General features: G+C 43.0%; 1 protein-coding gene across 1 annotated transcript; it reads left to right on the top strand.

The window, feature by feature from the left end:
• The first annotated feature begins 53721 nt into the window (after positions 1 to 53721).
• ANKRD1 (ankyrin repeat domain 1) lies at positions 53722 to 71877 on the top strand. Its single transcript, XM_026710599.2, has 9 exons — positions 53722 to 54176; positions 57602 to 57781; positions 62119 to 62256; positions 62349 to 62456; positions 63921 to 64019; positions 65522 to 65620; positions 65760 to 65858; positions 67201 to 67299; positions 70953 to 71877. Exons 1-9 carry the CDS (start codon positions 54147 to 54149, stop codon positions 71061 to 71063), a joined length of 963 nt encoding a protein of 320 aa, XP_026566384.1. The 5' UTR covers positions 53722 to 54146; the 3' UTR covers positions 71064 to 71877.
• Positions 71878 to 72089: the final 212 nt, after the last annotated feature.

Raw genomic sequence — 72089 nt, 5'->3', positions numbered from 1 at the left:
CAATCCTAGACGGCTCATAAAGCAACACTTGTCCTGAAGCAACACTTTCTCCCAACTTGGTATTTTGATATTTTACATGCTTAAGTTGCAATTATTTTCTTCTTCTTCTTCTTCTTCTTCTTCTTCTTCTTCTTCTTCTTCTTCTTCTTCTTCTTCTTCTTCTTCTTCTTCTTCTTCTTCTTCTTCTTCTTCTTCTTCTTCTCCTCCTCCTCCTCCTCCTCCTCCTCCTCCTCCTCCTCCATCTTCTCTTCCTTCTCCTCTTCCACCTCCTCCTCCTCAATCACCTTATCATTCTTACTCAGACAATTACAAGTTTTCCATTCTCCTCCTCCTCCTCCTCCTCCCTCTCCCCCTCCTCCTTCTCCTTCCCCTTCTCCTATTCCTTCTCCTCCTTCCCCTCCTCCTCCTCCTCCCTCTCCCTTTCCCCTCCCCTCCCCTTCTCCTCCTCCTTCCCCTCCTACTCCTCCCCTCCTTCTTTCTCTCCCTCTCCTCCTTCTCCTCCTCCTCCTCCTCCTCCTCCTCCTCCTCCTTCTTCTCCCTCTCCTTCACCTTCACCACTACCACCTCCTCCTCCTCCTCCTCCTCCTTCTTCTCATCACTAGCATTGATCCCACTTTACACAGCATTGAGAAATTAAAGGAAAACATCCAAACTGAAGGAGCTTATACTGTTAAGACCAACTCACAGGAAGGGGAAAGAATTAGAAGCAGTCACAAAAGTCCTGTATCTCTATAGCAGTGTATCTCAACCTTGATAATGTGAAGATGCATGAACTTCAACTCCCAGAAGTCTTCCAGCCTGCTGGCTGAGGATTTCTGGGAATTGAAGTCCACGCACTTTCACATTGCGAAAGTTGAGAAACACTGCTCTATAATATAGTTGGGCCATTTGGAATAAGGAAAGCAGAGTTCACATTCCTACTAACTTTCTGCTCCCTGAGTGTATTCACATTGCTTGCTTTCCCTCAGCCTGTGTTTCTTTCCAAGCTTTAATAAAATGCTGGAGTTTTATAAACAAGGAATTGTAAACTACATGCAAAACATTAAACCATGATGGATGGGCTCCTTTATCACACTAAGCCAACCTTCCCTACCCTACAGTTGTATGAATCACAACTCCCAGACCCCTTAGCCAGCATCACCCCTGCTGAGAATTAAAGTCTAATATCTTCAAAACACTCAATTTGGGGAAGGGTCCACTAAATCCCTAACAATTCTCATTTAAAACCAGTGTATTTTCTATCCATTATATTATGTTAAGCTGCTTGTTTTTATTGTTTAAAGGCATCTCTGAAATGGATAGAAGGCCATGAAAGGGTTTATTGTACTAAATTTAATGTTCTGCACTATTATATCTATTTGAAATGGCATTATTTTAGAAAATATCCTGCCTTCTTCAACTCTTTTCTTCCTTATTTCAGCTAAATGTTGCTGTTCCTATTGGTAATCCTAAGGGTTTTGTTGTTTACAAATGGAGAAAATACAATTCTTTGTATACTTGTACACATTTGGGTCATTTCTGGACTTTTACATGGGATTTTTTTTTGTTCTAGATTCCTCTTTTTCACATTTTTGTCTCCTTACCCTTCTTTTACTGTCTCTGCTATTGACAAATCTTCTTAAAAGATATTTGGTTTGGCAAAGTAAAATCAACATAACCTAGAACTGTGCAATATACAGGAAGGAAAACATTTAAATCAGGAAAGGAATATATTTATTTTTCCCCTGATCAGTTTTGGGTGCATTTTTTACCCTGGCATAAATAAATGCAATTTCTCAAACTGCTTTCCTTTTATAGTTGTACTATTTGAAGATTAGAGCTCATATTCTCATCTCTTTTCCCTTGCTTTTTTTAGCTAAGCAAGAACCCTGTACACAAGGCGTTCATAACATTTCACAGATCTTGCTGTTGTTATGGAAATTGGTCCTTTTAAAAATCGATGGGCAAATTCAGGCCCTGCCAACCGTCTCTTGAAGCGAAAGGTGTGCGTCACTCAAATTATTTGTTCTGCATTATTCCATCCTGACCTTGTTGGCATCATGGGGAGGAAAGGATTATTATTAACATCTGCCTACCATCAAGAGAGAATTTGCAAGTAAAACAAAAGAACCCAAGCCAAGATGACATTGCCAAACATATTTTCTCATTTCTTCAGGGTTGTTTGCTATGTTGACTTTTTAAAAATGAGTATTTCTTTTCCTTATGGTTTTTCTTTTTGCCCCACATTGAATTTTATTTTCCCCCTCCCTCCCTCCCTCCCTCCTTCTCTCTCTCTCTCTCTCTCTCTCTCTCCCTCTCTCTCTTTCCTCCTCTCTCATGCAAAACTCGGCAGCTAATCTTTTCTGGCAGGGACACTTAACAAACAGTTACATAAGGAACTATATCCACATATATTTTGCATATTTGCCCAGGCAGAGTTTGCTCAATGATTCTTTTTAACCAAGTCTAAGTAATCTTTTCCAGGGTCCATTTTAATGAATCACCCACAAATGTAAAACAGCTGATAGTTATTAAAAAGAGTTGAACTGCATCCCTATGAATAGGATTACTCTATGTCCCAGACTGACTGGGATTGTCCTTGAGTCTGGACAGCTTGACTGGATTTATAAGAAATGTCTTGGACAATACATTTTGCAAAGATCCACCAAAGATGAAAAAGATGCAGATTTAACCATAGGTCATACCTTGCTCCTGCCTGGCTCACAATGGCAAAGGGTGAAGCAAGTTGCCTGAGAAAGGGGAGCAACTTTTACAAGAGTGCTAAACATGGCATCTTTGCTTTTCTCCTTGATTCAATGCTTAAAAGTATAGCAAGTATATATATGAAGTAAACACACAAATCAGTCATGAGCTGAAGCATTTAGTTGGGACTGGAAAAATAATACGATGGTCAGCACTTGCATTTCCTTTTCAAGACAGCAAAAAAAAATCACTTGGATTATGGAAGGGGAATGGAAGATTATAAGGGATGAAAATTTGCTCAGGTCAGCTTTTGATAGGAATTGGCCACATTTTCACAAGAATGGCCTTTTTTTCCTGAAACCAGAAAACTTTTGTTTTTCGATCTGAGTGTAAGAAAAATAGCAATAGCACTCAGACTTATATACAGCTTCACAGTGCTTTTATAGCCCTCTCGAAGCGGTTTACAGAGTCAGCATATTGCTCCCAACAACCCGGGACCCCATTTTACTAACCCCGAAAGGATGGAAGTCTGAGTCAACCTTGAGTCTGGTGAGATTTGAACTGCCAAATTGCAGGCAGCCGGCAGTCAGCAGAAGTAGCATGCAGTGCTGCACTCTAACCACTGCGCCACCACAGTGCCCCAAAAGGAGAACTGCTGCGTTCATCTCTTCTGCAACCATAGTTTTAATCTTTGGATATTAAAGATCTGAATTTGAATCTGTCATCTATTCATCCTTGTTGCTGATGCAGAGAGAGGTCTGTTTTTTTTTTATTTTTTTAAATGCTTCTTCATCCACAGCAGGTAGATTCAATGTGGTTTCTAAAGAACGTTCCCATTAAATCTGGCCCATGCAGATGAAATTTCATTAGATTTATTGATACTGAAAATATGAATTTATCCAATCCTACCATTTCTTTTTTTAAAAAATGGAACAAAATAACTTTACATTTGAAGAACATACTGTCACAAAAACTTTTATGTCATACATATTTTGTTCAGTGGCCAAATTTCACGTAGCAAGATGATCACTAAGTAAAATGGCAACTGTGCTTATGGACTTTTTTTAGCTTTTTTTTGTTTTACAAATTTGTAAAGGTCATAAATGTGAGGATTGGCCATAAAGGTACTTTTTCATCACTGTCATAACAGTATTGTCACTATATAAAGCAGTCTCCAACTGTGTACCTACACACAAATTATGTCATCTGTATTATTGGTGATTTGCCTAACTATTTTGATTTCTATCCTGCAAATGATTTTTCCCAGATGTCATCAATCACAATTGAAGTTGCCTTCATGACAAATACATTAGATTAAGCTCCTTATACTGTAGAAACTAATCATGCGTTTGGTACTTTGGGATTTATTAATCCCATATTAAAACATTAGTAGCTGAGTCTGGGAAGCAATGTGTCAGCCTTCAAGATCTTCTACTATTGCTTTGCATCTTTTGGCTGCCATAAGTAGCGGTGGGAGGAGGGGGTAGAGTCTGGGAAGCGAGCTGGAGGTGTTACATTCTAGTGTTGTATAAAATGAGGAGGGGGGAGTATAAATTCTTGCTTAGGTTTCTATTTCTCGTTTAGCTTTCTTTTTTCCTGCGCAGCTGCAAACCTTTATCAAAATATGCCAAGGTCAACGGACAGAGGCCTCATCACCACCTGAAGATGTCCACATGATCATATTCACAACTTTTAATTGGAAGAATCACTTGAACTATTGGGGGGGTGGGAACAATTCCATCACTTTGTATATGTGATTTGCGCACCTAATTCCTCAGATTCAGAATTCTATGGTTGCTACCACTTCATTTTCAGTAAAAGATATCTTTTCTCTAATCTAAGGAGTCTAAGTATTTCTTTCTTGAATTTTGAATGGAGCACCACATGACACAATGGTTTGACTGAAGCTAACTATTCATTTCTCTCAGGGCAAGGACCTTTCCAGGGATTCAACAACTGATGACACCAGTTCTCCTTTTAGTAGCTTTATAAATTTTCTCCATGTCTCTGAGTTTGCTACAGGGTGATTTGTTTCTTTCTACTTTAAAGTGACATTTAATCCGGCCACTGGAGGAAGGCATTAATCTGTAGCCTTGGTCAATTTATGGCTTCCTATATAAGTAGGGGGCCTCACCATACGAGCCATTATCTTCTCCTGTCATGGATTAGAACTGTTGATTGTTCTTCTTGCCGGTCCCGATTCACTGCCATCTCCTCTGTGATACAAGAGATCATTTTAAAGCTGAAGATGCAACAATAGTTTTCCATTAGTGAGAGTTTTTACTTGATTCTCCTTCAGTTCTCCATGGCATGTCTGTGGAGATTCTCAGTCATCCAGGCCATGGTTGTCGCAAAGGTGCTTTTTCACTTAACAACCACTTCATAAGCGCATGACACAACATAGGAGAACAAACACATCAGAATTAGATTCAGCATTTAAAAGAAACACAGGCCACTCGTTTGAAGGCAGCAAAGTCCACATTATGGACAGAGAAGACGGCTTGTTTGAAAGAAAGGTCAAAAGAGGCCATCTATGTGAAAATTGAACAGCCCTCTCTCAACGGGGGGAGGGGGAGCTATGACATCATCTATCTCCAGTCTACAACAAAGTCCTTTCAACAGTTCCAAGAAGGCTCCACACAGGGGTGGGATTCAACCAGCGTTACTACTGGTTCGGTCATTACGTTTTACGCTGCATGCGCACGTAGAAAACCTTAAGCTGTGCCACCTGGACAGCTGAAAAACGCTGCGCGCAGATGCACAGTGTTTGAAAAGCCTCTTTTTTTCCTGCTTTTTCAATCTCAGCTGTGCCGCGCAAAGCAGCTGAGGTTGAAAAAGCAGGAAATAAAGGACAGGTAAGAGCCCAGGCGGGCAGGTGGGCCAAACAGCAGCCAACACCAAACCGGTTCGGTGTCAGCTGCTCTTCAGAGCTCCCAGTTCTATAGAGCCGGGCAGAACCAGTAGCATCCCACCCCTGTCTCCACATCAATTTGCACCACTCAGGTGACTCTGACGACACAGATAAATCTCCAGGTGACCTTAACGACCTGGTAAAAGAATGCAAATGACTAGCTGTCTGCAAGGAGTATAAATTCTTCCATTCCCAGTCAGAGCTGAAGAAGCTTCTTGGATAAGAAGGGAAACGTCCTCAAAGAAAAACCAGAAAGTCCAGTTGCCTCTTGAAAAAGCACCTTTGGGTTCTCCATGGCATCTTCAAACACCATCACCTTTTTGAACCATTTTGCAGGCATTTGATATCGAAAAACCAGTTTTGGTGTAATTTTTACCTTTGCTGTGAAAAGAACCATCAGGAGGGGGATGATGAAATTAAGTACCATGTGGGAGTTGGCTGGGTACTGGTTTTTGGACCCCCCTCCCCATATCAGAGAGGAAGTCCTGTCATGTCAGATCAGTGGTGGGATTCAAACACTTTTACCACCAGTTTGGCGGGTGTGGGCTTGGTGGGCGTGCTTTGTGGGTGTGCACACACTTTGCATGCACGTGCACACCAAATATGCACTTTGCGCAGGTGCAGAGGTGTTCCAACTTACCTCCTGCAAGCCTGCACTCTTCCAGTTGCTTCAGCAGCTGCCGTGCTGCACTCTTTTGTGCCGCACAAAGAAGCTGCACTTCAAACGCAGAAGATAAAGGTGAGTATGAGAGCCCAGGCGGGCAGGTGGGCCCAACAGCAGAGCAGCAGAGAGAATTGGTTCTGTCTCCATTGCTCATCAATGCTACTAGCTTGGCAGAACTGGGCTGAACCGGTAGCAGGGGTGGAATTCTACCAGTTTGCACCGATTCGCTAGAACTGGTTGTTAACATTCTAAACAGTTCGGAGAACCAGTTGTTAGAAGAAATTACTGGCCTAATCCTGTAAGGAAGGCAGGAAGGAAACATTCTGGTGTTGCTTACAGAAACTGCCTCTCTGTTAACCCTTTTTACGTTCTTGGCAGGACTAGACTTCCTGTCTCAGGAACTTCTCTGGAGTTTTTTTCCCCTCTTTTGCTGGTACTTTGCTTGTGTGGAGTGACCATTCAAAGTTACAATGGCACTGAATAAACTGACTTATGACCATTTTTCACACTTAACGACTGTTGCAGCATCCCCCCAGTCATGAGAGGCCAGGCAACAAGATGCATGCCTTGATGTGAGTGATATTGAGTTGGCCACACCCAGCCAATAACATGACCACCAAGTCCTGTCCACCCAGTCACATGACCACCAAGCTACGCCCACCACCTAAGCCACGCCCACAGAACTGGTTGTTAAAAAATTTGAATCCCACCCCTGACCGGTAGCATACCACCACTGTGTCAGATCATGAAGAACACTGCTCATTACAAGGCAATGGGAAAGCTCGCATCAAACAATGTAAATATGTTGCTGACAATTTGGGGATAGGTGAAACCTGTGGTTTTAGGATGGAGGACCATTGAGAGCTGTCACTATCTACTGACTTGCTCATATAATATTGCAACATGTGATTCTTCTGAGATCTTTTCTTTTCACAGGATCCTTTGAGAAAAGCATAGAAAGTTTCATGACATCATAAAAGTAAGAAATACGCCGCTGTAACATTTTGAAGATTGAAGCCTAAGGATTTTATAAAAATGGATTATTGTACACAAAGACCTGTGTTAGAGGTGGCAGCCTGGTGTCACCATGTGTTTTGCACTATTAATTCCACCATCTTTTGTCAAAACTATTCTGTAATCATGGTGAAGGTGGGAAGCAAACACCTTGGAAACTCCTGAATGTTGATTGTGGCTTAATTGCTTAATTAACTTTGAAGTTCCAAAAAACTTCTGTGGGTTAATGTTCTGGAAGTTCTGAGGCAGATTAACAACAACAAAGAAAACAACAACCATAGAGAGGAACCAAAAAAGAAAGTATAAAAATAATCGCTGTAACTTGATTGCAACCTGCAAGTGCCGTATTTCATGTTACACTCTCAAAAAAAATTTGCTTCTGCTGCAGCCTAGTTTTGAACCCAGGATTTTCTTCTAACATTACCAAAATTGTTTATACTTATGAAAATATTTATTTTCTTTTTGTTTACTATAGTCTTATTTTTCTTTCTTTTCGCTTTCTTTTTTCTTCTTCCTTTTTTCAGTCTGGATTAGTTTTTTACCGTTTACCTAAAACAGGTAAAACCTAAAACAACTTGATTTCATTGATGGTCACATCAGGGTTGTATCTGACCTTGGGGGAGTAAGGGCACCTGTGGGGCCCAAGCACTCTGCCAGCAAAAATGGCCTCCCGGGCTCCATTTTAGACTGCGACAGCTTCCTATAACCCTCTGCCTGCAAAAACGGAGCCCAGGAAGGCTGTACAAGACTCTTGCAAGGTCAATTTTCAGCTGCAACGGCCTCCTGAAACCCTCTGGAGAGGCACCACGGGTTGGTCCTTTGCTGTTAGCAGGTCGGCCCCATGAGTCAGATCTAAGCACCCCATGGGTTAGATCCATCCCCTGGGCCTTGAGTTTGACACCCCTGACCAAAAAGATTACTTTAATTTTAATCTTATACATGAAGACGAATATGTGTGTTCTGCTAGAGAAAAGTTCCTTTAAAAAGGGGTCCAGCACAAATCTGAAAGCTTGGAAGACAAAAACCTCTGGTCCCACTGACTGACCCAGATTGGATCCTAAAATTTTAATCTTTAATAAAATTGTTATAAAAGAAATAGGAACAATATTTGTGCCAAGTGTATATTACACTCCTTGTGGTGAGACTGACTAGAATAGGCACCCAGATTATTTTTCAGCTCAAGATTTAAACCCTTTAAATCTTGAGCTTCATTTAAACTCTTTATTTAAATTTAAATCATACTTTTTTTTCATACATCACAATTTAAGTGCTTTCCTATGCTGAGAAACAACAGTGATAAATGTAGTGATATTGTAGAGGAGGGAGTGTCAGAACCTGAGGGGCGGAGTTAAAAGAGAGATCAGCCTAGAATCTCTATGTAGCCACAAGCTGACTAAGTCCAACCATTCTTGAATTCTGTGGTTCCTTATTTACCTCCAATCAGGTGCTAAACATTAGTTGAGAAGCTTCCTGTTCGTAGGCTGTTTAGCAATAAATCAGTTTAATTGAACCTTCAGATGTTGACCTTGTCTTTCATGCCTGAAAGATATGTGTTATTCATTTTCAATTGTATTATAATTATAGGGCGCGAAAGCAGTGATATTCTTCTTTTTTATAGAGATGTGTAAGGAAAACTGGCATTTGCTGCACACTTTGTGATCTGTTGGGATGAAAGTCTTCACGATTATAGTTAGCTCTGATGTCAAGAATTTGGGAAATTTGTAATCTCAATACTTCTAAAGGTACTAGATTAGGGATTCAATTCTAAAACTTTGGATACTCTGGTTCTCGCAAATAGCTAATAAGATAGTAAAGCTATTTTCTCAATGATACCCTCTCATATTGTCAATGGAAGCCCATATGGCTGAGACAAGGTATTTTTAAAAAAGCTTTGTGTGTGTGTGTGTGTGTGTGTTTGTGTGTGAGTGTGTGGCCTGCCTGCCTGCCTTCCTTCCTTCCTTCCTTCCTTCCTTCCTTCCTTCCTTCCTTCCTTCTCTTTCTTTCTTTCTTTCTTTCTTTCTTTCTTTCTTTCTTTCTTTCTTTCTTTCTTTCTTTCTTTCTTTCTTTCTTTCTTTCTTTCCAAATCATTCAATTACATCACTGACTGCATCAAGATAATTGGTTAGGAATGATCTGCAAAAATGGATATCGCACCAAGGAATATTCTGGAAAAAAAATGTGCACATACACGGTGGAGGTTATTTTGGAAAACTAGGATATCCTTCAACTATTTTAGAATGCTGAGTGAGCATCTATTTGTCTCCATGGTGGTAATTGTTTTGGTTAGATATTTTCCCTGAGTGTAATTTGTTATGGGATTTGCTCAAATTGTAGCATGTGTTTCTTCTTCGGAGCAATTTAATTTATGTGTATGCATGCATAATGAAATCACTTATCCTCATTCGTCCTAATAAGCTCATAGCAAAATGAATATATTTGAATATTGTAACATGGGGAAATGCCTACTTCTTTAAAGTCTTTATTGATTCCATGTACTTCACCTTCATTTAAAGCAGTGGTTTCCAAACTTTTTCAGTCCACCGCCCCCTTGGTGCTACAAACTCAACCTCAGTGCCCCCCACCCAGGAGTGGGATTCAAATTTCTGTGGGCGTGGCCTAATTTGAGGGTGTGGCTTCCTGGTCACGTGACTGGGTGGGTGTGGCTTCCTGGTCACGTGACTGGCTGGTGTGGCTTGCTGGCTGGGCATGGCTTGCTAGTCACATGATGGGGTAGGTGTGATTTGGTGGTCATGTGACTGGGTGGGTGTGGCCAGGTGACTGGCAAACCAAATACAAATGGTCCTCACTTAATGGCCGGTTGTTTAGCAAGTGTTCTAATTTATGACTGGCCTCCCCAGAGATACTGTTTTTGACCTGTTTTTGGAGTTTTGACAGCTATGCACACACACACACACACACACTCCCTTCTAACCCTGCTGGAGCAGGTCATTGCACTAGAATCATCAAAGCATCTCTGATTAGATTCTAGCAGTGAATAAAATCTAATCAGAGATGCTTTTCCAATTCTTGTCGATTTGTTTTATTTGTATCTCATTATTTTATGTTGCTGAATTGCATTGACATATGTGTCCCTTCTTGTGCACAACCCAGAAGTTTTTGTGATTCTTTGCAGCAAAAATTACTGACCTCTGGCTTTGCTCGACTTTTCAAACGTGTGGGCACTGCCGCGTTCTAGGTGCTGGCCCCACAGGTCCACCCCATTGAGCCCACTGCACTGGAGGGACCTGCCCAAGCAAGTCAAGTCAAAGGGGTGAGCCTGAGAGAGGGAAAGAGAGAGAAGGAAGAGAGAGAGAGAGAGAGAGAGAGAGAGAGGGAGAGGGAGAGAGAGGGAGAGGGAGAGAGAGAGAGAGAAGGAAGAAAAGAAAGAGAAAAGGGAAAGAAAGAAAAAGGGACAAAGAAAGGGGGTGGTGGAAGGAAGGGACAGAAAGAAAAAGAAATAAAGAAGGAGGGAGGGAGGGAGGAGAAAGATAATGAGATATCTAATCTAGTCCAATCACCTGCTCTAGCAGGGTTAGAAGGGAGTGTGTGTGTGTGTGTGTGTGTGTGTGTGTGTGTGTGTTCTCCTTGTAATTTACCAGTACATTTTGGTTTTGCCTTCTTCAGAATTGGCACTGTAATACATTGGGGAAAAGTAATTTTTAGGGTGGAGATCTGGTCCAATGGATCCCATTTAAAGCCTCAACAAAATGTGAGAGCTTCCTGATAGTCTTGGCCATGTTTCGTCCACAAAACCTTTAATAGAAGCCAAAGAGGTTTCAATGTGCTGGCAAAGATGCAGGCAAAGATGTTTCAATGTGGAAAAGGGCCTCAGTCTAAACTAGGCCTCATTTCAATCTGATGCATCAGGTGTGTGTTTCTCTCTCTCTCTCTCTCCCACCCTCCCCTTCCCTCCCTCCCTCCCAGACAGGCTTTGCTCTACTTTCCCAATGTGCCTGCGGGGCTGGCGCTTCAAACATGATGGATGGATGGATGGATGGAGAGACAGACAGACAGACAGAGACAGGTAGGTAGGTACGTAGGTAGGTAGGTAGATATATTGGTAGATAAATAGGTAGATAGGCAGGCAGGCAGAACTTTCGGATGAATGTATGGATAGGTAGGTAGGTAAGTAGATTGGTAGATAAGTAGGTAAATAGATCTATATTGGTAGGTAGGTAGGTAGACAGAAAGACAGGTAGGCCGGCAGGTAGGTAGGTAGGTAGGCAGGAAGGCAGGCAGACAAACAGACATTTTGGATGGATGGATGGATGGATGGATGGATGGATGGATGGATGGATGGATGGATGGATGGATGGATAGATAGATAGATAGATAGATAGATAGATAGATAGATAGATAGATAGATAGATCTATATTGGTAGATAGGTAGGTAGGTAGGTAGACAGAAAGGCAGACAGGCAGAACTTTTGGATGGATGGATGGACGGATGGACGGACAGACGGACGGACAGACAGACGGACAGACAGAAAGAAAGAAAGAGTGCGAAAGCGATGGCACTTTGAGAAAGTAGAGCAAAGCCGGAGTGGGAATTGAAGTCCACATAAGTTGCCAAGATTGAGAAACACGGGCTGAATATATCAACCCAGCCATTCTGGTTTAGGGTTTAGCATGCTGTTTGATTCCAGCTTAGTCAATGAATAAACCATGGCTAAGATCTTCCTGCTCCTTAATGCAGCTGCCCCTCTGCCCCTTCTCCAGCCCCCTTTGGCATCCAATTTTGCAATGCCAACCTCCCCGGGGCAGCGATGCAGCCGACCTCACCCTCTTTGCTTCAACCCAAGGTCCACTTCCATCGGGCCAAGCAAGGGGCGGTACTCTGCACACGCTCAGAGACTCCCAACTTCAGTGAAGCGTTCCGCCCATCTTTATGCTCCGCCCAGGAGGAGGAAGGCGTGTGGAAGCAGCCCAGACCAGCAGAAACGGAGGGAACGATAGCTTGGAAACTAAGCAAGCAAGCAAGCAAGCAAGCAAGCAGGCGCAGGACTCAGTCAGAAGAACCGGGCTGCAGAGAGAGGCTAGGTTCTAGGTCCGGGATGGCCACATAAAGCCGAACCGAACCGAACCACGTGCCTTGGAGAGCCACAGCTGCACCCATCCGCATCCTGCGCGCAAGCCTGGCTGGCTGGAGTGGCGGAGGCCAGGTGGGCGCTGCACGCTCCCTTGTTCTCCAGGGAAGGGGGCCCTAACGCCGGGCCAACCCACCCCTTTCACTGCGCGCCTTGGGAGGGTTTTGCTTTCGGGCCTTCTGGAGCGCCTCCGCCACTTTCACCGGAGAGGGCAGCTTGCAAGCTAAAGCGCCCTCTTTCCACCACCTCCCACCTCTCCCCCCGGCTTGGCAAAGCTCACCGTGCGCGGGTTCCGCATTCGAGGCGCTGGCTACAGAGCGATGAAACAGTCAATGGGCTGCGTGGCCGGCAGTCAGTGAGCCTACGGGGCCGGCACCTCGAACACCCCCCTGCCATGTCTTAGCACCCCCCCTGCCAGCCCCCTTGCCTCTTACAGCCCCCCTAAGGAATCCCACTGCCCCCCCCAGGGGGTGGTACCGCCCATTTTGGGAACCACCGATTTAAAGAGAATCACAGAGGAGCTTTGAATAGCATTCCTTTTATCTTTACTACTATCCTGAGGTTCACTTGTCTGAGATAAATGTTGCTTTATGGAGAGATTAGAAACAATTGTTACCCGATCTCTCCTGGGTTTTAGTCAACTATGAGCACTAAATGAATGTAGGTGAAGCCACTTTCAACATCCCTGGATGCCTAGCGGTTCTAAAGGTCCTTAACGCTGCAGGCATATTCATTCTTATTAAAGTTTTCAACTATGGGTGAATTTCTAAGTGCACTTAGTTGAACAGGCTCACATCAAAAACTCTCACCATCAAATGCATTAGGTAGGGCAAAACCTGGCAGAACTTCCCCAATTCGGTTTAATCTCACCTCTGCACGGGATGAACTCCTTCAGAGGGCTTTATTTCACACATTAAAAATATCTGGACTAAGATAGGTCTAGATTAGCAGGTAAAGGTAAAGATTTTCCCTATCCAGTCGTTTCTGATTCTAGAGGGCGGAGCTCATCTCAGTTTCTTAGCCAAGGGAGCCAACATTGTCTGAAGACATTTCCATGTTTGTGTGGCCAGCATGGCTATACGCTGAGTGCACAGAACACTGTTACCTTCCCACTGAAGTGGTACCTATTTATCTACTCGCATTTGTAGGCTTTCAAACTGCTAGGTTGGCAGGAGCTGGAGTGAGTAATGGGAACTCACCTATTTGTGCCGCAATCAGGTCTGGAACACGGACTGTCAGCTTTTCAGCTGACTAGTTCAGTGCCCCCTGGATAATCTGTGTGTGTGTGTATAGATAGATGGATGGATAGATGATAGAGATAGATGATAGAGATATAGTGCAGGGGTTAGGGTTAAGGTAAGGGTTAGGGTTAGGTTCGGGTTCGGGTTTAGTGTTCGGGTTCGGGTTAGAGTTAGGGTTAGGGTTAGAGTTAGGGATTCAAAATTTTTTACTATTTAAAAAGTACCGGTTCTATTGGCATGGCTTGGTGGGTGTGGCAGGGGAAGGAAACTGTAAAATCTCCAGTCAGAGGTGGTATTTGCCGGTTCTCCGAACTAATCAAAATTTCTGCTACCGGTTCTCCAGAACCAGTCAGAACCTGCTGAATACCACCTCTGATATAGTGTGTGTTTATGTATGTGTGTTTGTGTACATACACCCATTTGAAAGACATTTAATACTGATTTTGCTTCTTTAAAGGAACTTTAGCTTTTGCCTTTTAAAAAATCCACAACGTTATTAATTAAAAACGCAATCATTGAACATTGTGTTCTGATACTAATAGAACAAATAAGGGAGGAATCTTTTTTTAGAAGAGAAGTCACAGGTGGATGCAAAGTGTATGTAAAAATTCTTCAATTTAAATACTTGCCATCTGTCCCTAAGGGGTTTATCACTTTAGCTGAGTGCCACTTGCAGGGGAAAAAAAATCTATTGGGAAGTATCAGTACAGGAACAAAGAGCTCATATCTCTTAAAAAACGCAGGGAAATAACTTCTTATCTGATGTAGATGATATGATGGGTGGGGGGGCTCTGTGCTTGAACAAACACCTCTGCCTCAGTCACTTTCAATGTGGCCTTTTATCAGCTGTGCAGTGCTTTGGATCACAGGGTTTCCCTTGTGTTTACTTAAGATCCACCAGTCTGCCAAATTGCTTCTGACATCAATGAATAAACTGAGCTGCTAAGAACTGCTCGATCGGATAATATATTTGGCTCTGGTGCAGCTTCTCATCCTCCTTTCAAAGAACACCATCTGGCCCAAGGTCTTCCCATCTAGACTGAAACCTGGAATTTCATTTGGAAAGAATTATATCACTGTGAGATGATTGAGTTCTTTGGTCCAAAGACTAAACGTAAGAAATTTTGAAGGGAGTTTCTTTTTCGTGCTAGTTATCAAGCTAGAAGAACAAAGCCATCATCAGGAATGCGAGGCCATGTGATCAGAGGGGATATTCAACGGGTTCTGACCAGTTCTGGAGAACTGGTAGCGGACATTTTGAGTAGTTCAGAAAAACAACAAATCCTACCTCTGACTGGCCCTGCCCCCATCTCTTCTCTGCCTCCCGAGTGATTGGCTGGGTCTACTTTTGTTGCCCTGCACAGGAGAACAGAGCTGGAAAGCAGGTTAGCGGGGTGGGGAGGGAATGGGATTTTGCAGTATCCTTCCCCTGCCACGCCCACCAAACCATGCCCACAGAACCAGTAGTAAAATTTGAATTCCACCACTGCACGTGATTATATGGGCAGCCATATCCATCTTATAACTAACTAAACATAATAACTGTCAATATAAGGACCACCCAACTCAGTCTATAAACTTTTGGAAGGGGAAAGCATAGCTTAACAAGAAAGCAAGGCCAGAAAAAAGTGGCAGTGATGAGAATTATTAGTTTCATTCATGGTTTTGTGCTGTTTAAAATGTAGACAAAGAGCTCAGAGTATATTTTAGAATATTAGCCATCCCGCATTGCTATTAGCCCGTAAACTATACAGTGGGCTGGGATAGTCCCTTCACATGACAGAAAATATCTTGGTATTACATTTAAAAATTTCTCTACGATATCAGATAAAAACCAAGGATTGCTAGTGAATTAAGCTGTTCCATTCTTTTCCCTGGCTTCATGCCTAAGGCTGCACTAGAACAGCTTTGCTGGCTAAGGATCTCTGGGAGTTGAAGTCCACAAGTCTTAAAGTGGCCAAGGTTGGAGACCCCTGCACTAGAATATATGAGCTCCTTTTTAATGTAGCCTGGTATCTTAACCACAACACCAATTTGACCTTCCTTTATGAATATCTTCCTTAAAAACAGGCCTCAAGGGAAACAAATAAAAAAATTAGAACTCTGAATATTAAGAATATGCTTTGGTGAAATTTTGATGGGGTACAATCTGGTGATACCCATTGTGATAGCAAAAGTGAAGTAATTCTGGCCGTCCTTGAAAGTGAGCTTGAAGAAGGTCAAAAAATATGGTTCCATAATCTATTGCACACAATCTATTGCATTGATCCCTTCTCAGATCATGCTGTGTAATTTATTCTTGCAGGGGACTAAAGCCAGAATGGAGAAATCTAAGTTAAAATATATTATCAGTTCCTTCAATCATGTAGCTCATCACGTAGTCATGAAATCTTGGCCTTAGCACTGAGATATATATATATATATATATATATATATATATATATATATATATATATATATATATATATATATATATACACACACACACACACACACACACACACACACACACACACATATACACATATACATATACATATACATATATTTTCTCAAGTTTTCGGGTACTTACATGTATGGCATTCAGCTTTGTTCGGGTATTTTCCCGCATCATTGTAGTTGTGCTTTTAAAGTTGTAGCAACGTTTCGGCATATACAGAAGCCTGATGATGGCAGATGAGATTCTGCCGAAACGTTGCTACAAATTTAAAAGGACAACTACAATGACGTGAGAAAATACCCGAACAAAGCTGAATGCCATACATATATAGATATATAGATATATACATACATACATACATATGTGTGTGTGTGTGTGTGTGTGTGTGTGTATATATATATATATATATATATGGATCTTTGGTTGTTCGGGTTTTCTCCCGCGTAAGATTCGAAGTATCTAGGCAACGTTTCGATGAAGTCTCATCATCTTCAGGCTTCTGTCTTCGGCTCTGTGCTTCTCAGAGTGATGTGAGATTGCAGCTGCTTCTTCCTTTTAACTGCTAGTGGGGGTGTGACTTGATTGGGTGGGGGCTTGGCTGTGTTCTGATTGGGTGGGGGTGTGTTCTCATTGGTAGGGGGTTTGGCTGTGTTCTGATTGGTTGGGGAGTTGGCCGTGTTCTGATTGGCTGGAGGCGTGTTCTGTTCAGGTGGGGGCTTGGTTGTGCTCAGGTTAGTCTTAGTTGCTGGGGGATTTGAGTTGGTGATTTGAGCCGCACTGCAGCTGCATCACTACCCACTTCAAACCCCTCCAAGCCATACATGAAGCAAACCGACACCCACTATGAAGATGCAGCATGACCACGAACTCGAAGCCAAACAGCAAGATCACAGCTCACCAACTCAAATCGTTAGATTCTTCACAGCCTGGCAAAATTTGTTTTGCCCGGATTGTCTGTCAAGAACTGCTTTTTTGTGATCTTATATAAGATTATGTTTGTGTCACCAGTGATGGCAACTGGTTGTCATGTTCTTTAGTTGGTCTCTTGTTTATTGTCTTTGATTTTCCCTAACAGTGGAATGTTTTTCAATGGCTTTTACTTTCACACTATGTGTCTAAAAGTTTCACTTTCTACCTATTGTTTCTTTTATTTTTCTTATATGTACCCATTTCATGTATTCATAACTATGTATATACTTATACCTATTATCTTGTAAGTGATTGACAAATCAAATTTAATAAATAAATAAATATAAATAAATAGATAATTTGTGCCTTTAAGAAACTCTCTAGCAGTGAATGATTTGTTCTTGAAGTCCAAGGCGTTCTCAGAATTTCTCTCCAGCATCAATTTCTCTTTCTAATTTGTCAAAAGCCTACACCAGTGGTTTCTCAACTTTCGCCATTTTAAGATGTGTGGACTTCAACTACCAGAATTCTGTGGGCTGGGGAATTCTGGGAGTCCACACATCTTAAAATGGCGGATGTTGAGAAACACTGATACATGATCCAAGTCACTGTTTTTATGGCTCTTCATTTCTTCAACTCCAAGATTCATCAGGTCTTCATTTTCTTCATTAGAATTAGAATTAGAATTCTTTTATTGGCCAGGTGTGTTTGGACACACAAGGAATTTGTCTTGGTGCAAATGCTCTCAGTATACATAAAAGAAAAGATACATTTGTCAAGAGTCAAGAATCATCAGGTGCAACACTTAATAATAGTCATAGGGTACAATAAACAATCAAATCACACTAGGAAATAGTGAATAAAAATTGTAAGGATACAAGCAACAAACTTACAGTCATACAGTCACAAGTGGGAAGGGATGGGTGATAAGGAATGATGAGAAGATTAATAGTAATAGTAGTGCAGACTTTGTAAATAGTTGGACAGTGTTGAGGGAATTGTTTGTTTAGCAGAATGATAGTGTTCGCGGAAAAAAATGTTCTTGTGTCTAGTTGTTCTGGTGTGCAGTGCTCTATAGCGTCGTTTTGAGGGAAGGAGTTGAAACAGTTTATATCCAGGATGTGAGGGGTCTGTAAATATTTTCACAGCCCTCTTTTTGACTCGTGCAGTATAAAGGTCACTCAGCTATCACAGAAAGGCCAACTGTATTTGTCAGCTGAGACATTAGTGTTTAATGGCTGTCGGTAAACAATAACTGGAAATAAGTTGAATTTTGTTTTAGAAATTGAGAGATTATGATGCTTCATATTCAAAAAACAAAAGAATCAAGAATCCAAATCTTGGCAGTCAAAAGAAACTTCTACTCCGAATCCAAATTTAACTTCCAGTTTGAAATTTCAAGTCTACTATTTTTAAACATGCCCATAGTGGTACACCTAAAATAACCAACGTGAAGATCTTAAAAGTGATCCATCTCAGTTTCTTATCACAAAGGAGCAGACATCACCTTCCCAAAGCACAGAAAGTTCACACTGTGGCAGATATGCGGAGGGCAGGATTGTCCCTGGGTGACACGAAAGCCAACCCTGTAAACAGCATATAAGTTTTAGCAATCAGATATGCCTTATGAATCCCCAACAGCTGCATCTGGGAGCATTTTGAAGGATAAAGTATTTGTATTCTATATGTATGGGCAGGTTTATAAGACAAAATGAGAGTAAAAGAAAAGAGAGCAGGAGAAAGGAAGCCTGTGGTTTGATAATTGCTTTAGTTTGCTCAGTCAAATCCTATCATTCTACAGATAATCCTTGATTTATGACTACCATTGAGCCCAGAATTTATGTTGCCAAGTGAGAAAACTGTTAAATGGGTTTTGCCCCACTTTTGTGACCTTTCTGGAGAGTTGTTTAAGTGAATCTTTGCAGTTGTTCTTAGTAACCTGGTTAAGTGAATCTGGTTTCCCCATTGACTTGGCTTGCCAGAACGTTGCAAAAGGGGATCGCATTATCCCAGGACAATTCAACCACCATAAATAGGAGTCAGTAACCAGGCATCTTAATTTTGATCACATGACATGGCGATGTGCAACGGTCGTAAAGTGTGAAAAACAGTCCTAAGTCACTTTTTTCACTGCCGCGGTAACTTCAAATGGTCCCAAAACGAACTGTGGTAAGCCAAGGACTAGCAGCTGGAAAATAGTCTTCGACTGAATGCACACTAATTTAAATGTGTTTATTTTTCTCCAGCGTGGTTGGGTGATTTTTAGCTCAATGACTTGATGCTTTTTCAAGAGGCTGCGGGAGTTTCTGATTTGTCCTTTAAAGACGTTTTGTTTCTCATCCAAGAAATTTCTTCAGCTCTGATTGGATGGTGTGGAATGGATGAATTTATACTCCTTGCAGATATTGCAAGGAGTATAAATTCATCATCCGCATTCTTTCAGAGAATCATTGGTCATTTGCATTGGTCATTTGCATTCTTTCAGAGAACCGTTGAGGCTACCTGGAGGTTTATCTGAGTAGTATAAATTGATGTGGAGCCTTCCTGGAACTGTTCAAAGGTGTCATGCCCCTGTCGCAGTCTGAATCCGAGCAGGAAGGTGAAGAGCTGACAGGGAGTGGGAGTGTGGCTCCATTGGCTGTGGAAGAAACTGGGGAAGGGCAAAATCCAGCTGGGCAGAGCAGGGGAGACATAGTACAAGGGAGAGGGAGCTCAGAGGAAGACCCAGGCCCACCCGCTCTTCATCTGAGGGCATGCAGGGAGGAATGGAGAACAGAGCAACATGGGTTGCGTGGCTTATGGAGGAGGAAAGGGCCCTGATCCCCTTCATTAGCCATAGCTGGGAAGAGAGTTTAAAAGAAATGCATGCTGAGTGTGGCAGTTGCTGGGAGCAAACGTGAGTTATTTTGTGTTGATTTTGCTTATCTGTGTTCCTGGTGTCTTCCCCACCGTGTTGAGTTATTGCTGTGCCTTCATGTCTGGAATTCTTGCTCCTGCCTTGCTGAACTAATTACCTCATTTTGCCTTGATTGGACTTATTGTTAAGTTTGAGCAATGAGAGGCTGAACCAGAGCATGAGTGCAACAATACTTTATTAAATAATAAAGGGCTGACCGTGCTTGCCAAGCCTGGAACTGGCTCGCAGCAATCAGCGGCTGGTTGGACCCCGCAGCCTGCTTTTATAGCTGGCTGCTGGGGAGAACCAACCAATGAGGAAAGGGGGAAGAACGCCCACTCCAAGTGAGTGGACCTGAGTGAGAACTCCTATAGTCCTCAGGACATAACACCCCTTCCCCCCAGATGCGAACATGCATAGTCTTTGAGGTAGGCAGGAGGTTTATGTTGGCGCCCGGAACGGCGTAGTTCTGGAACATTGTCTGTCCGTCCGGGGTCTGCCTGGGTAGGCAGAGTCGGCAAAGTGTCCCCAGTGTGCCCCTCGGTTTGGGCCTGCCCTGGGCTCGTAGGGTTGCTCTCTGGGAATGTGCTCTCGCAGGCTGGATCGGGCTGGTCAACTGTCTGGGCGCCGCTGTCTGTGTTCGGGCTTTCTGAACCGGTTGAAAGTGTGGGCTGATCGCCGGGCGTGATGTGGATGTGAGGCTGAGGATGAAACCTTCCCTCGTCTAGAGTCTCTGGGTCCCTGCTGGCGATGGTGCTGAGGCGTCTGCGCAGTTGGTCTATGTGCCTTCTCCAGATGCGGCCATCCTCCAGTCTGACCCAATATGATCGCAGCCCGGTGATGGCTACGATCTCGCCCGGGATCCACAGGGGGTCTCCAGCGAAGTTCCTCGCGAAAACTGGCTCCTGTAAGATAAAATGTCTAACCCCTGATGAGGAAGCGAGGGGGGTGTCAGGGCAGTATTGTGGGTGTAGTCTGTCCAATACAGTCCTCAGGCGCCTGCCCATCAGGAGCTCAGCTGGGGACTTATTGGTGACTGAACAAGGAGTTGAGTGCTGGCTCATCAGAAACCGCGAGAGTTTGTGGTGCCAGTCATCTTTGTTGAACCTTGCCAGGGCTTCTTTGGTGGTCCTGACGGCCCTTTCAGCCAGCCCGTTACTGGCAGGGTGAAATGGGGCTGTGAAAATGTGGCGGATACCCAGGTTGGCAGCGAAGCGGCTGAACTCAGTCGATGCGAACTGTGGGCCATTATCGGAGACGATGGAGTCGGGTAGCCCGTGCGTAACGAACAGGCGTGTCAACACGTTGGTGATTGCTAGTGTGGTGGTCGTGGATAGCTGCGCTACGTCAATCCAATTGGAATAAGCGTCCACGACCACCAGGAACATCTTCCCATGCAGAGAGCCCGCTAGGTCGATGTGGATTCTAGACCAAGGGGCGCTGGCGTTTTTCCATAGAGCTGTCTCGAGTGTCCAGGTTGGGAGGAGCTCCAGTCTCGGCTCTCACAGGCTGAGCTTGAGATTGAGGCACGCCTCTCACCATCACGTGGTCCTCCGGGCGTGCCCCAGTTTTTTGCTCAGCCTCGTGGCAGTCAGGCTGGTTTTCTTTTTGCTCCTGGTCGTTCTAGCACCTCGTGTTTTCTTTTTTTTTGATCAACTTGGACTCTCAGACAGCGCAGGAAACTGAGGTTTGAGCTCCCTAGGGAGCCTTTTTCTTCTAAGGGGAATTGTTTCACTATCCTTTTAAGGGAGAATCCAGCGCTTCGAGCGCTGCCCCCCCCCCCTCCGATTGCTGCCTTTTCACTCCGTGCGAAGCTGCATCATTTCTTTCCTGCCTGGTTTTGTTCTTTGGCCGTTTCCCCCCCACGAACGCCCTCTAACCCAGGGAGATGCTTCCCTGCCTCTCCCAGGTACTTCTTTGTGGCCTCCGGGCCTTTTTAACTTCTCCTGGGTGATAGCCACCACTGGGGATTGCCTCGTCATTGCGCCCTCCATTTTGGGCTCCCTGTGGCGTCAGCCATCTTGGGAGTGGCAGGAGTCGCCGCCATCTTGTGTGTGGCCGCATGGCCGGGCGCCATTTTTCAGAGGCCTATAACAGGGTTTTTCTTAATGTTTTATAGGCAGACTCCGGACTGCCTATATCCTTGCCTGTTTGCACTTAGTTTCTATCAGGCTAACCAGGGTTAGTTGGCTCTGTAGCCCTTCCCCCAGCAGGCGAGTTAGCAGCTCTGCCATCCCCCTTCCCCGGTCCGTCCGGCAGGGGTAGTTGCCTGGCGTTCAACTTTTGGCTAATTGGCTTCTGGGCTAGGCCCTGCTATGCAACAGCCTCCTATTTTAAATACAAAAAAATTTTTTTGATCAAAAGGGGGGTGCGAAACGTGCGCTAGGATCCCCGGCCTCTACGTAGGCCGCATCCAAACGTGCAACTGTCCGAGGACCCGTGATGGCACTTTACTTTAAAATTTTTGGTTGGTAGCCCCAGGGACGCCTGCCACTGCTCGAGGCCTACCTGCAGGCCGCATTGTGTTTGATTCCTGGGCAGATCCTTGGAATGTCCAAATCCCTGCTGGTACCTTGCAATCCTGCCTTGGTACTCCTCTAGATATAGGAGTCTACTGGCTACACAGTCTCTCCCCAGCAAGGGAGGTAGCGCAGCTCCGCCATCCCCTTCCCTGGTCCGCCCGGCAGGGGCGGTTTTTTGCGTCCATCTTTGGCAATTGGCTTCTGGGCTAGGCCCTACTTCTCAACAACGTGCAAAGCACCTCTGTTGCCCTTGACCTAGGGGGGTGCGAAACGAGTACTGGGTTTCCCGGCCGCTGCTTAGGCTGTGTCCAGCCTTGTTAATCACCTCACGTTAATCAAGAACTTTTCCTCCTTTCTCCTCTCCAGATGGCAGACGACAATGCATCTCGTGGCACTTCCCTGAAGGCCAAGGCTAAGTCTCACCACCTGCGCAAACAAGCACAGGAAACATCCAAAGCCTCTCAAAGGGATGCCCTTAGGCGACACAGGGCCCTTGAAAAGGAGATTGACAGATGCTCTAAGGAGTCAAGCTCTGTGCCTCTGGACCCTTCCAATCCCACTCCCTCTACCTCCACCCATCCTCCCTCCTCCCCTGCTTCTGCCTCTTCATCGCAGCCTGGACAGGCCCCTGAGGCCACCTTCCCCCCCCGCTGCTCCAGGTCTGCGCCCAGAGGAGCCTCACCCACCCCCCACGGTGGAAATCCCCGAAAATCTCAAACGAGCGATGGAGCTGGCCATCCGGCACGGGATAGCACAACAGTTTCAGCAGCTGACCGGTCTGGCCCCTAGGCCTGAGGCCCCCGAGGCTCGAGGATCAGCAACTTCGCATGGTCAGGTAGCTCTCCACGGGGACTTGACCCTGCCCTTGGAGATGGAGGAGATGGAGGCCCAGGAACTCGGGGACCCTACCCTCTTTGGGGACGAGGAGGATCTCGAATTGGGGTCTGTCGTAGACAGTGAACTCCTCTCGGGAGCAGGCCCCCAGAAGGGGACATGTCGGAGGACGAGGGCCTCTCTCCAGGCCAGCCCGCGTTTCTGGGGCTGTTTAAACCACATCTATTTAGGTCCCTCCTGTTCAAGGCCAGGAATACCTCGGGCCTGAACCCTCCCCCCACCCAACCCAGCGGCATCGGGGTTCCTCCCGACTCCATTTTCTCCCAGCCTGTGGTGGAAACCGAAGTGATTCCTGTCCCACCCATATTCTCTGACATGGTCTCAAGGCAGCTAGCCTCCTCGGGGCCTCCTCCCCCTCCCAACGCCCAGGACAAGCGGTTTTTCAATCTTGAACCGCAGTTCTCTACCTTGCTCGATCCCCCCCCTGTGGACGAGCCCGTAGTAGGTCTGGCCTCCCGCTCAACTCCCAGCGAGTCCCTCGAAGCTCTCCAGCCCGAGGACAAACGAGCTGAACTGGCCCTGCGCCGCGCTCATCTCTCTGATGCCTGGGCGGTCAGGGCCTCCACGGCCGCGTCTTTTTTCACCAGAACCTCCATCAAGTGGCTCCAGCAGCTCAAGCAGCACGTCCCCGCAGCTAATCTCAGAGCGCACCAGGATATTGCCAAGATCCTGGCCGCAGCCGAGTTCTCTGCAGACGCCACCTTCCAGGCTGCAAAATTCTCCACCAGGGCCATCTCGTCCCAGGTCACTGCCCGTCGCCTTCTCTGGCTCCGCCACTGGCAGGCGGACGTAAAAACAAGGCTAAGCTAGCATCAGCCCCCATCTCTGGAGGGAAGCTATTTGGACCGGTTCTCGACCCATTCCTGGCCGAGACCCGCAACAAGCGCAAATATCTCCCTTCTCTTGCTAGGAGGTCTGATTTCAGAGGTTCCTCTCCCTCTTCTCGCCAAGGTTCTTCCCGCTCTTCCTCCTTCCCCAGGTACTACCAATCATCTCCCTACAGGCCTCCTGACCGATCGGAACCAGACAGGTCCGGAGGCACTGCTTCAGGAAGCCCTCCCGGGATCCGGGAGAGGTTCGCTCCGTCGCTCCCGATAATGCAGTCGCCCCCAGGTGGCTGCCCCTCCCCCAAAAAAAAGAAAGAAAGAAAGAAAGAAAGAAACAAGTATAAAAACGAGGAGAAGGAGAGAGAGAAAGCCAATCCTCTTCAGGCTTCTCGCCTAGTCTGGCTCCACTCTGACACTTAACTCCTGCAAAATCTCTTTCTCTTCAGCCTTGCCCAAACCGTTGGGAAGCCTAATCCTCATATCTGCCTTACCTCTCCATACCAAGACTCCCGGTAGACCATATGGCTCCCGGACGCAGGCTCATAGTCTGGAGCACCCTTGTCCTCCTCACCTTGCCCCAGGGCATCTGGCCGGCAACACATTTATCCCCACCCCATGTTAGCTGGGGTTCCTTCTCTGGGCCCCCGGCCCACAGCCTCATAATCCAGATACACGGACCCCTTGCCCTGGTCCTCACTATTATACCCTTATATATTATATTATACCCTTAGTTCCCTCTGGGGCGGTCCTCGGTCAGTTGGCTCTTGAGCAGGGCCGACCGCCTCGCTCTGGGCGGAACCAAACTTGGTCCCCACTAGCACAGGTCACAGTTTGGGAACTCCTCACGTCTCCCTCCATCACTCTGACCTGGAGTTCTCTCAGGGGGTTCCCAACAGGGTCTATCCCATAACACCCTAGGGCGTCCCATCGCCACCCTCGCAACGGTGACCCTCCGGTTATTGAGGGCGCCTCCCCTCACTCTGGCTAGGTCTTCTCAGGGGAACTTCCATCCTCGCCTCTGCCCGGGCTCCTCGTACCGGGTCCCTAACAAGGTTTTGGCCGCTCTACCTAGTCTCCTTGCCCCACGGTCTCAGTAAGCATCCGTGGCATCCCCAGCAGGGCTACCTTTAGACAGCCCCGTCTCCTTCATCAGGCCCTCTCGTTGAGGCATTCCAACCTCCAAGGGGTTCTCCTGTTGGGCGTGCCCTCCAGCGGGTCATCAGGGTTCCAGGAGAGGTCCCATTCCAGACGGGAGCCCGCCCGCAGGACTAGCCAAGCTTTGGTATGTCCCAACCTGGACACTCGAGACAGCTCTATGGAAAAGGGGCGTTGGTTCTTACCTGATACGCTTCTTTTCGTAGAGCTGTTGAGAGTGTCCAGCCCCACCCGTAGGCCGTCTGGTGGGAAACCCTGCTGTTCGACCGAGCAAACTAATATTTTTTTCCTGAGTAAGATGAGAACAGGACCTTCCTTCTCGTCTTCGCAAAACTGGGGCGCGCCCGGAGGACCACGTGATGGTGAGAGGCGTGCCTCAATCTCAAGCTCAGCCTGTGAGAGCCGAGACTGGAGCTCCTCCCAACCTGGACACTCTCAACAGCTCTACGAAAAGAAGCGTATCAGGTAAGAACCAACGCCCCTTTCCCATCTAGTAGGGGTGGCAATGGGGGGAGCAGGACGGGATTCCTGGCAAATGTTGCAGGAACTTACCCAATTGACAATGTCCTCGTCTAGACCCGGCCACCACACGTAGCTGCGTGCTAACGCTTTCATTCTCACGATGCCAGGATGTCCCTCGTGCAACGCTTCCAGAACTCGGGTACGTAGTGAGGCCGGGATGACCACTCGAGTGCCCCATAGTAGACAGCCCTGCAGACTTGACAGTTCCTGCATGCGAGTCTTAAAAGGTGTGAATTTGTTATCAACATTGCCACCCGGCCACCCCCTCCTCACCCAGTCGAGCACCTGGGCGAGTGTTCGGTCTGTGTTGGTTTTAGCAGCAATGTCCATGGCCGTGATGGGTAGGTCCAACTGGGTAATTTCGAAAATAGCGTGGACAGGAGCGGGGTCTTCAGCCGGGGCCGGCAAGGGGCAGCGACTGAGGGCGTCAGCGTGCGACAGTGTTTTGCCCGGGCGGTGTACCAGTCTGTAGGAGTAGGCTGCTAGGAAGAGAGTCCACCTTGTCATCCTAGGGGAGAGGACTTGAGGGGTCTGCTTGTCCCCGGCTAGGAGACCCAGGAGGGGTTTGTGGTCAGTGACCAGCTCGAAAAAATGGCCGAAAAGGAATTCGTGAAATTTTTTCACGGCTGCAACAGCTGCTAGGGCTTCCTTATCAATCTGGCTATAATTGCGCTCCGTGGTAGAGAGCGTCCTTGAGAAAAAGGCGATGGGAGCTTCGGCGCCATTGGGAAGCCTGTGACTTAGTACCGCCCCGATTCCAAAAGGGGAGGCGTCAGCTGCCAGTACTAAAGGGAGGCTAGGGTCGAATTGAATAAGTACCGCCTCTGACGTGATTAGTGATTTGATGGCGTTAAAGGCATGGTCTTCCTTGTCCCCCCAGTGCCATGGTGACTTTTTATCCAGTAATCTGTGTAGGGGTTCAGCTACTGATGCTTTATGGGACAAAAAGGATGCGTAAAAGTTCAATAGCCCCAAGAACGCCTGCAGTTCTGTTTTGGAGGTTGGAGTGGGTGCCTCGTGGATTGCCTTAACCTTGGACTCCAGGGGATGAATGCCAGAGGCGTCAATTTTATAACCCAGAAAGTCCACCTGTCTAGTGGCAATGGTACATTTTTCTTTTTTCAACTTGAGGCCATGCTGTCTGAACCTCTCTAACACAGCTCGAACTCTTTGGAAGAGTTGGGGTCTGTCCCTGGCCGAGACTAAGATGTCGTCGAAGTAGGGTACTACACCAGGGAGGCCCTGCAAAATCCGCTCCATGAGGGATTGAAAAATACCGGGGCCACACTTACGCCAAATTGGAGACGCTTGCATCGGAAGGCACCCTGTGAGTGACAATTGTCTGGAGTTCCGCTGTTTGGTTATCTACAGGGAACTGCTGATATGCTTGAGACATGTCCAATTTAGCAAAAATGGTGCCTGGTTCGAATGTGTGTAATAAGTGTTGGATGACGGGCACAGGATAAGCGCTAACTTGCAGAAATTTATTGATTGTCGCCTTGTAGTCCGAGCAAATTCTCAGGCTACCGTCTTTTTGAGGGTGTGACAATGGGCGTCTCCCACTTGGCGAAATCTGTTGGCTCAATGACCCCTTGTTTTAATAGTTTATCCAATTCTGCATCTAGTTTTGGCCGAATAGCGAATGGGACCCTATGCGGTTTTAGTTTGATTGGGACTGCTTGGGGGTCAACCGAGAATGAGATGGGGGTACCCTTATAACACCCCAGCTCTTCGCTGAATACGTCTGAGTAATCAGCGAATAAGGAGTCAGTGTCTGAGGTTGAGACAGCATGGACTCCTGTTAGCCCTAGGCCGAGATGGGGAAACCAATCGAGCCCCAATAAGGTGGGTAGATTGCCGTTAACTACCACTAGAGGTAGGTGGCCTTTAAAAGCTTTAAAACTGACAAGGAACTTGCCTCTGCCGATTACAGGAATGGTCCTCCCTGGTAGTCCTTCAGGCCAAACTGGCATCTCTGGAGCCGGCTAGTGGATAGGCTTGGTTGGAGCCTCTTAAGGGTGTTCCACGAGATAATTGAGAGCGCTGACCCTGTGTCAACCTCCATGCGGCACGGTTTTACCTTCTAGGGAAACGGAGAGAGAAATTTTACTAACAGTGTGGCACGTGTGTTTGGCAAGGTGGTGCGTGCGACAGTTCAGTACTTGCCTCTGTGGTCCCGAGTGCGAGGGAGGGTGCCTTTGTGCTGCGCTTTGGGGGCTTGGCAGACTCTCGCGATGTGTCCCCTTTTATGGCAGTTATTGCAGGTGGCTCCTTTAAACTTGCAGGTGGCCCTCTGATGAGATCCCCACAGGCTAGGCACAGGGTGATGTGCTTGGGAGGACCGCTGTTTTCTTGTCTGGCTCCTACCTGCGGCCGTCTGTCATTGGATAGGCGGTGGACTTCGTTTCATCACTTATGGGTTCCTCTGCTACCACCTCCTCGGAGTGGACTGGGAGTGATGTCAGCTTGGCGCTAGGGCCCTGGATTTCGGTGGCTGATGTTGTTGCCAACTCGGCTGCCAAGGCTTCCTCGACTGCTTGTGCGAGGTTGAGGTCTTTCTTTGCGAGAAGTCGCCTTTGCAGGTGGAGTTCCTTGACCCCGCAGACTAATTGATCGAGGAGCATGTCCTCCAGGTAGGTTCCAAACCCACAATGCAGTGCTGCTGTTCTGAGAGCGGCCATATATTGATTTATGGTCTCCTTGCTCGATTGCTTCCTCATACGGAAGGTGAATCTTCTGGCAATCTGTGAGGGCCTGGGGGAATAGTGGTTAGTAAGAATTTCAAGTAACTCTGACCACGGAACGTTTTTCAACTCCCGAGGGGCCACGAGTGCTGCGGCCATATCGTAGACGGTGGCCCCGCAGTAGATTAGGAAATACGATTTTTTCCGATGCTCCCCCGCATCCGCCAGGCCAACTGCATCGATATAATGATTGAAGCGGTTCTTATACGATTCCCACTTCTCCTCGTCTGGTTTAAACGCCGGGAAGACTGGATTGGAACTCATGGTGCTGGAACCGGTTGAATAACCTGAGGAAAAAATCTCTCTGGGGCAGCAGACAATGTTTTAGAGCCCGTGGCGGGCAAGTGATTTCAGCTCGGGAGAGGCTGTTTTAAATCCTCTCTTTCTCTCTGGGTTAACCACGTTAGACTGTTAGCCGTTGATGGCGTTTGGGTTTGCGCCTGAGTGGGCGTCAGTGACTGGCTACAGTGCTGTGCTGTACCTTTTATGGTTTGAAATTCAAATGACAACCGTTTGAATTTCGCGCCTGATACAGAGCGGCTGCGGCTCGCAGCGCTTCACTTTCCCTGTAGCTGGGCTAACAAGCGGCTACAGACGCTTCTAACTTTCGATTCTGACCGCTCTCTCTGGCTGCGGATCAGCGTTTGCTCTTTTTGTTTGCTCTTTTTGTTGGCTGACCGCTCTCTCTGGCTGCGGATCAGCGTTCCCTTATAGCCGGCCGATCGCTCTCTCTGGGTTGCGGATCGGCGGCTAGTGACTCAGCGGTTGCATGGTGCTACTGGTAGCCATCCCACCTTCGTCGCCAGTGTTAAGTTTGAGCAATGAGAGGCTGAACCAGAGCATGAGTGCAACAATACTTTATTAAATAATAAAGGGCTGACCGTGCTTGCCAAGCCTGGAACTGGCTCGCAGCAATCAGCGGCTGGTTGGACCCCGCAGCCTGCTTTTATAGCTGGCTGCTGGGGAGAACCAACCAATGAGGAAAGGGGGAAGAACGCCCACTCCAAGTGAGTGGACCTGAGTGAGAACTCCTATAGTTCTCAGGACATAACACTTATAGTTACAGTTTTTGTTGACCACATTTTGGACTTGATTCTCTGCAGCCAAAGGTTGTTCCTGGGAGAGTTCTTCTCCAACCAGAAGGTAACCAGGACATTTGGGGCAAAGTTGGAGCTAAAAAAAGGAATTCCTACTGATTATCTGATTATGTTGCCTTTGTGCCAGGCCCCGGATCATCACAAAAGGATTGTGTTGTAGATTGGAGATAGATGATGTTGTATCCATCCCTCCCCCTCTTTTGAGAGCTCTCTTTTGAGAGAGGGCTGCTCAATTTTGACATAGATGGCCTCTTTGACCCCGTTTTCAAACCAGAGATCCTCTCTGTTCAAAATATGGACTTTTCTGTCTTCAAAACAGTGGACTTTGTCTTTTAAATGCAGATGGACTGCTGAATCTAGTCCTGATGAATTTGTTCTCAAAGAAAAATCAAAAGAAAGAAAAATTTAAAAGTCCAGTTGCCTCTTGAAAACTCTTGCACTTTTGGGAGCAACCATGATCTAGACACACCTGGGATTAAAAAAAAAATCCAAACAACCACTAGATGGCAGCAAAGAAACAGAGAGAAAAAATCATGTTTCCTGCTCCTAGTGATCATTTTATTTATTTTTAATTTTTTTATTTGTCAATTGCTTACAATATAATAGGTATAAGTAAAACATAGTTATGAATACATGGATACATATAAGAAAAATAAAAACCATAGAAGGCAGGGCATCTGTGGGATATGGAGAAAAAAGACAAGATGACAGCTGTGATAGTGTGATGGAACTGACATGCATTAAAAACAAAACAGGCCAGGCTTTCATCATCCCCTTGCAGACATTCTGGCAGACCCTGTAGAATTTGTTTCAGGCTTAGCAGCATCTCCAATGTCCAGTCCCCCATTAAAAATGTCTATTTCTTTGCTGCCATCTAGAGGTTGGACTGATATTGCACGCCTGGGCCGTTTTCGGCCACAACAGCCTCCTACAGCCCTCTGCCAGTGAAAACAGGGCCTGGAGGGGCCAAGCTCACCCCCCGAGATTCGTTTTCACTGGCAGAGGGGTGCAGGAGGCCATTGTAGCTGAAAATGGAGCCTTTTTTCGCTGACAGAGCACTCGGGCCTCCACAGGCGCCCCCGACATGAGTGACATCAAGGTGGCCATGCCCACTGTGGGCGCCCCAAGGTCAAACACAACCCTGATGTGGCCCTCAATGGAATCGAGTTTGACACCCCCGTCTTAAAGGGAAAGTGTTAGCCATCCTTGTTCACCCAGCAATTGCCATCCTTCCTTCCCCTTCTTTATTTTAAATTTTCCCTTTCATACAAAAAAGAAAAAAAATGTAAAACAAACTACAGAGCATATATAATACAGATAGATACAATACAGATAGTTGTTGCTTACACTTACAGAGATACAATACAGACAGTTGTATTGTTACACCCATTCATTTAATAACTGTTTGAAATTAAAGGGCCCTGAAAAAAGCAACTCGCACCTAGTCCTTGCACCTACGACCATCAAAGCATCCTCATGGTCACATGATGAAAATTGGGATCCTTGGCAACCAGAATGTATTTATGATGATTGCTGCATCCTGGGATTATGTGTGACTGCCATTTGTGAAGTTTCCCAGCCAGCTACTGACAAGCAAAATCAACGGGGACCTCTATTTTTCTTCTTTATATATGATCTTACTCCCAACTTTCTTCTACTTTCTGAGGTCACCTCTTAAAATTAAAAACAAAAATAGGCTGCTACACATTTGTAATGCTATTTCTGTCTGGAAGCACTTTCAATTAGCATAAGACACAATCCCTTTTGCTGATGAGTTCTGAAGAATAAATAACATGAATAAATAAATAAAAACATGGTCACCTGAGGCAACTCTATGATGTTAATTGAAGTTGATGCAGAACTTTCTAATTTTTGTAAATTTCCTCCAGGCTGATGAAAATGTGGGGTGGCCCTTTTGTAAATAAATAGAAGGATTAATCAAATTCCGGGCTGATAAATCTCTCAATAGCTCTCAATAATAGTAAGAAAACAAAATCTTGAAATTCAGAAGCAGTATATGGTACATTCTAGAGAAGAGCAGAATTGATAGGATGTGCATTCTGTTCCAGTAATATTTTGTCGATTATAAATGGCAACAGTACAACGGTGTCTAGAAATAGAATATCTCCAATCTTATGAACACACTTTATATCTTATATAATTTCTAGAATATTTTCCAACATGCTTTGATGCAGTTAGGTAGATTGTATTCTAACATAGAAGCATATGGATGAAGTTTGTCTTGACATTTATTGGAAGGTATGAAAGAATTCTGTAGCAAGTGTTCTGATTAAACATTGGCGGGGTGGCAGGAGAATGGGCTTATTTCCCTGCCCATTACAAAAATGTGCAATGCTTAATTTGCTAATATTTAGTGCTTTAAATACTTGCTTTTTGCTGGCAGACAGCTGATCTATAAAGGCTAAGTGGCACCAGTAAAAGTGGAAAGACTGAGAAGGCATTAATTGTGAGATTGCAAATGAGGAAACCTAACAAGAATTATTTTTGACACTGAAATCAAGAGTATTCATTCAATTCAAGCAGATGCAGCATCCTTAAAAAAAAATCTAAGGGACTTTTAAGGGATTACATCAGAAGGCTTCACCAACCGATTTTTGGTTAGTGAGAATGTTCCAGTGGAAACTAAGCTGTTGGGATAACTGCAGTGAGGACAGTATCTTCCTTTCTTTAGAAAAGACTGCCATAATAGCACTAGCACTCAGACTTATATACTGATTTACAGTGCTTTACAGCCCTCTCTAAGCAGTTTACAGGGTCAGCATATTTCCACCAACAATTTGGAAGAATGGAAAGCTGAATCAACCTTGAGCCTGGTGAGATTTGAACTGCCAAATTGCAGGCAGCCAAAGGTTAGCAGAAGTAGCCTGCAGTACTGCACTCTAACCACTGCAACAAGTGGTTCATGCGAGTTCCAGGGAAGGTGTGGCAAACTAAACATATCTCTGACAAAGATGAAGATAATGACTGCAGCAAAAACCAAAGATCCAGTGAGTAGATGGTTTGTTAGTCCCTCTCTGGACAAGGGGAGGATGGGAGATCATCCACAAATGCACTGGACACCTGCTTCTTGTGAGGAGACTGTGGGACTCTCAATGTTTTTGTCTCAGTGTTATTATCTATTGTTGTAACAAGGTGTTAGATGCAATCAGCCCAAATGGCCTTCATAGCTCCTTGAGAACTGTAGATGAACGTTAATAGTCCAACAATAATTGTGGGAATTAATTGGATGTCAACATTCCAACGAAACTCCCCATTTCATTCAGCATGCAGAAACAAAGTTTATCCAAGTAAAAATTTATTAAAGAAGTCATATTGGCACATCTGAGAAAATCTGAATTTGAAAGTTCCAGGCTTTCCCTTCCCAATTGGAAAATCAAAACCTATCCCCTGCACCCACGACTCCATCACATGGTCCAATCAACTATCATTCCAACTGGAGACATTCCTCCAGACAGTCCTCTCCAGGTGCAGGGTAACCTGTCCTTGACTTTTGAGAAGAATGCTGTTGGATCGCGGGAAATGAGACTCGAGACCAGTGTGACTTTTCAGCTGTTTATTCAATGTATAGATCTGTGCCAGACCTCGGAACCGCGGCAGCCCTTCTTATAGGGATTGCCCGTGGCTCGCATCCAATGATGGCTCTTTGAATCTCCCGCGATTGGCTTGGCCAATCGCGGTTGATTCATAGTGAGCCAATCACAGTCGTTCCTTCAAACAATCACAGTGCAGTCTGTCTGAACCAATCAGACAAGGGCATTCCAAGTATGCTAATATAGAACAAATGCTGTTGAGTCTAATCGTCCTCCTCTCTATGAAATCCCCCCTCCCAAATTCCTAGGCACAAAAATGTGGCAGCCTCAAAGCTTCTCAGTAAAATATGGCTTCCATCGCCGAGATTGGAATTTTTCCCCAGCCTAGTTGGATTTGCCCTGGGAATTCCTGCAATTGCCATTCTAACATGCTGGAAAGGTGCCAGGTTGGATAAAAACTGCTTTAAAATAATATATCGTATGTTCTGGTTTCTCCTACGATTAGAGCTTGATACTTCCATTATTTACAGTGAAGTCAAAAGCAAGGGACAGAAGAGATGTTCTGTCCTGCTGGAATTCTGAAATAACTGTCTGGCCTGGCAGAAGACACAGTTGTAAAACTTCAGGAGAAAGGAGAAAAATGAAAAAAGAATGGAGAGTTTTGGAGGGGAATGTCCAACTCTGAAAAATGTGGTAGGTTCAAGATCTGATTTCTCAGATCATGATGAACCACAAGCGACAAAATAGGTTACATCTCACAAAGACTAATACAAATGTGTTTGGCTGAAGCACAGTAAGCTTGATTGAGAAGCCTTAAAACTAAATCTTGTGAGAATTAGAGAAAAAACTCTGAAGTAAGGACCTAAGGTAAAAATGTACATGTTATAGAAGTATGTGAAAATATAGCTGTAAGGGGACCTATTAAATTACTTGGTGAAAAATCTGAAAGAACATGCTCTCATAAAAATCATAGTCTTTATCATCTACACATAAATTCACTAAATAAACAAAATTGGTTTGAACTCTTAGCACAAGAAAACAAACATGATTGTATAGCTACAATGGAAACCTGAGGGAAATGACTGTCATGATTGGAATATACAGTAGCAGCTAAAGAATAGAATTTGTTCAAAAAGGAACAGAAGCAATAGAAAGGATAGAGAAGTTGCATTATATGCTCAGAAATCCAAGTAAATGAACTTGGCAAAACTGTACAAAGCATCCAGCTAAGTGAAGGAATGAATAAATGCATTATTATTGTTGGCACACATTATTACTTGCCTAATCAAGGAAAAGATAGAATAGCAATAGCACTTAAACTTATAAACCACTTTATAGTGCTTTACAGCTCTCTCTAAGCGGCTTACAGAGTCAACATATTGCTCCCAACAATTTGGGTCTTCATTTTACCCACCTCAGAAGGATGGAAGGCTGAGTCAACCTTGAGCCTGGTGGGATTCGATCTGCCAAATTGCAGGCAGCCGACAGGCAGCAGAAGTAGCTTGCAGTACTGCACTCTAACCACTGCGCCACTGAGACTCTTAAGATGCCTCCAAAATCCAATTGGATATTTTTGAAAGAGGCCTGAAGGGGTAGTGATAGAAAAATTTATTTGTGCCATCATCTGCAAACTCTATTAAGTGTAGTCCTGCTAGGAAATTACTTAGCTAACTTGGTGATAATTTGCTCCTCAGAAAGCGATGGCCGGCACAAGTGAACCAACTTTTCTTAACTCGATACTCTAACCCAGTGGTTCCCAATGTTTTTTTCACCCCGCACCCCTAAAGAAATTTCACTCAAACCTCGCACCCCCTGAAATTTAGACTTTAGGAACTACTGAACGCGTTAAATATATGGTAGGATTGAATTTTTTCAGCTATGTATGTGATGGCCACTAAATAACGATACTTAACTCTAAAATGAAAACAAAGTTAATCCATTGCATAATAAATAAAAATGCCAACATATAGCCAATATCCTATTATTTACCTGGACTTTTCTCGCACCCCCTGGAATATTGTCTTGCACCCCCAGGTTGGGAACCCCTGCTCTAACCATTAGAAAGGACTTAATCAAGGAAGTGGATGTAGCAACATTGGGAGAGGTAATCATACATTGTAGGTGTTCTTCATTTCAAGGGATATTAAAGCTACATATTCAAACATGAAGTGCCTGCATATGCAGTCATATGTGAAGATATATTATGAGCAGCTTCCTAATAGTTCTAACATCTGCTTAAATGTTTCAGAGAGTAGAAGCTTCCAATCGTTCACTATTTTGAAGAATTTAAGAAGCCATTAAAGTATGTCCTAGACCTAGACGGAGAGGTGTACTTTCAGACTTGCAAGACTGATGTCAGTCTTCTGTTGTAGATTGGACAGGAAACATGAATAGAAGATATAAATGTACTTTATTGCAAAAGTACATGAACAAAATCTTGAGAGTATTCCCACATCTCCTTTGCAGCCCCAGAGCTGGGGAAGGTCCCTTCTGAGCATCTTGCCCCACCCACATTTCTGCTGCAGGCTCGGCTGCCTTTTATCTGACCATTCTCTTGGTTGCATCTCTTTGTCTTGACCCCTGAAGTCATACCCATTATATCCATCCGTTCCAGATTCAGTATCATCAGTATGGCAATGATAGCCAATTAGATATTTCAACTCTAAGCCAGCCTATCCTGTCCCATACCAGTATGGGTCTGGTTGGGGGAAAACCAGCTCTGATTTAATTCTGGTAAGTGGCTGTGGGTGTTAATTCTCTACCCCAGGGGGTCTTCAAACTTGACAGCTTGAAGACTTGTGGACTTCAACTCCCAGAATTCCTCCTCAGTCATTTTAGCTCAGGAATTCTGAGAGCTGGAAGTCCACAAGTCTTAAACCTGTCAGGTTGGAAGACCTTTGCTCTACCCCATCCCCTGGGATCTAAGAATTTTTCATCTTTAATTTCTTTCCTTTCAAGAATGGTGTGCAATCTGAAAAGTCTTTCTTGGGTTCACTACTCCTATTGGAAAAACAAGGAGCAGCTGTAGCCAAGTGAGAACTTTCTGTGTGACAGTCGCATTCTTTCCTGGACTAGGAGCCCTTTTACACAATTACTCATGCCCCAATCATCTCATAGCTCAACTATTTTAATGTGGTCTCCTTGAAAACCACTTGTAGATTTCCATTGGGCCAAATGCAGCAGTTTTTTTGTACATCTTTATATTGAGTGGCCAGTTGCCATTTTGTTTACTTATAGGGTACTGCATTTGTACCATGTTTTCTATTTGATTGTAAGCTATCCCGAGCTGTTTTGGAGCAATGTGGGAGAAGAGAGAAAATAGAAGCTGTAGAGTACTTATTGGTGACAAAATTGGCAAAATAGAACTGGCAGAACCCAGCTGTCTCTTCTGGTTTAAAATAATATTTTGGATAAGAGGGCGGCGGCGGGGGTGGGGTAGAGAACAGCAGTGTAATGGATGGCTGGACCTATAAGGTAGAAAGCTGGAGATCTCAAACTTCTCAGAAGTCCTCTGGGTCTTCACACTCTAGCCCACTCCTGATTTAGGACAGATGCTTGGTATTGTTCTGACCCAACCGGGTTCCCAAAGAGCAAACACAGACAAAGGCAGCAGCCCCCACCTTTTAAGGTTTAATAACAAATTCTGTTCCTTTACAGATAAAAGGCTGCTTTCCACTAATTAGCCCCAACAAGAAAGAGCCTTACCAAGGTGTTATGTCTCACCTGTGCCAACGAAGTGAGAAGTCCAAGTTTCCAAAGGAATATACACAAGCAGACAAGACCAGTAATGACAGGGTTAAATTCCTTTGGCCAGGCAAGTCCTTGGCAGTCTCACACAAGCTGTCTGCCAAGTCCGATAATAAAGCAAGAACATAAATCATGGCTATCGCCACACACAGAGAATCCGTCGGAGCTACTCTCACAAATTAACACGTTGTCCCGAACAAGAATCCAGAACTAACACACCCACTTTTATTCTCTGTGGGGCGTGTCAATCCATCCTCTCAGTCTCTAATTCATCCTTTCCTTTTATGTTGGAACTTACACTTTTGCCTGTGCCGTTGCCTCGCATCAAGCCAGCATTCCTCGGCTTGATCCTCAGTCAGAGGCTCTGATATGTTCTCCTAATTATCTGCCGACACCTGAGGCACAATCAGGGCGGAAGATCCTGCTGAGGAGGAAAGTCCTGGGGAGGAAGGCAATTCCAAATCCTCTAACAAAGCAGGCTCGAACCTCAGAGCCAAATCCTCCCCTTCCTCACTGTCCAAGTCTGTGTCCTCTAGCCAAGCAGGCTCAAACCTCAGAGCCAAATCCTCGTCTTCCTCATTTACCAAGTCCTCGACCTCTGACAAAGCAGGCTCAAACCTCCAAGCCACAACACCAAGGTGTTCGTCAATGCTGCCAAAAACCCAGAGATAAGAACTAATTTACAAGATTCTCCAAACACGAATTAAGATGTCCACAAGTTGAGCTTCAGAGCTTCCTTGCCTTCTGCAAAGAACGCTTTTTCAAACCTGGCTTTTATCCTCTTGAGGGAGGGCCATTACCTTGCAGCCTTATTCCTGAGTCGCCTGTGCTGCTGTAATTGTTCTTTCCTCCGAGTAATCCTTGGGGCACATGCACTTGGCACAGGCTCCTCAGGAACCTTCTCATCACTGCTGCCAGCCCCCACAATCTCTGAAAGTAGCAGTCCACTCCCTGATGGTCCTGGCCCCTCATCTGAGTCCTCGCTCTCCTCAGCCATCTGCACCTGCTGCCGGCTAACAACAACAGGTATTTCCTGCTGACTCTGCCTATTTTCTTCATGGAGTATCTGCATCCTAAACCAGTATTAAAAGAAATAGGGTTCTTATACCACAAAATTGCCTTATTGGCAATTAAAAGGTCAAAGATCAAATATTGAAACAATTGCTTTAGTGCTTCTACATATCCATATAGTGTAAAGATGTTTTGTCTTTCCCGCCATCTTCATGGAAGAAAATTGACAAATCCCAGAAGAGAAACGATAACCTTGTTATTATTTAAAGCTAAAATTAAGACATAAAACTAAAATTAACCCTCCTTTTAACTTAGAGTGTAAAATGTAAACATTTAGTATTTTAGAAGATAAATCACAGAGCTGTTCAGATCACAGAATATAGCAAATGCAAATAAATCAAATAAGAATATTCCCCTAAAACAAGACCAGGCTGCACGCAGACCACAAGATGGCTCTGGTCATCAAACTAGTGTTTTTAGTAGGATCTCAGAAGACATATTAGAGAGTTTAAAATTATTATTCCGATAATGGGATTATTCTATAGGAAAGGATGATACGGGGGACGTTTCCAGTGTCTTTCTCCCCACTTGAAACTGAACCAGATCAATATTTCTTCCAACGTAAGTATCAGCAAAACTTCAAAAAGTATACAAGCCAATACCAGATAAAAGGAAAGCAAGACATGAACCAGAGAGGAAGAGATAAAAGGGCCCCAAAACAACAACAATTAAGAATAACAACTTATTGGGAATAATATTGTAGTAATTACCAATGGAGAGTTCGAAGGGAGGGACTTTTGGTTGTTCCAGCTTTAACCCTTTTAGGTACATAAAAGGAGCAGAAGGAGATGGAAAGTAGGAAACCTGGTGGATCCTCCTGTATTTCTACTATAAATGGAACAGTTTGTTGGCTTGAGGCAGAGGTGGCATTCAGCAGGTTCTGACCAGTTCTGAAGAACCAGTAGCGGAAATTTTGAGCAGTTCGGAGAACCGGCGGTAACCTTCCCCCAGGAGTAGAGAGGGAATGGAGATTTTACAGTATCCTTCCCCTGCCATGCCCACCAAGCCACGCCCACAGAACCGGTAGTAAAAAAATTTGAATCCCACCTCTGGCTGGAGGGTGATGTATCTGATAATGATGATATGACACCCTCCCCTATGGCTATTGAAGTATCTCTGGGCTGTGGTTAGGAACTAATGAGAGTCTAGAATGGAGTTCTTCCTTTTCTTCCAGCACGATTTTGTTGTTGTTGTTGTTATGGATGTAACCTGGCATGATGAATTGTAGCCATTAAGTTCTGCTCAGCTCCTCCTGGCCATACCTCGCAGGCATATCCTCTCTCTTCTGGCTGTTGGTCAAAACTGTCAAAGGCCATTTGGTCTGGGCTGAGAAATCAGAAAATATTTTCTCTAGAGGCAATGGCTACAAAATCCTGGTCCAGAGTTTTCCATAATATTTTTCAAACCTTATGTAGGCATATCTAAGGGGCGTGCATAAGTGCACCATCGTGCCCCCCATCCCTGTCCTATTGTCCCCATTTAATCGTACCTATTTTCTGTATTCTTACTCATGTTTATACTTATGCCTATTATTCTGTAAGCAATTGACAAATCAAATAAATAAATAAATATCTTGATTTATTGATTATATTTTTTTTATCCTGCCTTTATTACTTTATATAATTCAAGGTGATTGAACACACATCCTTCCTCCTCTTGTTTTTCCACAAGAACAACCCTGCAATGTGAATTGGGCTGAAAGAGAACAATTGTCACTCAGCTAATTTCATACCTAAGATGGGACTAGAACTCACAGTCTCCTGTTACATTGGCGGGAAAATTCAGTGCTGTTTTGATAGACTAGCAAGTCATGGGGGCTGCAGAGAAACATTTAACGCTTTAATGTAAACCAGAAAGGAGAGGTGAGATCTGCCAGCGAGATGTTCCGTCATCACTGCATATTTTACAAATTCCTCCATACTCTCGCTGATGGTTTTGTATGGTTGCACTATTTACTGACTTTACTATAGCTCTATATCTGCAGTCTTACACAAAACTGCAACTCTTATTCTAACCAGGCAATGTTCTTGGGAGCCAGTCTCAAGCTGTTGCAGTTTCTACAACTGCTTGTGCAATGCACCTTCATTATTTATATCCCTTTCTTGGTGAGGGATGACGGGTGTGTTTTGCTTACTTCATTCTGACATTGATGGCTCTAGGGCAGGGGTAGGCAACTATGGCAATTTTCCAAACCGTGGACTTCAACTCCCAGACTGCTCCCATTCCTGAGTGTGGCTGGCTCAGGAATTCTGGGAGTTGAAGTCCACAGATCACAAAACTGCCCACCCCTGTGCTAGAGGGTAATTGTTATTTCAAAATAGGTCAATCACTGTCTATTCTAATACATGTATTTTCTGTATCTTTCATGCCCCAAATATAATCTTTATATACTGTTGTTGCTCTCTAGCCCCATCTTGTGGCTGGAGGGACAAATACCAATTATATTGATTTGAAGCTGACATAACCCCTTTACCCATCAGCCTGCACTCTCAAAACAAGTGCATGCTGTGAAGCCAGACTCCATTTCCCTTTAGCATTTGGAGGAGGCTGAAGCACAAAGAAGAATCCATCTTAATCTGTGGCATATGGTCATCCAAGGACAAACCACATCCCCCACACAGAGCACTGCTGGTGAGATTTAGATTACTTGTATTTATTAATTGTTATATTCAGCAGCAACTCAATACTACTTATCTTGTATTTGGTTCTCATTGTATGTATTCCTATTTTCCTCAGTTTTACCATATCCTGTTCTTTCAATAAAGCAGCCAGATCTATGTACAAGATCTGTTTTATTGGATGATAGGTGGGTTTAGCTGCATGTCACACAGAGCAACATATAGTGAGGGCAGAACAATATCTATTTTCTGGCAGCTTCCACATTAAGAACTGGATGGATTGGTCACTTGCTACCAGTGATGCCGATCCCTTGTACCGCTAATGAGGAGTCGAAAACTTGTTGTCATTTGGTTCTTTCTGCTTCACTCACATGCCCTGCCTCAGCTGATACTTGTCAGCCAAACTACCTTCACACAAATTTGGCATTCCTTCAGGAGAATACTCTACCCTCTATCAATTCTTGACAGGCAATTATACCCCAAAGCAAGATTCTTACAGAAGCTCTCTTTAAGTAGATTTATTGTGTTGGTTAGAGATAAGTGATTTGTTTTCATTTTCATTTGTTTTCATTTTTCATTGAAGCCATTTTATCCGCCAGCCTGTAAAGGAGGAACATTTGCAGTGTCTTCACCCCAGCCACTGTGTGCACTAAGGAAGTTGCTCTTTTCTCTGACAAATAAGAGAAAAAGGTATCTGTGTCCAGAACGAGAATCTCCTTTAGATTATGAACATCCTATCCCATCCATGTGTAAGAGATAACAGGAAGGGCTTAAGCCAAGTAGGAGCATTGGACTATCGTGTTACACTTCTCCAGATCTTCCCCTTATGAATAGATAGAGTAGAGTAGCGTAGCGTAGAGTAGAGTAGAATAGCACAGAACAGAACAGAACAGAACAGAACAGAACAGGTGTGATTGGATACACAACAAATTTGTCTCCAGTGCATATACTCTCAGTGTACATGCAAGCAACAAAGTGATAAATCATAAATCACAAGATGCAACCAAAAAAGTGATAGTCATACAATACCAATAAGTGTAGGTAATAGGAAAGATGAAAAGAAAAATAGTAATAATAATAAGTACCTGCAACTCATTACTTAAGAAAAGTATTAGGTGAAACACCTAGTGTTGAAAAGTGGTTAATTCTCTGTACCAGATATCAATCTATACTTCTCCAACCCTACATTAGAGAGAAGAATATCCCCTTCCCCAATACTGCAGCTGGTGATACGATAGGAGGGAAGCAACCCACCACTTTCCTTAAATTAAGATCACCTCCCTTTGCCAGCACTGTTACTCTAGAAGAGTAAGGACTGGCAATGGGGACAACCAGTTTATACCAGCATGATTTTCTTATGGTCTAAGGACTGCTGGAAGATAGCACTAATTCAGCCACAAAGAAGGATCTAAAGGGCAGGTAGTTGATTTAAATTTTATTTGTTTTCATTCAAAAGAACTCAAGCTTTTGCAGGGCTAAAACAAAATCTGTCCAGAAACCTTCAATATTCTTCAACACTACCTCCTGAGAGCTGATATATTTTACTTCATTTTTAGGAGCTTAATTTTTAATAGTTTCAGTAGCTTAACTGATTGTGGTATATGACACATTCTACTATATACATTATAGTACTATAATATTTGGCAAATATGCTCTGGAAGTGTTATAATTCTGGAAGTGTTTAATAAGCTGACAGATAACTGCTCATGGGTATATCAGATTGAATAATCTTAATGCTGCATATGTAAATATTAATCCCTTCCTTATTTGTGATGACAAGGGTGTTTGTTGAACTTCTCACACATTAGCGTGAGTGCTTGTGACATTATGGAATGTGATGAAGATAAGGGACCCTAATCTTTCTGTATTCACAGTTTCTTTGGATTGCTTCCACATTGTTCCTGTCTGGTGCTGTGAGAAAAGCTATGCACCAGGAATTTATGCATTTCAGAAAGAAGAACCAAAAGTTGTAATTTGGATTATTTCAGAGTTCTGGTCAAGCATTATTGTGAGTGTTGAAAATCAACAGGCATGTAGAATGAGAATGTGCTGTCCAGCTGTACTCTTGGATGTTGTACATGTCCTGTAGATCTTGCCCAGACATCTGTGTAAACATCTGGGTGTGCCATCTATGATGCGTGAGGCTCCAGGTCCTTTTCAAGAATCCTACAGTCTTTTCTCACTGTGATAACTGAGAAATTGGTGGGTTCTTTTCTGTTTTGACATAGTCGAATGATAATTATTGTATCAGTTATAAAATGCTCCAGAAGAGTATTGGAAGTTGAAGTGTACAAATCATAAAGTTGGTAAAGTTGAGAAACATTGCTCTTGAATATCCTCCTCCATGAAATTCTGGTGATGTTGGCTGCTACGATTTTTAGATGCTGTTGAAGATCTATTTCCTCAGCTCATCTTTCCCTCTGCGAACATCAAATAAATAGTTCCTGCCCGCTGCCCTTTCAATGAATATATTAGTATGGTTTTAATACATTGCTTTTGTTAAGTGTTTTAATGTAATTTTGAAAAAAAAATATTAAATAAAAAATGTAATTTTGATGCATGCTCATAAAAATTTAATACCTGTTCAAACAAGTTCTGTTCTCATAAGCAATATCCTCTGAATTAGCCGACAAGATGGAAAGCCACCAAATTTTGCAGCTATGGAGCAGGTTGTTGTCTATTGCATTAGGCCAACATTAGATGCTTGCAAAAGCAATGTTCTAGCAGAACCTGTCAGACCATTAAATGCTCCAGTCTACCAACAGCTTCTGCTTGTCATTTTTTCTTCCTGGGTGCTGTTTATGTTTACCTGGTGGTTTCATAGCAACCTACCTGAGATTAATTCAGGTGGCAGCATTATCACCTAGTTTTCTTCTGGGCTGAATACATTGTCATTTGTATGCACCGAATGTGAATAAAATGTTTCCATAGGAAATAATGTATCTTTTTCCCCCCAGGATGGTTGATAGAGCAAATATTGCTGTTCTTATTTCTCTCTTGCCTCATCATTTACAGACCATGTTGTATCCCTACAAATTGCTTGACAATTTTGTTGATAGTATGAACACAATTTGTGATGTTTCTTATCCTCTTCCACAATGCTCATGATCCTCATTTGGCTGTCATAAGAACCTAGTCAGGGAGAGTCAGACTGATAAATATCAGCCACAATAGGCATTTGGGATCAGTCATCCAATCACCTTTTTCTGGCATATTAGCCAAATAAAGTTCATGTATCTCTCCATTGCAGGGGAAAAAAATGCAATAGTAATAAATTACGCAGCTGACAATTTGATAATCCTTTGTAGGGCAATTAGCTGGACTGCAAAAATGCAGATGACCAATAGATGGTAGCAAAGACTTAGAATATGGAGTGCCTCTTTGCTGCCCCTAGGGGTCATCTGCATCTTTGCAGTCCAGACATAGCCGTGTGGCCTTTGGTGAAGCAGCTGTCTAATGGTAGGGCTGGATTAATGACTGTCACCTCCTGCCTCTGCTTTATAACTATTTTTTAAAACTAACTCCCCTTTTGTGCTTTTAATAGTGTCCAAACCTTGTGGAACATTAAACCTTGTATTTAGTTAATAAAACAGAATGTGGATGTTTCTATAACATGAACTAACAAATAAGCCATATTATGTCTTCATGCGGTGGCCTGGTTTACACAGCATGTTAAAATGGTGGCTGGGTTTGCACCATATGTTAAACTATATTCCTCCTATTTGTACTTTATTACACACTAGTTTGATTAGTTAATTAGCTATTATAATAACGTTCAGATAAAAGGATTCTTAAAGCTATGGCAGAAAGAGACACACACAATTTCTAAAATCTTGGTTACCTGTTTTTTAAAAGCCAACAGAAAACGATGCAACTTCAAGTGATCCATCTCTATTTCAAGGATCTGATGCAAGAAGAAACAGATGCTCTAAACAGATGTGTGCCAGATTATGTGTTTTCATGGTTGTTAATGTGGAACCGTTCAAATCTGAAGTGGAAAAAGGGATTCAGAAAAATGGTGGCTGCACTTGCTTCAGCTGTCATAGAACCCATACCACCTCCTCCTCCTCCTCCTCCTCCTCCTCCTCCTCCTCCTCCTCCTCCTCTTATCTCCTTAACCCACAGCTATCAGGCAAGCTCCAAAAGTGTCAACTTATTTAAAATCTAAGAGACTTTTAAGGGATTACATAAAAATGCTTCACCAGCTGATTGTTCATTAGTGAAAATGTTCCAGTGGAAACTAAGCTGTTGGGGTAACTGCAGTGAGTACAATATCTACCTTTCTTCAGGAAAGACTGCCATAATAGCACTAGCACTTAGACTTATATACCATTTCACAGTGCTTTACAGCCCTCTCTAAGCTGTTTATGGAGTCAGCCCATTTCCCACAACAATTTGGGTCCTCATTTTACTCACCTCGGAAGGACGGAAGGCTGAGTCAACCTTGAGCCTGGTGAGATTTGAACTGCCAAGCTGTAAGCAGCTGGCAGTCAGCAGAAGTAGCCTGCAGTACTGTATTCTGACAACTTTGGATCCTCAACCTCACTCACACATTTATCTGTTTAACAAGATTCAGTAAAATTACAGGGATTGGTTAATAACATAGTATTGGTTAATAAAATCATAATATGCCCAATAATAAAACAGCCACAGGAAATAAAATAATAAAATGTCCACAGTAAACAAATCAGTGAAAAAAACTAATAATAAAAAAGCCAACTAGAAGCATAGCAAAATAATGAAGAAATCAAAAAGAGGACAAATCTGATATTGACCAGTTGTTCATTCCAAAGAGCAGATCCTGCTGCCGAGAAGCACTCTGTCTAAACTTCAAACTTTTTCCCTTCACAGAAGTTGGAAACAACTCTAACTTTTCCCAGGACAGACTGCTAAGAGTCTGGCTAGAGAATGCAGCCCTGGATGCCAATCCAGGAAGGGCTGTATAAAACAAAGTGGTAACTTTGAACTGCATCTGGAAGCCCATTGGAAACCAACACAGAACCTGTGTAGCTATCAACTGAGATTCTGCTGCTATACCAATTGCAGTTTCCCAATGGTCTTGGAAGACAGACCCATGTGCACTGCAAGTGGTGATAAGTGGTTTCCATATATACAGATAATAGTGTTGGAAGGGACCTTGGAGGTCATCTAGTCCAACCCCCTGCCCAAGCAGGAGACCTTACAATATTTCTGACAAATGGCAGTCCAATCTCTTCTTGAAAGCCTCCAGTGATGAAGTTCCCACAACTTCCGAAGGCAAAGCTGTTCCATTGGTTGGTTGTCCTCACTGTCAGAAAGTTTCTCCTTATTTCCAGGTTGAATCTCTCCTTGATCAGTTTCCATCCATTATTCCTTGTCTGGCCTTCAGGTGCTTTAGACCCCTTCCTCTCTGTGGCAGCCCATCAAATATTGGAACACTCAATATTGTCTCCCCTGGTCCTTCTCTTCATTAGACCAATTCCTGTAACCATTCTTTGTATGTTTTCATGTGAACTACTGTGGCAAAGTCTCCTCGGGTAATGCTTCAACTAGCTCACCAATGGAAGCTGAACAAAGGACTCCCTGCCATGGTCTCTCCCTGAATCAATTGATGGGAGGATCCCAAAATTCTCCCACCAAGAAGACAAGAATCTGACAAGAACCTCAGTGCAGAAACAGTAACTCTATTTTGCTTGGGCTCAATTTTAGCTGCATGTCCCCAGATGCCATGTAATGCATTTTATGATGATGATATGTGATAGGATATATAATACGATACTATTTATATAGCTATAAATTGGTATTGTTAATCATTTATCTTATCGGCTTGAGTATACAGTCTTGAGTACTATAGACAAACTGAGCATCCTCTCAAAAGATGCTGAATCATGTTCAGGGTTGATAGCGTTGCATTTATTTTGAAGGAAGGTTGTCACTCTTCCTTTTCCTCCTGGAAATATGCACAGATGATGCAGTTTCAACTTGGGTTGGCAACTTATATCTTGTACCCCACAAACTTGAACATAAGCTAGAGCACCGGTGCTGAGGGAGGCAAGGGAAGGCATGTGACATTTCATGCATCATTAAATCTTTATCCAAATTATATGAAGGATATAATTCTTCTCATTGGTGCAATGATACCAATGACATACAAGACACTATCACTGGAAACCTTTTGGTAACCGGAGAATGGCATTTCCCAGGCTCTAGAATGTCTGGCCTTGGGAAGCCAAGATTAATGTCTTGCCTTCTGTTTTTAAGTAAATTCATTCTCTGAACCAGCTCAGGGCTGACTCAGCCTTTCATCCTTCTGAGGTTGGTAAAATGAGGACCCAAATTGTGGGAGGGCAATATGCTGACATTGTAAACCGCTTAGGGCCGTAAAGCATTGTGAAGCAGTCTATAGGTCAAAGTGCTATTGCTATGTTCAGGTGGAAATTGAACATTCAGGTAGCCTTATTGTGGGGAAGGCAAATGGCTCAGTGGCTAAGACGCTGAACTTGTCAAAGAGAAAGGTCGGCAGTTCAGCAGTTCGAATCCCTAGTGCCACATAATAGAGTAAGCTCCCGCTACTTGTCCCAGCTTCTGCCAACCTAGCAGTTCGAAAGCATGTAAAAATGCAAGTAGAAAAATAGGAGCCACTTTTGTGGTAAGGTAACAGCGTTCCATGCACCTTCAGCGTTTAGTCACGCCGGCCACATGACCATGGAGACATCTTTGAATAGCGCTGGCTTTTCTGCTTTGTAACAGAGATGAGCACCGCCCTCTAGAGCTGGAAACGACTAGCACGTATGTGCGAGGGGAACTTTTACCTTTAAATGTAAGCGATGCAGGAATTTGTTTCTTATTGTATTATTTGACTTGATGACAAATAATAAGTGATGATGTCTATAATGATGAGGTAAATCAAGTCGAACATTTTTTTTAGTTTTAATTATAATACAATAGATTTATTTCTACTGTAATTTATGTTTTATTATGGGGAGGTTGTGATTTTATAATTTGTGTGCTATTATGGGGAGATAGGCAGGAGTTAAATCTAAAAATAAGTAAATAAAAATTTTGTAAACTTTCTGTCTCCAAATTGAAGTGGTGTTTATAATCTAAAAAGCCTGTTAATGTAAATCAAATTCAAGTTCAAATCAGATAGCTAGTGTGAAAGTCATCTCCCTCCCTCAAATTGTTTACAAGACCTTCCCCCCCCTCCAATTATCTAGTTGTGCGACTCAAAATATTTACTCTAAAAGGACATGTCTTATGTCCTCTCTCCACAGTGTTTGGTTCTTGTCATGTTTGTGGTGCTTGTGGGGCTCGATACTGCGTCAAATTGAGAAATACGTAATCCACCAATAGCATCAAGTAGAAGCATCATCTGTCTCCATCTTTAAAGTTCATTAAAGTGTTAACAGATCTAGGAGATTTCTGAAAAGCAGGCTAGCGTGTCACTTCAGGCAAAGCTCTGCCCCTCTGCAGCAGCTGAGAATGTCAGCCCTGCTCCACCAAGAGACAATCCACCCGTGTTTCCTTGGAGCTAACCTTGCACTAGGTATAAAAAGCCAAGTTGATGTCCATGGGCTCTAAATTCATCTTTTAAAAAGAAATACAGTACATTCTTATAGGGAAGCAAAAGAGCAGTCCTCATCATAAAACTAGCCATTTGTTTATGAATGTATTTGTTTATTCAGTGGTTAGATTTCCATCCCATTTCATTCAGGATCATAAGGTGAGTGTATACAGGGATATCTTCTCCCATTTCTCTATGAGGTAGGGCAGGATGAGAAACATAGAGATGTTAACAAGCCCCAAGAGAGAATTTTCACGGCTAAAAGTGGAGATGAAGTTGAGTTTCCCTGGTGCTATAGGTCAGGGCAGTGGTGGGATTCAAGCATTTTTTACTACCGGTTCTGTGGGCGTGGCTTGGTGGCCATGGCAGGGGAAGGATACTGTAAAATCCCCGTTCCCTCTCCACTCCACTAACCTGCTTTCCAGCTCCGTTCTCCTGGCCTCACCCCCATCTATTCTCTGCCTCCCGAGTCCCAGCTGATTGGCTGGGTCTTCTTTTGTTGCCCTGTGCAGGAGAACAGAGCTGGAAAGCAGGTTAGTGGGGTGGGAAGGGAATGGGGATTTTGCAATAACCTTCCCCTGCCACGCCCACCAAGCCATGCTCATCAAGCCATGCCCACACAACTGGTAGTAAAAACATTTGAATCCCACTACTGAACCAAACATGGCCATTCTGAGCCTTTTCTTGGTCATTGGCCAGTCTCTTGGTTGGATTGGGGACAAATAACATTGTCTGGTTTGGCCCATAGTATCATTAATCTGAAATTCCTAATTCCAGCTGAAAATAAGACATTTGCAAATCCTGCCAGCTGACTAATTTAATAACAAAATATAATGTACATTTAAACAAACTCCTACAGTTAAACAAACTTTCCCGAAACCTTTTCTGGTATAGTTTTACTGTTCTAATCTACATTACAGTTTTTTTGTTAGGACTCTGAGTGATTACAAAAATTTGGAATTGTTTCAACATTTGTAGTATGTTGGTTATGTAAATGTTTTAGTCTTTTGGTATATGAAAGGTACTTTGGTAAAGGGTTTTTCATACGGGAAACATAAAAATACTTTACAAACATACATTTTTGCCTCTTATTTTTTTTAATTCTGAAGTTATACATATTAAGTTGTCTTGAATCAAAGCCAATGTGATATAGTAAACATAGTGGATTTCCAAATTAACCACAACAAAATAATTATGAAGAGAAAGAGACAGAAACAAAACAAATACTCCCATAATCTTCCTTCCTAGCTGAATGTCTATAAAAACAAATCCAGCAATATATTCATTCTGATGATTGAACATATAATAGATTAGTATTTCTGGATTCTGTGAACTTAAGGGAAATGTGGTTGTCTGAATGTTTTGAGGATCAGCAAACAGTTGCTGTTGATTCAGAAGGCCAAAGAACTTACTAATCAGCCTTTGGAAAATGTCTTGAGAACTGCAAGTCGACAAAGATTTCTGAAAAGGATTGGCAGGAAGTTTACTTAATAGAGTAATCGATACAATCAATGGAGAACACTTAAACTATTATGAGTCTATGAAATTTTAATGGAATTCCAAGGGTCATTCTGCACTGCCTCCAACATATTAGTAGGATATGAATACACACTTGCACATGCACACAAATCTACATATATGTTGGTGGGAGTGAGGACAGTTACGTTGTAAGGAAAGGAAGGCATCCTGGAATGACTGATCAGGGGACTGATTTCAGTAGGAGATGGCTATGTTTGAAGGCCACTTTTGAGCAGGCCAAAGTTTTTCTTGAATAAATACTGTCATTGTCATTCAATGAATTTTAGTTATCCCTTGGACATCGTTCAACATTTGGCTAGAACAGTGGTGGGATTCATTTTTTTTACTACCGGTTCTGTGGGTGTAGCTTGGTGGACATGGCATGGCTTGGTGTGGTGTGGCAAGGAAAGAATACTGCAAAATCCCATTCCCTCCCCACCCCACTAACCTGCTTTTCAGTTCCGTTCTCTTGTGCAGGGCAACAAAAGAAGACCTAGCTGATTAGCTGGGACTCGGAAGGCAGAGAATAGATGGGGGCAGGGCCAGTCAGAGGTGGTATTTGCTGGTTCTCCGAATTACTCAAAATTTCCACTACCAGTTCTCCAGAACTAGTCAGAACCTGCTGAATACCACCTGTGGTATCAAACTGGATTTCTTCAAGGGATGGATCCAGAGGTGGTATTAAGCAGGTTCTGACCAGTTCTGGAAAACCAGTAGCGGAAATTTTGAGTAGCTCGGAGAACCGGCAAATGCCACCTCTGACTGGTCCTGTCCCCATCTAATCTCTGCCTTCCAAGTCCCAGCTGATCAGCTGGGACTTCTTTTGTTGCCCTGCACAAGAGAACGGAGCTGAAAAGCAGGTTAGTGGGGTAGGAAGGGAATTGAGATTTTGCAGTATCCTTCCCCTGCCACTCACAGCAAGCCACACCCACAGAACCGGTAGTAAAAAAAAAAAAAGGATCCCACCACTGGCCGGATAAGCATTGTACTTCTCTGCGGGCCAGCCAGGGTGGGGAGATGGGATGGATGCCTCCAGCCAGCCGAAATGGGGCAGGGAGGGGTCGTGTGTGCCCCCCGCACCCTGTTTTCAGCCTGGAAGGCCTCTTATAGTACTCTGCCAGCCAAAATGGGGCAGGAGGGAGCCACACATGCCCCCGTGCCCCATTTTTTACCTGGACGGCCTCCAGCAGCACTTTCCTGGCCAAAATGGGGTGCGGGGACTCATACAGCCCCCACGCCCCATTTTGGCTGGCAGAGTGCTGCAGGAGGCCATCCAGACCAAAAATGGGATGGGGGGGTATGCGTGCCCTCCAAGCCCTGTTTTGGCTGCCAGAGGCACCGCAGGCTAGTCCTTTGCTATTTCCAGGCCTGCCCCACAGGCCAGTTTTAAGCACTGGGTCTGGCCCACGAGCCTTGAGTTTGACACCCCTGAGCTAGAAGGTATAACACATGAAAGTGGATTATATTGATTGCTTTTTAAAATTTCTATCTCACAAATAACTGAAGTAAGATAAGAATCCTAGTATCAAAAAGAAGCCATTTTGGCCAGCCTTCTGACCATTGCAGGAATCCAAATTAAAGTATCTTCCAAAAATGATCATCCACCTTCTACTTAAACATTTCCAGGAGGAAACCTGCCATCCTTCCTGGGAAATTGGTTCTCTTATCAAATTGCTCATATTATTACCAAACTTTCAAAATATGTTATTCCATATCTTGTCCTCTGAAACAAATTATGGTCTTCTTCCATGTAACACTCTATTAACCCATGCTTTCATAAGCTAGGCAGACATATGAGTCAAATAAGCAAGTAAATACTCTTTCCCTGACCCCAGCCATCTTTTCTCAAGGCAAAACATATTGAACCTCTTCGTTTTGACTTCAAAGGACTTCAGTTTCCAGTCCCTAGCCATCCTCAATGCCTTTAATGGGCCATATTTACTTTCCCTGGCCCTTAAATCTGATGTTTAGGGCAGGTCACTATATTTGAAGTGGGGTTTAACCAGTGTACTATACAGTTATTTATTTGATTTGGAAACCAGTGTTACTATTTCTATTGGTTGAACCGAAAAGAATGATTGATCATGTATTGATTTTTCAATCAATTACAATTTAAAATTGATTTCAGAAGTATTATTACTAACCTATATCTCTGCATTTGTTTGCATGTCTTTAAATCAAGGAACATTCAGCTCATTTCCTTAACTTATCAAATATTCTTGAATTTTGTTTCTACTTTCTAAAGCATTAACAGTCTCAACTAGCTTATGTCGTCTACACAGTTGACAAACATTCCATTGCAGATTTCATCCCTTGGTCTGAAAATCTGAGAACAACTATCAATCAGTGCAGGCAATGCAATACCGGAAAGGCCAGGCTAAGGAGCTTTTCATACTTCCTGCTTTTTTATGACAAATGATATGCAGTTGTCACATCTAAGAAAAAAAAGATTATTATTCAAGAAATATTATTCAACTTCACACAGAGAAATGGAAGATGTGTGCACAAACTACTTGAACATTCTATATTTCTTCTTCTTCTTCTTCTTCTTCTTCTTCTTCTTCTTCTTCTTCTTCTTCTTCTTCTTCTTCTTCTTCTTCTTCTTCTTCTTCTTCTTCTTCTTCTTCTTCCTCCTCCTCCTCCTCCTCCTCTAACAATACAGTAAAGATTAGAGATTTTGGCATAAGCTCAAAGTTTTATATTCTTTCTTATACGATAAACTAACTCAATGCACTGCACCTTGTTAATGTTTAATTAATCTTTTCTTAATGTTATATTGAGGACTAATTGTAAAGCTTCAGTAATTCCCTTTATTCACTTATCAACATTACTTCTTGATATTGTGTCTCTGTTGCAAATCAGTAATTCCATAAAAAGGCTTCACCCCTGCTGGTGAGTTCTGTTAAGGCCATGCCCATGTCCATGTTCTAACTAACCCTGTGTAATATTAGCCCAGCATCTGTTTCTCTGCCACAGAATGTCCTCCAGTATTTTTCTGAAGGATAAAATGCCATTTCCTCCTTTTGCCCTTGACTCTGCTCCTCCTTCAAACATATCTTCCGACTCCCTCCCTATTTCAATTTATTTCCTCCTGAGAATACGTCTGACAAGGAAATGGCCATCAGTAGAATATTTTATATAGCAATGTTACATAGTAGTGGAGCAAAGCTGGACCTAAATACAGATGATACTCACTTGAAATTACTACTGCTAATACAACTATTGATTTTGATAGGAGATTTCTTTCTCTTTACTGTAACTTATTTGATCTATATTTTATACTTTGATTTTTTTTAAGGGTAGGAGTTTTTTTTTAAGCTACACATTGCCTAGGGCACTTGGAGATGGAATATGGTTTCAGAATCCAGTACACGAACCTTTGAAATGGCTTTTAGTAAGGACTAATTAATCAGATCAGGATATTATCAATTTGCTGCATCTTTTATATTTTCTTAGGGCCAAAATTCCAACGTCCACCATAAATTCCTCATTAAAAGGCACAATACCTTGGACAAGCGCTAGCTTTTTGTTTTTAAAAAAATTACTGTCTTTTCCAATTTCGTTGGAAGTCTTTACCTCCACTAAATTGCAGTTTCACCTTCCTGCCCCTTAAAATCAGAACTCTTAATCCCTGTTTATAAGCAGTGACAGATTCCAGAGAAAATGAAAAGCAGGCGAGAGTTTTGCATTCTTATCTTGATGGTAACTTAACATGTCACCCAGTCCTTTTAGCACCAGAGACATCACTCTGGCTTCATAATCCCCTCAGAAAATTCTTCTTGACAAATATAGACAAGTGACATCATGATAAGTGTGTGTGTGTGTGTGTGTGTGTGTGTGTGTGTGAGAGAGAGAGAGAGAGAGAGAGAGGGGGGATGGGGGCAAGGGAAAGAATATATTTCCCTAAAGAACTATTTATAAACCTTAGTAGGACATACTATCACCAAAATAATTATTTTTCCATCAGTTGACCTACTTCTTTGTTTATCCACAAAACGAGGGCTGCCTTGTCTTTCTTTTTTTCTCCTCCTGGTGTCTGTTGCTCATGTGGGAGCCAATTATGATAAGGGAGGTATCTGCAGACAGCTGCCTTAATGGACACCGGACAGCCAGCATGGATAGCATTGCTGAGCTATGTAGTCACTGCCAATGGAATGAAGCTCTTGTATTTCATACTGATTCAGATATTTGGGGCCGTTACACTGCAGGACTTTTCCTCTTCCCCTCACCCTCCCTCAACCCACACCCCCCCTTCCAATTCCTATCCTCGACACTAGATCTGTCTAGTTAATATGCCTGGAATGTGAAAACACCTATTGCTGAACTGTTTGGATTCCCAGGTTGGAAGATTATCTCACGCAGAAGAAGTTTTTGCAAAGATATATAAACTAACAGAGCTTGGCGTGTCTCAGTCAAGTTGCCTTGGAGGGTAAAGGCATCTTTCTTGAGAGGAATACTCCACTGTACCATCTGCTTTTGATCAACCAACAGCCATGATGATGATGCTACTGGTAGAAGATCTGGTAAGTATCAAACTACCTTGGGTGATAATTTTTGTTAAAGGTGGACATCACTTCCAATTCAATAGCATGTGGGGTGAACATCATGACAAAGGAATAGTTATCTCTAAGACCAAATTGCTTCTTTTGATTGAAAGTGGTACCTAAGGGAATGAAAATGTCCTTGGGGAATGGGTGTGGTCCTTTTAAGCAAACAGAACAAAGAGAGAAAATTTGAATTTTGAATTTTGTTTCACAGATGAATATGGCTTTAGCTGAGCTGATGTCCCATCGTTTTTATCGCTAGCAACTTTTGTGACAATAATGACATTCTCCTATGTTTAAAGATGATGATGATGATGATGAATGAAATGATGATGTGTGTAAAATTCTGAAAGCCAATAGAGAAAGGGTTATTGATTGCTGAAATTGTTTCTGAAAAAATGATCTATCTTTCATATAAGTACATGTTATATATTTAATAATAGTCGTTTATGTAGCAATATACTGTACTGTAGTTTAGCTTGCAAACTACTTTTTTTTAAAGCTTGGTCTCATTTAAGTGTCAACAAAATTTATTGTATGCCATCTTTTGCCATGTTGAGACTTTCAAGATAGTTCACAAGAAAATACAACAAAGTCAGTAGGAGTGTGATGGGTTCACAGTTATTAGAACATCCCTTGTGATTCAAAGTATTCTCAGCTACGCTTATACTATGCCAGGCACACAAGCCTGGCTCCAACTCCCATTCCAGACAACATAATAAAGAATTAAAACAGGACTTAAATGACCTAGCTTTAATAGGCCTCTAGTCACCTCTGCTGTTTATGACAGTGTTATTAATGGCAGCAAAATGACAGTGAAGGAATGGAAAGAAAATAGAAGTGTTTCTAAAATAGTTGCTTATCTCAAACACTTTAGCTGTAATTATAGCACAACATTTTTATACTGGCAAATAAGCAAACCCTTCAGCTTCTACCACTCTGAGCTTAATTTGTCATCAAATATGGGAATGACAATCTGGATTGTTGTTTATTCGGTCTAGAAAATAAAAAGTGAAAGTACATGGGTAAGCCTTGTGTAATTTCCTGAATGTATTCTTATTGAATTTAATTGGATGGACCGTAGTGGGTCTTTTTCATGGACTACCATGGTTTGATCAGAAAGAGATTTTATGAAATTTCTTTCATAAAATATGGATTTCAATGCATATATAGTTTGTTAGCAACTCGCAAATAAAGCTGGTGTGAACGAACTTAAGGTCAACACGGCAAATTTTGTGTAACCCAGGATATTTTTCTATTTCTCAATAGCAGTACCAAGTCTCTTTAAGCTTTTTCTAAGCCAGAAAGGATTTCAAAAAGCAGATGGCATAGGAGTCTGTCAGTCTATAGGGAGGAACAAGGGAGTAGGGTTTTTTTTTTTTTAATGCCCTATTGCATTCTTGGATGGATTGTCCACCATTTCTCTTCATCCAGCTAAACATAGTTGTGACTAAAACCCACTGGAAGCATTGGAATTTATAAAAGTCACACTGAGTTGTTTCAGTGATTCAGTGATCTGTGGCAACCTCTAACTTCAGCTGCTCCATACTATGAACTGTTGAAGACTTGATTTTAAATTTAATTGAATGTATTAGGGGCACGCATCCTTCAGTGTAAGAGATTCTGTATCTGAGCTCACTAGCATCCAAATCTTTCAACGTATTGCCATCCCTCTACATGTTCAATCTAATTCAAGCTCATTCCCTTTTCTGACTGTTCGTTCTGAGGCCAGTGCTTAGTTAGAAGTGGCTAGTAATCAGATCATTGGGGCAACAATTGCTTGGTTGCAGGCAACTACAGGTAGTCCTCAACTTACAACACTTTGTTCAGTGACTTGTTTGAAGTTACAACAGGGCTGAAAAAAAGTGACTTATGATCTTATTCACACACACTTATTCAACTGTTTTTTTCCTCTAGTAATTACAGTTGCTGGAGGTGACACGGGGAACAAATAAGGGAAATACTCATCATTCCTTCTTTATATTATACATTTGTCAATATTGGTAAAGATTAGTAAAAATTCATCTTACAATACAGGTACTTCCTGACTTACAACAGTTCATCTAGTGACCATCTGAAGTTACAATGGCACTGAAAAAAGGGACTTATCACAGTTTTTCACATTTATGACCATTGCAGTATTCCCCATGTCACGTGATCAAAATTCAGACACTTGCCAGCTGGCTCATATTTATGACAGCCGCAGTGTCCTGGAATCACGTGATCTCCTTTTGCAGCTTTCTTTCAAGCAAAGTCCATGGGGAGGCCGGATTCACTTACTTAGCCCCTGCAGTGATTTACTTAACAACTGTGGCATGAAAGGTTGTAAAATGGGGCAAAACTCAACAAACATCTCACTTGGCAACAGAAACGTTGGGCTCAACTCTGTTCATAAGACAAGGACAACCTGTAGTATTCCTGGTATTGGTTGATGACCAGCTGCTCACAGCTAAGCAATTGTATGGCTAATTCATATTCATATATAAAACTCTTCCCTGACATCCTTCAGTGCTTCTGGGCTTTTGTTGTCTCAGGTCACACGGCTGCTCTGATGGCAAAAGTCCTAATGTGAGTGTCAGATGTTGCAACTCAATACATGCACGGTCCACAGTAGCAATCAGTCTACGGTTTCCTTAGTCAGTCTAGTGTCCTTTCTCCAGCCCTTTCCTTTGTGGGTGAGGGAGAACTACAGGGTGGATTTCTTCGGGTCTTCTCTATTTCACTATATCCATTGACTTTGTCTCTCAGATTGCTGCAAAACTTAACAGTTTTTGTCAAACCACTTAGCCTCTTGATAACTATTTTGTCCTACCTCTCAACAGAACTGAGCTCGCTCTTCTTAAGGAATAATGATAGTCCCCTTGCTTTCTTTTCTTCTTTTCACTCTGGCTCTTTCCAAGCCTCAATATCACCTACTTTTCCTTCAGGTTTTTCTTTTGGGATTTTCAGTCATCCAGGTCATGGTTGTCTGAAAGGTGCTTTTTTCAAGAGGCAAGTGGACTTTCGGTTTTTCTTTGAAGGCATTTCGCTTCTCATCCAAGAAGCTTCTTCAGGTTCCCACCATCCAGTCAGGGTACTTAGCCCCTGCAGTAATTCACTTAACAACTGTGGCATGAAGAAGCTTCTTGGATCAGAAGTGAAACTCCTTCAAAGAAAAACCACAATGGCTTAATTGCAAACATACTGTTGCTCTCTGCAATACTGTACAGCTCATGGTTTCTTATCAGTTCACTTACCATTTTCCTCAAGTCTCTGTCTGTCATGATGACCTTGGGACATTGATTTTTTATTTTTGTTGTCATCAACAAGTTCTTTCTGCGACAATCTGGTTTGTTTTTTGGTCTTGGTTTGTCAGGGACAACCTTTTGGAACTCTAATCTTAAGGCACATGTTTTCTTTGATAGATGACAGGCAAAAAGACAGAAGGTAGAGAAACAGGGGATTTCCTTCCGGAGGACTTCAAAGATGGAGAATATGAAGCTACAGTAAGATTAGAGAAACAAGAAGACCTGAAGACGGTCATTGATCCCTCAGTAACACAGCGCACTCTGACTTACCAAGAAGAGAAGGAGCTGCAAGCTGAGGTAAAATAAGGAGTTTTTAATGTATCTTCTGGGAATATGTCACCAATGTTTTGATTTACTGTTGTTCTCTACTATGGTTGTATTTGAACAAGCCTGCATAGTCTGGTAGGACTACAAGGCTGAGGATCAGGAAAAAACTGTTCAGTCAAGCCTAATTATAATGAGAAAAGCAGGAAGTTGAGACTTGAAAGAAATTAAAAGGATGAGATATTAAGAATCTGGGGAGTGCCTAATCTTTGCACCCATGATGTAACATAATTTCTCTTTCAAGGAAATTCTAGCTGGTGGACAAAGGTGAGGAAATTTTATTTTGAAAATCTGGACAATGTTTGATACTCATGGAGCATTAGACAAGACTGGCCATAGAATCTACACGATACTGGTTCATATGAGTATCATTCAAACACATTTCTCAGATGATATAGATGTCATCTGTTTTCTCATCTACTTACCTTTAAAAAGGAATATCAGATTAGAAAACTCAAATGCTTGTAGTTCTGCTCTTGGCATACAGCAAATGACTGTCCGGTTATCTTTAGACAAAACAAACAAACAAACCAAGTCACAGTAGGGCAATCTTCCTCAAACTGGCTTCTTCTAGACATGTTGGGTCAAAAGATTCCAGAAGTCTCAAGAGAATGGAGCTCAAGAAGTCTACGTCCCCACACATCTGCAGGATGGTGAGGTAGAGAGAACCTAGAGCTCTTAGTAGCAGATCATCACGCTAGAACTTAAACAGAAAAATTTGTTGGGGAAAAAAACCTATCCCACTGATATTGCTGTTGATTTAATATTAATGACCATAATGGGAATCATAATCAATAATGTTTGAACCCATGGGAAAGGGTCTGATATGCCCCCCTGGTTAGATCCAAAAGCGTCATTAGAAGTGAAAAACTGATCAGGATTTTTGTACAGATTATTCTACTGTCCCTCTGAGAATGTGCAAGAATCACACATGCAGCTTTCGTGTTTAGTTATTTATCTTATGAAATCAATTTACATAGACACCCAATTAACATGCAACATAGGATGGCACATACAATCAAAAACAACAAATAGCAACTCAAAAAGGACATTAAAAGATAGTAAAACTTCTTTGTGTTAGAGGTCCAGTAATTTTAAACAGCCCTGAACAGTTGGAACCAAATTAAATGGACACAACATCTTCTGACCTCATTTCTGACTAATGTGCTGGAGTAGATCTCCAGATCCTTCTAAAAGGCAGGAAGAGTGGGAGCCCTGTAAATCTCAGGGGGAATGCTCTTCCTTAGGGCAGGCTTGGCAATCAAGTAGGCTTTTAGGTGCTGCTAGATGTGGATCTATGACAATTCGCTGTGACCAACTCACCAGGCCAACCTTACCATGGTCAACTTGCTGCAGCCAACTTGTTATGAGACATCTCGCCATGCCCAACTCACTGCTGGACAAGAGTTACACTAATATCAAAGAAATGGTGGAATAGAATCATTAAAGAATGAATGCCAAAGAAGGTGCAAAACAAAATGTGAATGGAAAAAGTTAAAATAGTGTTTATTTATTTTAAATAATTAAGTTGGATGGTGAAATTGTCCCCTGGCATGTTGTCCCGCTGTGAGTTGGCCATGGCGAGTTATCCCGTGGTGTGGTGAATTGGCTGCTGCAAGATGGCTGTGGTGCGTTGGCTGTGATGAGTTGGCCGCAATGAGTTGGCTGCAGTGAGTTGTTCCATTCTAGTTAGATGACACTGTTTAGATGAGAAGACCCAGAGCAGATTTCCTCAAGTAGGCAAACTTTTTCAGAAACAGGTTATCCTTGAAGTAACCGGGCCTTGTGCCATGAAGGACTTTATGTGTCACATTACATATTAATAGTGACAGCAGAACAAATTGAGAAATGTATTGGTTCAGCCAAATGAGCTAGACATTTGCTAGAACATGCTCCTGAAATTTTCCTGCTAGTCCTTCAAAGGTAAGATCTGCGGATGAGTAAGTGGCAACAATCTGTTACATGATGCATTTATGAGTTACTTGAGAACCATTTAGGAGTATGTTGCCTCTGCCTTAAATACGAGCTGACACATCTTTCTTACAAGGTAGCAGCTCAAGTGACTTTTCACAAGGTGTTAATGAGTGTGACATCAAGTGACAACCTATTCCACAATGTATAATAGTTATTGCACAATAACCCCTTTGCATCTTGTCTTTTGGAAGTGATTCTTGATCAACTAATTTCAAAATGCATCTTTACCAGAATATATCTTTCTCTCTCTCTCTCTCTCTCTCCCTCCCTCTCCCTCTCCCTCTCCCTCTCCCTCTCTTCTCTCTTCTCTCTCTCTCTCTTCATGGCAACACGGACAAGTCCATGGACAAGTCCATGCAATTTTCTCAGCAGCCTTTTCAGAATTGCTTTCTTCTGAGAGAGAAGGACTGCTCAGCTGGCTTTGTGCCTAAAGCAGGATTAGTCCACACCAGTCTCTCTCGCCTTATAGCCTAACATCTTTAACCAATAAATCATACTGACTCTCCACTCTCCTTTTAGATTCCCTCAAATCTTATCACAACCTTTTATACAGTGAGTTTACCCCTGCAATCAAGCATTCAAAACCTCCTAATGTATTTAGTGATACAATTATTAGCAGTACGGACAGTTGGCACTATTCAAAATTACAAATATAATTATTATACAATACCGCTTGTCCAACATTTTCTTTACTGAGATCTCAGGAAGAAAGGGACTTGCAGAAACAATGCCCATAGCTGTTTTCTACTTCTCAAGGCTATTTTCTCTGCACGCCCACTGATAACTTTGAAAATCTACACTGAGGGGTCCTTGGTGCTCTCTAAGCTTGCTTGTTTTCTTGCAGATGTTTCATTACCCTAACTAGGTAACATCATCAGTGCTACCGGTAGTAAGGAGTGCTGTTTGCTGTCAGTTAACTTGCCTGTCTATGTGGGTGGAGGCGGTCTTAGAGATTCTTTGGTTGGGCTGTTTACTGATGGCTCTTTGGCAGTTTCTTGTTGAAATATTTTTTTATTATTTAATATCATACATTTCTTTTCTATGTTGAGCAGTGTCCTCTCTAGATGCCCAAGATGTTTACATACAAACATCATCATCTTCATTATGATCATATATAAACAAATATGCAGTAATATATAAACAAATATGATAACATCAATCATATTATAAACTATATTATCTTCCATTATATAACTGTCAGAAATATCCACTCATCTATTTTTCTTTCTCTTATAAACCATATTTCACATAGTTCCACTCCTCTAACCTCAATATCTGTCATTTAACCATTTACAGAATAGTCCCCATGTTATGAAGTAGTCTTTGGCAGTTTCTTGATTGGGACATTGTTTACTTGATTGTTGGTCTGATGTTAACCTTGGAGTTAATCTATGCTGATCCCATGCTGATTACTGATGGAGAGATGCTGGAGTCTTTTTTTTTTTTTGGTTCTCTTTTTGGGATGGTTGATTGTCTCTTTTGCATAGTCTAGAGATGTTGTTAATGTCTGTGTGTTTATTGATGGCTGATTTGTCAGGGTGCCAGGCTTCTGTTCTCCTGCACATCAGCAGGACAGCTTAGCACATGACTACTGAGCTTAAGAAACAAATAAAAAACTCAGTAACATCACCTGTCAAGACACTATTAAAACTTAGGCAATCATGGGATTCCTTTAGAGAAGGGGGTCTCCAAAATTGCTGGCTGGAGAATTCTGGGAGTTGAAATCCACAAGTCTTAAAGTTGCCAAGTTTGGAGACCTCTGCTTTAGAGAAATGTGCTCATTGAACACTATGAGACTCAACTGCTATACACACTGCCCTGAAGCATCGGTGAGGTGTGGGAGAGATAGGGACAGTAAAAAGCTACAGATCTGGGGATGAAGATTTTCCTCTTTTTAGCATGGTTGGTAATGCTTGAGATTCCTTGAGAATCACATGTTAATACTATATTTCAATGGTGGAATTCAAAAGATTTTACTACTCGTTCTGTGGCCGTGGCTTGGTGGCTTGATAGGTGTGGCTGGTGGGTGTGGCAGGGGAAGGATACTGCAAAATCCCCATTCCCTCCCCACCCTACTAACCTGCTTTCCAGCTCCGTTCTCCTGTGCAGGGCAACCAAAGAAGACCCAGCCAATCAGCTGGGACTCGGGAGGCAGAGAATAGATGGGGGCAGGACCAGTCAGAGGTTGTATTTGCCGGTTCTCTGAAGGCCTCAAACTTTCCACTACAGGTTCTCCAGAACTAGTCAGAACCTGCTGAATACCCACTTCTGCTATATTTATTTCGGGACAGTCACATACAAACCATCTTACTGTCCTGTTCATTCCTTTTGTCCAGCTCAAGAAAAAGAAACTAGAGGCAAGAACCAAGCTTGACAATTTGGAAGACCTTGAAAAAATCATCACTCTTAAGAAAAGGAAAAAAGTGAAGAAGGTCAAGGCTCCAGTGGAGAAGGAACCCAAGGAGGAAGTTATAGTACGTTCAAGCGACAAAGTATTTTAATTTCTTTCTGTTCTGCATTTACTGGCATCTCCCAATAATGACGGGCTCTTTCTTGTCTATATCAGACAGGACCTGTGGATGTTCCCACGTTTTTAAAAGCTGCCTTGGAGAACAAAATGCCAGTGATCGAAAAGTATTTAGCAGACAAAGGAGACCCAGATGCTTGTGATGAGGTACGTTGGCTTTGACTGGTTTCTGTACTATATGTTTGATCCTAATTGAACAGTTCCCCCCACACCCCTTAAAGGATACTAGAAGCTGTAGCTTAATGAATTGTTGCCTTTGAAACATCCTAAGCTTTCTACACCCAGTTTCCAGGTTTTTCTGGGAGGAGAGGCAACAACTTTCAAAATAGTTTTAGAGTGTCGTTTTCTTAGAGTGTAATCCAATCTTTCTTCCACCAACACTATGGAAAAACAAAAGTCTGACTTAAGCGTTACACACCCAGTAGCAGTTCAGCAGTTCCACACCCATCTGCACTATTCAGGTGACCCTGAGGGCCCAGATAAACCTTCAATTAGCCTCAGAAAAAGTGCCAACGACCAGATGACTGAAAATCTTTCCATTCCTCACCATTCAGTCAGAATCGAAGAAGCTTCTTAGATGAGAAGTGAAACGCCTTCAAGGAAAAACAAAGAAAGTCCAGCTGCCTCTTGAAAAAGCACCTTAGCAATTATCTCCATAGACAGTTACATCCAATACTTAATATTTTTTCTTTCCTTTCTCTCTCCCCCCTTCCCCTCCCTCACCTCACCCTCTCCCTCTCTCTCATCCCCTTCCCCTGTTGATGATTATATGGGCCAAATCTTTCCACATCTTCCAATGTTGTATTTTGTGATGACCCCGGGTGGGATACAAACCAAACACAGTCACAGAAAACAGGTGAAGCCCCTTTTATTCCTTCACTTGCTTCCAAGCTCCAAATATCTTTGACAGAAGACAAAAAAACTCCCACACAATTACATGAAGAAGGAAAAAAGCCACACAAACCAGGCAAGATAAGAGCTGGAGGATGTCCACAGATAACACACACTGGGAAGGACACCAAACTCAGAGAGGAACTATAAACTAGAGATGTTTACACGATTTGTTTCCAGCATTTGCCAGCACGCAGGTCCAAACTCTTATTCAGTGGTCACAGCTGCAGCCCATGAAGAGGATCAAGGCCCTCTCCTCCCGAGGAGACCACGTCTCTCCCTTATCCTCTCCTCCCTGCGGGCCTTAGGATGGAGAGGGGATGGGCCTGGGTCCTCCTCTGAATGCTCAGCTGGCCTCTGCCCTTCCCTAGCCTCCTCCACAACCTCTGGAGCCACACTTCCACTCCCTGTGGCTGTTCCTCCTCTCCCTCAGAGTCAGTCTCCACCAAGAGCATGACATATTTCTTCTTTGAGTTGTTCTATGCTCTGGCTGGTGTCTTACATATACACAATCTAGATGGCAATACTTAATTAATATCAGGCTGATCCATAGAGCTAAACAATATTACTTCTGCTAGTACTTATATGACCACCGGGAAATCTGAGGGCTATAGATTAGAAAAATCACCAGGAGAAAGAGGGAGGGAGAAATAATGCTTTAAAAGTTAAAGAAAGGCAGTTGTTTATTATTGATTGTGCTATTTGTCTTCCAATTGACAGTACAGGCGTACAGCCTTGCACAGGGCATGCTCACAAGGACATCTGGAAATTGTGGAAAAGTTAGTAGCAGCTGGGGCTCAACTTGAATTCCAAGATATGGTAAGCAGAAACTGTGTGCACTTAGCCTTGTTCTTCACAAGCATGCAAAACATCTGAAAGAATTATGAGAAAGAGAAGGCATTTGCCTATCCATTATCAATTTAATAGGAGTATGCTAACACAAGGGAAGAGACAGAATTAACACATCCACCTCATATCATACCTGCCTGGTCTCCTTGTGTCATACGGTGGTGGTGGAGGAGGTGTCTTTAAAATTAACTTGACTATGAATGAAGCCACACCAGGAATCTGCTTCATTCATATTCTCCATCACATCAAGCAAACTTTTGATGTAGACAACAAGCCCTCCTCTCAGGTTGACTTCCCAGTTGACATGAAGAAGTGAGCAGGATAATAGGGGCGTGAGTTGTTTGGAGTGGGGCCAGCAGATAAGGCTTCACTCCCTGTTATTCCTGTTAGCCATGCATGCCTCTGGTCAGATGTAATTGCTGAAGGAGACTGTTGTTTACTGCACTGTACAATTCATAAAAGGGACTTCATGATAAGTTGCCTTCTAAGGGTATGCTTCTGCTCCAATGATACACACATGACTTTCTCAGCCTCCGTGCCAAGTTATGTTCTTCTGGTCAAGTGGCAGGGCTTTCTGTCGTACTGCCTATGTGACTAAATTAATCCAAGAGGAGTTGAACGAAGAGGAGTGAGCACCGAAGGCGGGCTGCAGCTTTAATAATAAAATGTATATTTTATATAGAGAACTAGATGGAGAAAGGCATTTGGTTTTATCACTAGGACCTACAACAGATGGTCCTCAACTTAGAATAGTTCGCTTAGTGACCGTTTGAAGGGAGTGACAAGGTGGCTTGTTATTATTTTTTACACTTATGACCATTGCAGGATCCCTTTTGGTCAAATGATTTACATTCGGATGTTTGACAATGGACTCACACTTATGACGGTTGCAGTGTACCTGGGGTCATGTGATCATCTTTTGCAACTTTCTGACCAGTCAGAGGGGAAGCCAGATTCACTTAACAACCGGGTTACTAATTTAACAACAGCTGTGATTCACTTAACAGGAAAATGCAGTGAGAAGAATCATAAAAACAGGGCAAAATTTAACACTTCACAAATTTCTTACACGGCAACATAACTTTTGGGCTCAATTGTGGTCATAAATTGAGGACTACCTGCAGCTATTGGTCAAAACAGGAGAGAGTAACCTGGAATAAATCTGTGCTTATGTTCCTAAATGAATACAACTTAATCAAGTCTTGATCACTAGGAATTATTGTTTATATTCAGAAACCACCATGATCCGAGATCATCTCCTTTGTCTTAACTTGCTGGCTTGTACCCAGAAAAATCTGGATCTTTTATTGAAAGATCTTTCAGCTTTAGTTCATTTAGTCTAGAAACCTGAAAAGTTTTTCCAATCAAAAGGACCAGCCAAGAACCTACATACTTTAAAAGCAGGTCTATGCTTTCATTATTCCTACCTTATTGTAATCTCCTGGTCTGTTGTTTTGTTTCTTCTGATGTAGCTCGAATCAACGGCTATTCATTGGACGTGTCGAGGTGGAAATGTAGAAGTCCTGAAATTCCTCTTAAACAAAGGGATAAACCGAAATGCCAAAGACAAGGTATTTTATGATAATTGTACCCAAAATTTGAATTACGGAAGATGTGAATCTGGAACCTGCTTGCCTGAAATTCTTTTCTCCATCCATGTTTATTGTCTACAGTTATGCATTTTTGAACTTTTTTCCCCCTTTCCATTAGTTGCTCAGCAGTCCTTTGCATGTGGCAGTGAGGACAGGCCAGTATGAATGTGGAGAACATCTCATTGCATGTGAAGCAGATCTGAATGCCAAAGACAGAGTAAGTATATCATCTCCTTCCTTGGGAACGGATAGAGTAGGTGGGGTGAGAATGCCCATCAGAAGGCAATATTGAACACCTGGTGCAATGGCAGCTTTTTGTGCTTGTAAAAGTGGACCAAAATGACTCAAATAGAGAGGAAGAGAGGCTTCTCGTGCTACTGAATAGCGTCCCCTGAGTACCATAAATAAAGGTGACCATCAACCAGACAGAACCACTTTCTGTATTTTATGCCAAGGCTGTGCATTGTTAGTACAGGTAAACTTACAACCATAACTTAGGCCAGAATTGCGATTGTAAGTCATTGTGATTGTAAAGCAGTGGACCTACTATCATGTCACTAAATCTGTTGAATGTCTGAAAGTGAAGATTTTTGCCCATATCTCTGTCTGCAGCCTGACCCAAGCTCAAGCCTATATCACCCCACAACACCCATAATAGTACAGGAACTAAGCTTATGAACCAACTTGTTTTTCAGACTTAGAAAACATTCCCTTCGCTCTTTGTCTAGATTACACGCCATTAGTGAATAACTCATAATTTATGAAGCTGATATTAGTTTACACTGAGCATTTAGCATAGTGAGGCAGGCTAAGTAAATGATGCATATCTATATCTGCATACTTGTTCCCTCCCTAGAGGAATTCTAGATACTTAGGGAATGCCAGTGTTCTTTTCTATCAGGATAGCAACAGTGTTTAGGATGCCTTCTATCCAGACATTCCAACTCAGTGCCAGGATTTCATAACCCTCTTAAAAAAAAAAACTTAGAATAACAGAGTGGGAAGGGACCTTGTAGGTGATCTGGTCCAATTCCCTGCTCAAGCAAACTGTCAAACTCCAGCCCGTGGACCAGATGTGTCACATGCTGGCCACACCCATGCCCGGTTTAGCGAAGGGTGAAAAAATCATGGTACATCATGTGATGACATAAGTTTGACGCCCCTGCCCAAGACAAGTGGCTATCCAGTCTCTTCTTGAAAGCCTCCAATGATGAAGCACCCACAACTTCTGAAGGCAAGCTCTTCCATTGGTGGACTGTTCTCAGTGTCAGAACATTTCTTCTTATTTCTAGGTCGAATCTCTCCCTGGTCAGTTTCCACCCATTGTTCCTTATCTGGCCTTCAGGTCCTTTGGAAAATAGGGTGTCCCTCTCTTCTCTGTGATGGCCCCCCAAATATTGCAACACTGCTATCATGTCACCCCTGGTCCTTCTCTTCACTTAGACAAGATAACAGATTTTGCTTGCAACATGTTAATATCCTCTGTTGAGCATTGTCAATATTGTGCATGACAGTCAGCTTCCAAGACTGTCTTAATCCATTTTTCTTCCTTCTTCTAGGAAGGTGATGCTCCAATGCATGATGCAGTGAGATTAAATCGATATAAAATGATTCGACTCCTGATTCTCTATGGGGCTAACCTGAATGTAAAGAACATTGTAAGTTACTCCATTTGTAGTCCCTCTCCCACTGTTGTGAAACTGAAGTCATGTAGAAGGGCTGAGTTGAAATCAGACAATATAGATGCCTGGAAATCAAGCTTATAGTAACTGTGATTCCGTTTAGTCTTATGGATTTTACTGCATCTATTTTAAATATGAAGGATCAAGCCCACAAATTGCAAATTATACTCCTTACTAACAAACTGCAAGGGGACACGGTGGCTCAGGGGGTAAGCTTGTTGAGCAGAAAGGTTGGCAGTTCAGCGGTTTGAATCCCTAGCTCTGTGTAACGGAGTGAGCTCCTGTTACTTGTCCCAACTTCTGCCAACCTAGCAGTTTGAAAGCATGTAAAAAATGCAGGTAGGAAAATAGGGACCCCTTTGGTGGGAAGGGAACAGCGTTCCGTGTGCTTTCGGCATTTAGTCATGCCAGCCACATGATCACGAAGATGTCTTCAGACAGTGCTTGCTTTCGGTTTTGTAATGGAGATGAGCACCGCTCCCTAGAGCCGGAAACAGCTAGCACGTATGTGTGAGGTAGAGGTGGCATTCAGCAGGTTCTGACCAGTTCTGGAGAACCGGTAGTGGATATTTTGAGTAGTTCGGAGAACCGGGAAATACCGCCTCTGACTGGAGAGTTTACAGTATCCTTCCCCTGCCACGCCCACAAAGCCACGTTAGTAAAAATAATTTGAATCCCACAACTGGTGTGAGGGGAACCTTTACCAAACTGCAAAATGAATTTATTACAAGACTTCTCCATCCCCCCCTCCACCAAAAAAACCCCATATTTCTACTGTTTTGAAATATATTTTTCGGTTGATTCCCCCCCCCCAAAATGATTCTAATGTTATATTCTGAAAAGACAGAACTTAAAATGGGCTACTTTAAAGATGGAATTCAGTTAGTCCTCGATGTACGACCACAATTGAGCCCAAAATTTCTGTTGCTAAGTGAGACAGTTGTTAAGTGAGTTTTGCCCCATTTTACGACTTTTCTGGCCACAGTTGTTAAATGAAATTAAGCTGTGAAATTAATAACACAGTTGTTAAGCGAACCCGGCTTCCCCATAGACTTTACTTGTCCGTAAGTCTCGAAAGATGATCACATGACCCCGGGACACTGCAACCGTCATAAGTATGAGCCAGTTGCCAAGCATCTGAAATTTTGATCATGTGACTATGGGGGTGCTACAATGGTCATGAGTGTGAAAAACGCTCATAAGTCACTTTTTTCAATGCTGTTGTAACTTTGGTTACTGAAGTCGGGGACTACCTGTATTTTTTGGAGGGAAGCCTTGGATAGGTTGTTACAAGGGCATGATGGCACGATTTGGGAAAGCCATGCCAGATCTGGGCTGCAAAGAGCCCCCCCCTTGCCTAACCCTTATGAAGCTATTTGGCTTCGAGGCTGAAAAGGCTTCCGAAGGGATGTGGACGTTTGCCTCTTCTGTTGGCACCTCCCAAAAAGAGCAGCCCTCTTCATGGTTCATTCCCTGGAGAAACATATTTGAAGAACCCAAAGGTGCTTTTTCTGGAAGCAACTGGATTTTCCTGAAGACATTTCACTTCTCATCCAGGAAGCTTCTTCAGCTCTGACAGGAAAGTGGGGAATGGAAAGATTCAGGGGTTGGGCTTCAAGACTTTTAGCAAAGGGTTCTCTGCCTGGATGCTGGGTGGGTGTGGCCATGGTGGGCGTGGCCTAGACGGCCTCCTGCACCACTGTGGAGGGTGTTTTTCCCCTCCCCGGGCTCCAGAGGCTTTCGTTAAGCCTACAGTAGGGTGAAAACGGCCTCTCTGGGCTCCGGAGGCTCTCTGGAAGCCGGAAATGGGCCCATTTCCGGCCTTCCTGAACTTCCAGGAGGCCCTTTTTCACCCTTTCTGAGCCTCCGTGCGCACCCTACTCCTACCTGCATCCCAAACTGGGGACTCCTGGGAGGGTAAGGATGGGCAGGGCCAGCCAGGAGTGGGATTTGGGATTCTCCAAACTGCACAGGAGGCTCTCCTGAACCCCTGTGAACCCCCAGAAGCCTATCCCTGAAAGGATTTATATTCCTTGGATCCTTTGGGGTCCTTGAAACACTTTGAGTTAGTATCTGTGTCCTCAGAGTCACCCGAGTAGTGCTCCTAGTTCCTGTAGTCTTCAATTTTTTCCCCCTTTGGAAATCCATTCCTACTCCCACACCATTGAAAGGGTGTCCATCCCAAATTGTATAGCTAAAAAAAAACAACACCTTTGGGATAACCGTGACCTGGACGACTGAGAATCTCTATAGAATATTTGGAGAAGCACAGATAGGTTGCAATAGGCTCACCATACTAGACTCCTGCCATCTCTTCAGATGTGTATTTTCCTGGGGAATTCACTACCATAAAAACTTTAAAAATGGCCAGACTTCCTTAAGGAGGTGCCCATAGCTGCAGCATGCAGATCCATGTCTTTTCTAAAGTACTTTCTCATTCCACCTCCTTCATAAACAGGGACTTTTGCACTATTTACTTATTGATTGGCTTTCATTTGGGCTACCGATTATGTACAGAATATACAACCCAAAGCAGAACTTTGGATCTTTAAACTCATTTATAAACCTAGAAACATCTCATAGAAATTGATCCTAAAACTAATTGGAACCACTGCGGGAAGACTTCCTGTTTAATTTCTTATATACCTTTGTTGATGATGCCACTTTTCGGATACATGTTGGTAGAATTGATTGAGTTATTTTGGGGGACTTCAAAGAGAGCCAGGGTAAAATAAAACAAGTAAAAAAAGTCCCGTTCTTCCACATTTCAGTGGCTCTCTCAGTGGTGGGATTCAATTTTTTTTACTACCGGTTCTGTGGGCGTGGCTGGTTGGTGTGGCATGGTTTGGTGGGTGTGGCAAGGGAAGTTTACTGCAAAATCCCATTCCCTCCCCACCCCACTAACCTGCTTTCCAGCTCTGTTCTCCTGTGCAGGGCAACAAAAGAAGACCCAGCCGATCAGCTGGGACTCGGGAGGCAGAGAATAGATGGGGGTGGGGCTAGTCAGAGGTGGTATTTGCCGGTTCTCCAAACTACTCAAACTTTCCACTACTGGTTCTCCAGAACTGGTCAGAACCTGCTGAATGCCACCTCTGGTCTCTCTGCCTTTCTATATTTGATCATTTATGCAAGTGGGTCTGGCTCTTTGGGGCAAATATAGGTCGCTGAGCAAAATAGTTTTTAAAAAATATCAAGTAGGAGGGTTTATGAGAAAACAATGAGAGATTTTTTTTGTTGGATACCACTGGTAGGATTTGGGTTGGCCATTTGGACCAGAAGATATCCTTTTGTGGTATTTTGGTTAGGCCTAATAAAGATACTATATTTATTGTGTATTTTTTGGGTGAAGTACGTGTGATAGAAGGAATAAGAATTTATGGCAAGGCTACAACACATACTACTATATATGCGGGAAGCACATACTTTGTTCATTGTTGAATTCCATATTAGCATGAATTCTAAAAACACCTATCTTCTTGCACATGTTTATTCAAATAATGTGACCAGACATATGACAGTTCTCCCACATTTTGCCCTACAAGAAATCGATCAGATAAAATGAAATTAAACGATAGCAAAAATCACATTCCAAGAAGCATAATCACATTTTCTTGGCTATCTTTGCATAGGAAGGGAAAACTCCGATGGATCTTGTTCTACAGTGGCAAAATGGCACCAAGGAAATCTTCAACAACCTGAAGGAGAATGCTTACAAGAATTCTCCCATAGACACGTTCTGAAAACCAGATTGAAAGCTTCAGGGAATGATTGCTTCTTTGTAGATGGCACAGTTATCAGAGTGAAGAACAATGTGAAGAACAGTTCCTGGATACGTGATGCCATCTTTGCCTCATCGAGCTAGTGTTTTTGCCTTTGGAATAAGTCTGAGGACAAAAGGTTCAAAGGCATGGCTTGAATGTTACAATTCCACTGGTTTCAAGGTTTCCTTTTTTTTTAAATTAATTCCTATTTATATCTTGTATTCCATTATTCCCTTTTTCTTGGATGACGTTTCTTTGGCTGTTGTTTCTCTGGTGATCTTTCAAAACGTCCTGTTGATACTAGAGTTGTAGAAGGTTGCTGAGGTGATAATCAGCCAAAAGCATTTATACAAGACAATCACGTTTCTGAATGTATTAGCAGCTTCACAAGCTTCTCTCCTCCCAACTTAACCCCAACATAATTAATTTTTAGGTGTCACCCAAAATTTCTGCTGAATTGTTATTATCAGAGTAAACTGTTAAAAGCCAAAGAATGGGGGCAGGGGAACAGAGGTATGGAAAGCAACGACATTAGAAAGGAACAGCGGAAGTAGAATGAAAAAAGGAACAGATCTGGGTTATTTTAAAGTTTATTAAGAGTAGACCAGTTTTACTCAAAATAGCGGACAATGAACTATAAAGTTCAAAGTGGAATGTTACATAAAGGAAGGTGTTGAAGTGAAGTAGAAGAAAATGCAATTATTTTTACATGCTAGGTAATGGAAGAAAAGTTATGTATATTTGTAGGGCTTTTTATGTACATTTTGTATTAAATTCCCTTTAAGATTTAAAATAAGAGAATGGTTTGTTCTGCCTGAATACTTTATTTGTCTGAAGATTGTTATGTTCCATCAGCTAACAAAAAAATGCTGGCCAATTCTCAGATAAGTGTTAGAGGTTATAAATAAACTATGAAAAAACTTTACCTTCTCAAATCAGATGGCCAACGGTCAAAATTATTGACACTGACTAGATCAATATTTTGCACCAAACTATGATACCATT

This window comes from Pseudonaja textilis, chromosome 4 (genome assembly GCF_049901715.1).
Source record: "Pseudonaja textilis isolate UNSWEBS1 chromosome 4, rPseTex1.2, whole genome shotgun sequence".
NCBI lineage: Eukaryota > Metazoa > Chordata > Lepidosauria > Squamata > Elapidae > Pseudonaja > Pseudonaja textilis.
The sequence above is the reverse complement of the archived record's forward strand: the minus strand, read 5'-3'. Positions and strand labels throughout refer to the sequence as shown.

Bases quoted from the DNA above. Each gene is read 5' to 3' on its own strand.
- ANKRD1 (XM_026710599.2), top strand. From the start codon at position 54,147: ATGATGATGATGCTACTGGTAGAAGATCTG. The intron at 54,177-57,601 runs GTAAGTATCAAA...TTTCTTTGATAG, and splicing joins TGCTACTGGTAGAAGATCTG to ATGACAGGCAAAAAGACAGA. The intron at 67,300-70,952 runs GTAAGTTACTCC...ATCTTTGCATAG, and splicing joins ACCTGAATGTAAAGAACATT to GAAGGGAAAACTCCGATGGA.